Source organism: Eubalaena glacialis, chromosome 10, assembly GCF_028564815.1.
Source record: "Eubalaena glacialis isolate mEubGla1 chromosome 10, mEubGla1.1.hap2.+ XY, whole genome shotgun sequence".
NCBI classification, from domain to species: domain Eukaryota; kingdom Metazoa; phylum Chordata; class Mammalia; order Artiodactyla; family Balaenidae; genus Eubalaena; species Eubalaena glacialis.
In genome coordinates, this window is record NC_083725.1 from 122600258 (window position 1) to 122667293 (window position 67036).

General features: G+C 51.8%; 7 protein-coding genes across 15 annotated transcripts; 3 read left to right on the forward strand and 4 right to left on the reverse strand.

Moving 5' to 3' along the window:
- The first annotated feature begins 4457 nt into the window (after positions 1-4457).
- On the forward strand, positions 4458-5979 carry LOC133100071 (cytochrome c oxidase subunit 8B, mitochondrial-like). Its single transcript, XM_061203960.1, has 2 exons — positions 4458-4568; positions 5878-5979. The coding sequence occupies exons 1-2, from the start codon at positions 4458-4460 to the stop codon at positions 5977-5979; spliced, it is 213 nt and encodes a 70-aa protein (XP_061059943.1).
- A 528-nt stretch (positions 5980-6507) lies between these two features.
- On the reverse strand, positions 6508-16939 carry PSMD13 (proteasome 26S subunit, non-ATPase 13). The gene is made up of 13 exons (XM_061203961.1): positions 16740-16939; positions 15224-15302; positions 13298-13332; positions 13159-13214; positions 12884-12927; positions 12613-12699; positions 11470-11641; positions 10345-10424; positions 10139-10264; positions 8520-8582; positions 7849-7929; positions 7528-7644; positions 6508-6960 (listed from the first exon to the last, which is right to left on the reverse strand). The coding sequence occupies exons 1-13, from the start codon at positions 16832-16834 to the stop codon at positions 6865-6867; spliced, it is 1131 nt and encodes a 376-aa protein (XP_061059944.1). The 5' UTR covers positions 16835-16939; the 3' UTR covers positions 6508-6864.
- A 690-nt stretch (positions 16940-17629) lies between these two features.
- SIRT3 (sirtuin 3) lies at positions 17630-33689 on the forward strand. 4 transcript variants are annotated; one of them, XR_009702383.1, is made up of 8 exons: positions 17630-17771; positions 22404-22589; positions 22690-22988; positions 24631-24731; positions 29747-29908; positions 31075-31284; positions 32856-33257; positions 33671-33689. XR_009702383.1 is itself a non-coding variant. In XM_061203963.1 (7 exons), exons 1-7 carry the CDS (start codon positions 17689-17691, stop codon positions 32880-32882), a joined length of 1068 nt encoding a protein of 355 aa, XP_061059946.1. In that variant the 5' UTR covers positions 17630-17688; the 3' UTR covers positions 32883-33327. The 4 variants fall into 4 exon arrangements, 3 of the variants coding, with proteins under 3 accessions (XP_061059946.1, XP_061059948.1, XP_061059947.1); XM_061203963.1 differs by lacking the exon at positions 33671-33689 and having other exon boundaries at positions 32856-33327; XM_061203965.1 differs by lacking the exons at positions 31075-31284; positions 33671-33689 and having other exon boundaries at positions 32856-33327.
- A 312-nt stretch (positions 33690-34001) lies between these two features.
- RIC8A (RIC8 guanine nucleotide exchange factor A) lies at positions 34002-39608 on the reverse strand. Of its 5 annotated transcripts, none has more exons than XM_061202410.1 (10): positions 39426-39608; positions 39087-39134; positions 38410-39000; positions 37829-37920; positions 37202-37352; positions 36266-36361; positions 36036-36180; positions 35806-35950; positions 35268-35387; positions 34002-34697 (listed from the first exon to the last, which is right to left on the reverse strand). In XM_061202410.1, exons 1-10 carry the CDS (start codon positions 39507-39509, stop codon positions 34589-34591), a joined length of 1581 nt encoding a protein of 526 aa, XP_061058393.1. In that variant the 5' UTR covers positions 39510-39608; the 3' UTR covers positions 34002-34588. The 5 variants fall into 5 exon arrangements, with proteins under 5 accessions (XP_061058393.1, XP_061058392.1, XP_061058395.1 ...); XM_061202409.1 differs by having other exon boundaries at positions 34605-34846; positions 39426-39607; XM_061202412.1 differs by having other exon boundaries at positions 34605-34846; positions 38410-38589; positions 39426-39606.
- A 1547-nt stretch (positions 39609-41155) lies between these two features.
- On the forward strand, positions 41156-45360 carry BET1L (Bet1 golgi vesicular membrane trafficking protein like). Its single transcript, XM_061202414.1, has 4 exons — positions 41156-41260; positions 42475-42566; positions 42808-42864; positions 42993-45360. The coding sequence occupies exons 1-4, from the start codon at positions 41242-41244 to the stop codon at positions 43158-43160; spliced, it is 336 nt and encodes a 111-aa protein (XP_061058397.1). The 5' UTR covers positions 41156-41241; the 3' UTR covers positions 43161-45360.
- Positions 45361-46829: 1469 nt separating this feature from the next.
- CIMAP1A (ciliary microtubule associated protein 1A) lies at positions 46830-49570 on the reverse strand. Of its 2 annotated transcripts, XM_061203967.1 has the most exons (6): positions 49462-49570; positions 49080-49280; positions 48505-48606; positions 48240-48361; positions 47284-47424; positions 46830-46919 (listed from the first exon to the last, which is right to left on the reverse strand). In XM_061203967.1, exons 1-6 carry the CDS (start codon positions 49568-49570, stop codon positions 46830-46832), a joined length of 765 nt encoding a protein of 254 aa, XP_061059950.1. The 2 variants fall into 2 exon arrangements, with proteins under 2 accessions (XP_061059950.1, XP_061059951.1); XM_061203968.1 differs by lacking the exon at positions 47284-47424.
- Positions 49571-51223: 1653 nt separating this feature from the next.
- Positions 51224-53389, reverse strand: SCGB1C1 (secretoglobin family 1C member 1). The gene is made up of 6 exons (XM_061203820.1): positions 53363-53389; positions 53179-53261; positions 52873-53038; positions 52504-52564; positions 51719-51918; positions 51224-51256 (listed from the first exon to the last, which is right to left on the reverse strand). The coding sequence occupies exons 1-6, from the start codon at positions 53387-53389 to the stop codon at positions 51224-51226; spliced, it is 570 nt and encodes a 189-aa protein (XP_061059803.1).
- Between the last annotated feature and the right edge of the window lie 13647 nt (positions 53390-67036).

Sequence of the window (67036 nt, forward strand, 5' to 3'; positions counted from 1 at the left end):
TTAATATTTATTTATGTATTTATTTATTGTTTGCTGTGTCTGGTCTTGGTTGCGGCGTGAGGGCTCCTCATTGCGGCGCGCCGGCTTCTCTCTAGTTGTGGCGCCCAGGCTCAGCAGTTACGGCATGTGGGCTTAGTTGCCACGCGCCATGTGGGATCTTTGTTCCCCAACCAGGGATCGAATCCGCATCACCTGCATTGGAAGGTGGATTCGTAACCACTGGACCATCACGGAAGTCCCAGACTCCACTCATTTCTGAAGTTACTTAAGTCACCATCTTTTCCCCACTCCTTTCCCTGAGATTCTTTCATACATATGTAATATGGTTAGATTCTTTCATGACATATACTGCATTAGTCCTTGGATCCCCTGACATCCCAAGTGGTATTTTTAGTTTGCAGACATTAATGTTCACTCTTTGTGCTGTAAAGTTCTATGAATTTTGACAGGAGCATAATGTTGTATATCTACCCGGTGCCCAGATCCTGGTTTCTAGTGCCATTCACCAATAAAAGGGACCAGGGTTCCTTGGCTTATTCTAGCACTGGGGCGGAAAATATACAAGGTGAGTCTGGAGCATTTTACGGTGCCAGTAAGTAAGAAAGTGTTCAAAACAAATTAAAAAAAAAAACCCAAAAACTCCACAATGAAAAGGGTATGCCAAAGGGACACAGAAGCCAAAAGAAAGAACTCCCAACACCAAATCTGGGAACATTTGAGCAACAAAATGAAGTAGTATTGATTATAATCCAAGGCATAAGACAAATACCCATGAGTCCATACTGATATGTCTGTGCCCTTGATAGTCTGTGCCCTTGACATGATGTGACGAGAAGGGTGCTTTACCTCTGTGGTCGTCCTCCCAAACCTCATAACCCCAGAGAATCCTGAGAAAAACAGGAGACAAGTTCCAATAGAGGGGTACCCTATGACATACATGAACAGTTCTCTTCAAAACTGTCCAGGTCATCAAAGACAAGGAAAGCCTGCGAAACTGTCATAGCCCAGAGGAGCCTAAGCAGATGTGACGAGTGACTGTCATGTGGGGCCCTGGATAGGGTCCTGGAATAGGAAAAGGACATCAGAGGGAAACTGAGGAAATATGAATAAAGTATGGAATTTATTTACTTAATAATGATGTATCAATATTGGTTCATTGATTGTGACAAGCGTAGCATACAGTTGTATTAGGCAGGGTTCTCCAGAGAAACAGAACTAACAGGATATAGATATGGACAGAGATTGATTATAAGGAATTGGCTCACATGATTATGGAGGCTGAGAAGTCCTGAGAGCTGCAGCTGGAGAGCTGGACTCAGGACACCTGACTGTTAGCTCCGTCCTGAGAGCCGGCAGGCTTGAAACCCTACAAGAGCTGATGTTTCAGTTGAGTCCGAAGGTAAGAAAAGACCGATGTCCCAGACGAAGCAGTTGGGCAGGAGTCGTCCCTCTCACTCATGGGAGGGGCAACTTTGTTCTCTTCAGTCCTCCGATTGGGCGAGGCTCACCCTCAGTTTGGAGGGCAACCTGCTTTACCCAGTCCACCAAATGTTCATCTCCCCCAGAAACACCGTCACAGATACACCCAGAACAATGTTTGATCAAATATTGGGCATCATGGCCTAGCCAAGCTGACACATAAAATTAACCATCACACCAAGAGAACTGTGAAAATGCCCTATCGACTGGCACCAGTGTTTCTCTGTGAGCATGTCCAGTATGAAGAGGGTAGAAGCTGAGTTTCAGAGGAGGGGCATGCAAAGCAGGGAGAGGGGAGGAAGGGGGCAGCCCGCCTCTCACAGAATCTCTACCCATGAGCTTCAGTTTCGGTAAATTCTGCAAAACCTAAGAAGTACTTAGTGGAAGTGTGTTTTTGTAGATTAAAGGAGGGGGCTGAGTTTTGCAACCTGGATGAGATTTTAATTTTTTGGAAAGTGCTCATTTAGTTTTGAATGAAGTTATGAAGCATAAAGTTTTTATATGACATGAAAATGGTTCTCAAACTTGATTGTGCATCAGAATTCCCTGGGTGGGGGAACTTCTTATAACAGATGACTGGGACCACCCTGGAGTTTCTGATTTCTAACAAGTTCCCAGGTGAGGCTGATGCTGCTGGTCTAGAGACCACACTTTGAGAACCTGCGTTTTATGTGGTGAGAATAGATTTCCAATGCGATAAAAATAAGATGCGAATGTTTGCATCTGTGTGCATTTTTTCTGGGTCCTTGATGCTAAAAATGCCTGCTGCAGAGGGCTGTGCCACACGGTCAGTGCCTTCCTTCAAGAGCGTCTGTGGTTCCAAGTGTGGACACAGGGTGGTGCCACGTGCCCACAGTGTCCACCCCAGACCTTCCAGGTGGCCTCGCAGCTTTGCAGGGGAGGGTGTGCACGGTGGCTGGTCTACCCCCCCATCCCCGCCTCTCCCCACCCATGGGCAGCAGGGACAGGTCTAGGGTCTAGATCTAGATCACAGCTGGATCCATGGATATGTGCTGAGGATGAAGGAGGGACACTTCTGTCCACCAGAGCCCCGGAGAGCTCTTGCTAACCCTAACCTGTCCAGGACAGGTCAGAATAGGCCTGGCTGGCCCCAAGCCCTGTTCCCTCTCCATGGCTCAGTTTGTCCAGCTGTTACAGGGGCCCTCGTCCCCACCCTGCACCCCCAGGGCCTTTCACTACCTTGTTCAATGTGACCGCCACTTGGCCACCACCGCTTTCTCTGTGGGGCACATCGTGTTCTTTCCAGGAAAAGGCAGACCCCAGCGGAGAAGGCTGGTCCAGTACACAGGGCTGCACTCTGTGGGCGGTCAGCACGGCCGTGGGCATGAGGGAGAGGCTGGGCCAGGCTTCCCACCCCTGGCAGCCTAGGTGTGGGTGCAGGCAGCAGGGATCTGCAGAGAGTTTGGTTCTGGGGACTAAAAACCCGGTTGGGGTGTGGCCTGAAGCTGACTGCCATGGGTGGTAGGAGCCCCAGAAGCTGCATGAATGGGAGGCGAGCAGGGCAGGTTTGTGCTTGGAAAGGTTGGTGGGAGGTGGACGTGAAGGGGCTGGAGCTGGCGTGGCTAGGCTGAGCACAGGCCTGCGAAGTCTCTCTCCCCTGGAGGGCGGCCCCTAGCTCCCCGGTCCTGGTCCTCACTCGGGCCTCACCCATCAGCCCTGGGCTGGCCAGGGACTTGCTTGCTAGACTGGGGCTAACGCCCCGGAGCACAGCGGGCACTCTGCTGCCCGCCCCCCGCCTACACGCCCACCCCACTCAAGCCGGGATGGGTGGAGGAGGAGGCCTCCCTCAGAGCCAGGCCTGCGCGAGGGGGCGGGAGGGCTTATCTGCAAAAGAAGACACTCCGCAGGCCGGGTGACTGACCCTCTCATCCACAGCCTTATCCCCAACTGGACCCCAAAGCTATAATCAAAGGTTCAGGCGGAAGGGATTATTCGAGAGGAGGGGGAGAGCCCCCCACAGCCTGAGGCTGGCAACGAGGCCCAGCGTGGCTGGAACTAACATTCAGGACACACTCCCACCTCCGGCCTCCCAGGACTTGGCTCCTTCCTGGGAAACCAAGTCACAGGACGACGGTCAGGCTGGGGCCCTGGAAGCGGGGCTGGGAGCCCAGAAGCGAGTCCCGCGTTTAGAACGAGTGTGGCTTCTAGGGAAGAGCAAGGTAAGACGATGTCCCTTGCGGAATGCAGTCACATCGCCGATTCGCCGGCAGACCGACTGGGGTGTGATCATCCTTCGTGAGGATGGAGACCGTGGCCGAGTCTGGGGGCTTCGGACTGATGTGGTCGTCACGTCCTGCTGCCGCTTGGCTCCTGGGCTCGCCCCGACGCTGATCTGGCCTGGAGACAGCTGAGGAGCACACTCGGGGAAGTGGCCTTCATCACTCTCACCGGTGACCGCTTAGTCATTCTGATGGTGGAGTGTGGTCCCGCAGTTTCCCGTCGTGTCTGATGCGACCCTGCACTCCTCCAGCGTAACCCCATGCCAGGCACAGAGCCAAGGCTCCACCCAGCCTCCGAGCTGCCCACCTGCCCATCCATCCACCCAACATTGACTGAAAACCTGCCCGAGGCCCCAAAGACTCCGTGGTGAACACACCAGTCCTGACCCTGTGGGGCTGACACGCCAGCTCAAACAAGACACGTCTGAGGAGACGTCATTTCATCAGGGCCTGCATGACCTGAAATCACATGAAAACATGAGGGAAGGGCTCCCAGGCTAAGGCACCAGCATCGGGTGGAGAGGGGCCACAGCAGGGATTGGGCCTGGAGGCTGCTGGTCTGAGGCCCCTTCTCTCCCAGTTCCAAGCAGGTCTCCTTCTGCCAAGCCCTGTGACAGGAGGGGACAGCTGCGGCTGCCTCCTCGAGCTATAAAAAGCCCCAACAAGCAAGCGAGCAGAGGCCACGCCAAGCGCACACCGGAACTTCACTGGGCTAGGGAGGAGCTCGGCCCCGCAAGCATGATGAGGTTGGCCCCCGCCGTCAGGCTGCTGAAAGCACCCCTGGGGGGCTGGGTGGTCCCCAAGGCACACATCTCCGCCAAGCCAGCCAGAACACCCACTTCTCCAATGGTAGGTCCCACCAAGGCAGTGAGGCATGGGGGGGCGGGGGTGGGGGGGGTGGCCTGACCCGGGCAGGGGGAGTGGGCAGTCCTGACATGTTCTCAGGATGAGGTGGGTTTGGGGCAGGACACAGAGGGGAGAGGGGTGTCCTCTCAGGCCTGCTTGTAGAGGGGATCCTGGTGCTGGGTCTCAGTCCCTTGGCTGGAACAGTGTCCCAAGTCCAAGAAAGGGGTCCCTACAGCCATCGCCTGCAGGCCAGAGTCCCAAGGCAGCCTGCAGAGTCAGCTGGGGGGTGGGAGGCTCTCTGTTCTCAGGCCCCTACTTGCCGTCTGGCAAACAGTGGTGCTGAAGGCTGGGCTTGGAGGGCACTCAGTGTATCTCGTTTACCACCTGTTAAAGGGGAAGAGTGGGCTGCTTTGAGGGTCTGTGAGAGTACAGGTGAAAATGCAAACCTGTGACCCTGGAGCTCCAGGAGAGTCAACAACTCTCTCTATCTTAAGCATAAACAAACCAAGGTCTAGAAGGTCATCTGCCCAAGGTCATAGGACTAGGACTGAACACAGCCTACTGTCCCTGTTCTGGCAACGTCGCTCTGAAACCTCTGGGAGTGAAAGTCAAAAGGAAGGATTGGGCTCCAACCTGGCGTCTGATTCACTTGGGGGAGGGGTGGGGCGACTGGTCCAGGCTGTTTCAGGAAGAAACAATGCAGGTGAAATATAGCTGGCGCTTCAGAGCCTGGCTCTGAGGGTGCAGCCACTGAGAAAGAACGCAGGGTGCCAGGTGGGATGGCCTCTGAATACACGCATGCATGTGTGCACGTACGAGCGCGCACACACACACACACACACACACACACACAGGGAATCCCACCCAGGCTTTCAAACAGGACCGCCACTCAGAGAAAGGGCCCTGGACTTGTTCCACGCAACTTAACACACGCCTGACACGCAGTCCGCAGGTGACCAGAAGGGAGCGTGCACGTAATGCCTGGTGGGAAGGAGTTCAAGGTCCAGGCACAGGCCGGGCTCTTGGGCAGGGCGTGGGGCTGTGACGAGAGGCCCCACCTACAGACTGGTGCCCAGCAGGCTCTCCTCCCTCATGGCCGCAGGGGTCACTGCTCACACCTCGCAGGCCTCTCCACCTGACACCCGGTAAGTCTGTCTGGGGCAGACGGCATGAACACGGCTGGGCCGAGGGTCCAACGGGTGCCAAAGGGGCAGGGCAGCCTGTCTAGCTCTCCACCCTGCTCTGGTTAGGCCCCAGGTTCAGAAGCAGTCAGCCTGGGCCTAGTGGACTCATGTGCGTTTTCTCAACCCAGGAGCAGGCCATCGGGCTCTCTGTGTTGTTCCTCGGTTTCCTGATTCCTGCAGGCTGGGTCCTGTACCACCTGGAGAGCTATAAGAAGAGCTCCATAGCATGAAGGCTCCACAGTCACCGCTCCAGGCACAGACTGGAAGATCGGATTAAACCCATCCTTCCTCCTAACGTTTCCTTGGTGATTCTTTGTGTATGTGCATCTCCACCCCGCACCGCCCGCCCCGACGCCCGGCACCCGGCTGTCTGAGGGCTGGTTCCTGTCAGCACCCGGGCACTCAGGCCACAGAAGCTGCCAGCTAGGTGGCAATGGGGTAGACACCTGTCAGAAGGAATAGACACGTCTCTCTGAGCAACAATAAAGGCAGGACTCGCTTCCTTGGCCGCCGTGCCCACCGCCCGCTGCTCTGGCTCTGCCCTGTGCCCTGTGTGGGCAGGGATGCCCCTTCCTCAGAGTAGAGGGTGAGGAAAACCAAGGCCAAATCCCCACCAAGCCCTCCCTAGGTTCCATCTCCTGCTTTTTAATCACTTTAGGCATAGGCTTGACCTGGACGCTAAACCTAAGGAAACAGAACCACGAAAAGGACAGATCAAGGCATTAGGTATAGAAACATTCTCAAACCACGCTGGAAAACACGTTCACACAGGTGATGTAATGGAGGCCAACCCTGGAGTGGGCCCCCTGCACACTAGGGTTACCCCTTCTGACTCCGGGGGCGGGGGGCCCGCACTCCTGCTACCTCGTCACTGAGCCCGGCGGCTCCTCCCCACTGCAGGCTACGGAGACACCCACAAAGGAGGCGTCTGCCTGTGGCTGGGCGCCCCCATCGATGACAGTCCTCTGTGACAGTCTTCACAGCAAGAACAACAGTCCCTACTCCAAACTGAATCCCACCCCCCGCCCCCCACAATTAAACGCAGGTCTTCTCAGCTGCCAGTTTTACCAGCCGTGAAACACCTCCACAGACAGGGCAGCGCAGGGCAGGGGAGACTAGGTGAGGATGTCGTGGGCCTGATGCTCCACCAGCATCTCCATGCTCTTCACGTCGGTGCACCAGAACTCCAGGCGGTCCTTCATCCCCTTGATCTGAGGGCAAACCAGGACACACGTGTGTTAAGGCCCTTGGGAATCACAGCACCTGACAGGGCAGTCCTAAATTTCCAGCTAATCCTTTAGGGCAGCATTAATAAAAAGAACATCAGAGCTGGGAAAGCGGGGTGTGTGAGATGGGATTATCCCAGCCAATTCTTATCAGAAGGACATGAGGAAAAACTTGCATGAAAGAAAACAGGCAAGAATAGAGGAAATCCAGAGGATTAAATTTCCAGCAAATATAAATAAGATGGATATGAGCTCAATCACGGAACCAGGAAAAGTATTTGATCGGAGCACCAATTTAAAGATTAAAAGGCATCACCAGCACGACCAGCACTGCTGTCACAATACGATTTAAATGCAGGGTTCAAATCTCAAGCTTGCACTAAATTAGGTTCTTTGAAAAGCCCTTAGTCCCTAGAGCAGTAATTCATTCTCTGAAATCTCTTGTCTAATGATGCTTTCTTCCTAAATGGCTTCCATCCAGATGACACTAAGGCAGCACAGATACAACCCAAAACACCCACGAAGTTGAACCATGTATTTCAAGCACATCACCTGTTGCAAATCCAGCACGCGGGGCTGCACCCAGGTCATGTGAACGCGCTTATCCACCTCGTCAATACTACCTCTCACCAGCCCCACCGAGAGGGCCTTCATCACCAGCAGCTCCACCTGTGCAGAGGGGGGATCGTGTAAGACACCCTGGTGCCAGCACGCACGTGCCTGTGGACCCCGCCAGCTGTGAAACCCAAGGGGAACAAGGAGCAGTTTCTTTCTGTGATCTGAGTCTAGGGGAAGCAGGCTCACACAGGAGTCCTGACTGCCCCCGAGGAGCAGCTGTGCTGCTGCGACATCCCGAGTCTAAGAACTTTATACCTCATTCACGGTGATTTTCGCACTCTTGGCAATTTCTTCAAAAGTGAGTTGTCTATGATTGGCAGGTCGTGTGAAAGTCATCTGAAAAAAATTTTTGTTTATTAACTATTTTTCCAAAAAAAGATGGTCAGAGAACTGATTCATAAGGATATGTCTGTCAATACTTGCTCTGAAAATACAGATCTTATCAGTACCACACATACTAAAATTTTCTTAATATTAGTCATATATCTTATCTCACTAAGCTTTCAATTCCTAGATAAGAAGGTGAAATACGCTTTATGGTAGTTTTCTACAATAGTCACTATTTGTTTCCCGAACAAGTACTTGAGGCTGCCATGTGCCAGGGCTGTACCTGGAGCTGGGGATTCCGTGGGGAACTAGAAACACAAGGTCCCTTTTCTCAAGAAGCTTAAATTCTAGTGTGGGAGACCGGATGAACATGCAGACAAAGAACGGCAAGTGCAATGAGGTGGCAGCTCCCGCAGCGCAGGTGGTCGGGGGATACCTCTCTGAGGCGGCGTCATCTAAGCTGAGAGCCAAACACAAACTAAAAAAGCAAGCGGCGGCAGAGGAAGAGGAAAGGTGCCGGAGAGGGTGCGGGCCAGGAGAGCCAGCGGCCCAGCTCAGGCTGCGCCCGAGGGCCTGGAAGTGGGCGGGGCCTCGCTTACCTCCATGAGACACAGCAACTGGATTTTCCTCAGAAGCTGGGCCTCGCTGGCTGCTAAATCAGGCTGCAAAGCGAAACGGTACCAGTTACCTGACCTGGCTTTGAAATTCTTTCTACAGCCGTCAACTGAACAAAAAGAAACTGGACAGGTCCAAACACTTTAGATCACTGAGGCTCATTATTCGCTTCAAGTGATGTCAACTTCACTTTTCTCAGGAAATCATTACAAGAGTGCTTAGTTGAAGGCCTAAGGATTTTCCAAGACAAGGAGTTTACAAGGTAAGATTGGTGCTGCTGTCACAAACGCCAGGGAGCAGGCCCACAGGGTGTATGCAGGCGTTGCAAGAGGACTCTCGCGCAAGGAAAGGCAGGGAGGGCACAGCCGATGCCCGCGCGGGTCCGGGTGCAGTGCCTGCTCAGCCAGCTCGGGGTCAATGGGGCCTCTGAGGAACACGCTGCTGAAGTTCCGGACACTTGTTCTGAACTGAAAGAGCAAGTTACTGATTTGTCACGACGAGTCGCGTTGTCACGAGAACCAGAAGGCCCCTTCTGCACAACCTGTACAACCTCCTTGCAGTTGGGTCTAAACGTTATTTGCTGAGCACAGAGCCAAACCGTGGAGAGCGGCTTCCCTGATTCAGATGTTTAGTAGCTCAGACCCCGACACGGGCAGCCCTGACAGCGACAGCTCTGCTACAGCCGTGGACAAGTCAAGCTCTTCAGAAAGGGCCCCTCCCCCGGAACGAGCTCTTGCTGCCTGGACAGATACTGCTGGCAAGCACCTCAAGTTCCGACCCTTCCTGACATCTCCGTGCCAGCCGTCTTTCTTTCTGAGTGGCACACCTTCCCGAGACGCCGACACACAGGCCTCGTTAGGCTGGCTGCATCTGCTTTCTGCCTCTTCACAGCCCATTGCTATCTACTCTGTGCCCTTATGTGTGAGTCCTACAAGTTCACCTTGAACTTTGAGAAGATGGAAAGTTCCAGAAAAGTACAAAGACTATAACACAACCATAATTCCTATCACCACTAACATTTTAGTAATTATTTGCCTCTAATAACTTCATTTAAAAAGAATAACCTGACTGTTAAACTTCAAATCCTTGTGAAGTGCTCTCCTCACTGAGTCCCACTCAACACAGGCTCCTTCCCTCTCCCCGGCCCCTCCCCCATGCACCCCTCTCCCGCCCCCTCCCCGCCCCACGATCTCCCCATTCCTGTCACTCACTCACTCTAGCCCCACGCGCCCTATCTCACTTTGCCGACACGCTGAAAGCTTCCTCTCCCTCTGCTAAACACGCCCTTCCATACTCGTCACTAGCTACTTCCCACTCATTCCTAAGGTCACACGCAGAGCAGTCCTGCTCTGGGGAAGCTTCCGGTGACACCCCCTCCACCCAACACAGGTGAAGCTCTCTCTGCTTGTGGCCCTGAGCACGGCCACAGTAACGGAGCGACCACAGCAGCTCATCAGCGACCGAGCCACCCGCTCGATGAGAGCAAAGCGGCGTGCAGCGGGGAGGCGCTCAACAGACAGCAGACACATGAGCTCCACGCGGGGGCGGGGGGGGGATGAACGAGCTCCACGCGGGGGCTCCGCCAGCCCCGCCGGTGACTGACCTGCTGGCCCCAGGCGGTCTTCAGAGTCTGGAATCGCTCTACGTTGCCGCTGTTAAAGGCATAGAGGGTGTCAATCAGCCACTGCCGGTCAGTGTTCCTCAGCGACTCCAGCACGGGGTGCATGAGCTGTGAGGACGGAGACGGTCAGCTGACAGAAAGTCACGGTCTCCCCTGGGTTAAGGAATCTGTACCCCAGGTCCACGTACCAGCTCTCCGAAGTTGAAGACCCCCTCGCCAAGAAGTCCTGCCAGGCCCAGCGTGAAAGCTCTCTCCTGCTGTTCAGACACTGCGGCGACAACACGGCTCCAGTTACACGCCAGGCACGAGACTCAGTCCTGTCCGGCTTTAGAAATCTCACAGAAAATGTAAAGGAACTGTTCTGTGTGACGGTTATATTACAAAGCCCTAAGATTAGGCATCTCTTTTAAAGTATTGGATTGACTTAGGTTATACCTGGAACCATATAAATGGCTTTTGTGGGAAAGGCATTCATTGCTTATTTTTACCAAACTATACATGAATCTACTGACATTTTCAGCCTGTCTACTGCCTGGCAGGGGGCTCCTCATCCCCCTCGCCTGCCGCGGGAAGTAGCACCACTTCTTATTTATCGCCGAGCCACCACATTTAGCCTCTTTTGACTAGAACTCTGTTCCCTTATTCTCTTGACACATTAGTTGCTTTTTCCAATATATTTTGTTCCCTTACACTCTTGACCACATTTGTTGCTTTTTCCAATATATTTCTCTTGAGATGCAGCAATTAAAACTGTACTAACAATTTTAGGAGTTGCTGGTCCCCTTAGCTTCAACAGTATACTGTGAAAAACATCTAAAATATGCTGAAATAGGCTAAATTTCTTTTCTAAACACATATTCCTTGCACTTTTCCCAAAAGTCACTGCTCACTTTTCTTTCCACCCTCAAACCCTTGAAAATTCCATAATTTATTCCCCTGGGTCCAGCATTTCAGTTTTTACGACAAGAGTCCCAGGTTCAGGGATCTCACCGTGCCCTCCATCCTGCGAGGGCTTAAGGCACCCACATCACTGTCCTTCTCACAGAGGCCTCTGACTCAGAGAACAGAGGGACCTGGAGAAGGGGCAGTAAAGGGGCTACGAGGCGCGAGCCTCATTTTCACCTGAATTAAACGCTGAAGACAAATACAATGCAGAAATGAAGCTTAAACAACTCTTCCCACCACATGGACTTTCTTCTAAAAGGAATGAACACATCTGAATGATTCCTGAGATCGGCTGCCTCAGGCATGTCACAGCTGCTATGTCGTGTGAGTGAGCTCCTCGTGTGACATGGACTTTTTGGCCACGTTACCTGGCAGATCCTTGATGTCAACACAGCCCAGAAACCGCAGCGCATCTTTGTAGTAGGATGCGTGGTTTCCGATTGTTTGATAGTATTTACTGGAGAGGTCGTAGAAACGACTGTGAACGGACGTCACCCCAGGGAGGTTATTGAGCATTTCTTCAACATCTTCAATTGTTTCCTATACACAGGAAGTGAGATTGCCTTTCTTTGTAACTTGAAACATTTTTCAAGTAACATATGACAAGATGAAAAGCAAAAGCCACAAATGACTGATAAATTTGACTACGTTAAAATGGAAAACTTCAGTTCATCCAAAACACAGAAAAAAGAACAAAAACAAGCTATAGACTATGAAAAGATATTTAAAGCACATGCAACCCATAGGGGAATATGACCAAGGCTAAGTAAAAAACTCTTAAAAATCAAGAGAGATAAGCAACACAGAAAAATGGGCAGAAGAAAAGATAAAACGGGCAATTTATAGAAGTGGAGACATGAGCAGAGTGGTCAATAAACCACCAGTAATCAAGAAATGTAAAGTAAACTTTCAGTGAGATACCATCTCATCTCAACAGATCAGTACGAACTGAGCAGCCTGAAAATACCAAGCGTTGAAGGTATGGAGCTTCGGGAGTGCCTGTATGACGCACTGACCACATAAGTTGGTCTGCTATCCATATTCACACCTATCCCCAAAATTACACTAAAATGAAAGTAAGAAAGGCATAAACACAGACAGGAATCTTCAACAATGATAATTAGGAAGCAGAGGGGGCTGGGTCAATGGTGAACGGCGAGAACCCACGTGCTGTGGACCACTGGAGGCCGTGTGGGCTCCTGCTGGATGGGCGCGCTGTGGTCACACAGGGGAGAACTCTGTTTAAGGGCAACAGGCATCGTATCAACAACTTATTCTTAAGTGGTTTTGAAAAGAAAAAAAAAAACACACACACACACAGAACCACAAGGCAAAGTGGTGAAATGTCAACAATGGGAGTCTGAGGTAAGGGTAGAGGAGAGTTCTTTTGCTATTTTTGCAACTTTCTTGTAATTTAAAATTATTTAAAAATAAATAGTTAAAGAAGAAAAATAGGATTTTTGCCCCCTACAACTTTAAACAACGATAAATCTGTACTGTGGCAATCTCACCTTTGTAACTTGTAGGTCCCCGATATTTAATTTTAGAGCTCCAATTGCGGTTTTACACAGGATCACTGCCTCATCGCTACTTTTCACCTAAAGAATCAGAAACAAGGGAGCCTCAGAACCGTGGGCAGCAGACTAACAAGGAAGGTATCTGAACACTGATTTAACCTGCAGGACTACAGACACACTGGTCTCTAGAGTTGTGACAGTGAGCACAGACACAAACTATAAGTCAAACATATTTTAAAAGATCTGGCTCAAACTTCACATTTACCTTCTCACGAGTCTTTTCCAGAAAAGTAAGAGCCACAGTAGGATCTAGAAAAGAGAGAACAAAGTCAGAAGAACCACCAACAGAGTATCTTTACAGATTAGTTTCTACCAACCAGGACATTTTTCGGTGGGATAATCTTTAGGTTTAGACCATAAAATACAAAACTTAGAATTTTACGTTTTCTACTGAAATGCAAAAGTTCAAATAACTTATACTTCAAGATCATTTAAATTACCATTAGGATCTGTTCCTTTATGAAACAAAGTGAGACTCACCAGTCATCTGTCTAACTACATGAAGAATGATTTCTACCAGGGACAAAGGATTCACCCTGAAATAAAAACCACATCTTTGAGTGTCAACAAATATCAACGTATCCATTTTCAAAAACAAAAACTGACAAAAGAGTTTTACCTGTGTTCAAATTCACTGATGAAGTTTTCATAAAGCTGTGGAACCAAAACATGGAGAGTAATTACAGGATGTCTTTCACTCGGCAAAAGCAAAACTTCAGACACTACCATGATGCCCATCACGCAGTAGGCAATGCATAAATGTTTGCTGAATGACAGAAGACCCATATTGGGGCTTATTAAGTTCACATAAATGATCACCAATAAATTACTGAAGAAAGCTACAGTTTTTTTTTTTTTTTTTTTTTTTTTGCTGGCTTTGGGAATTAGAACTCTGCCCTGTGAGAATCTCCTGAAGACCAACTTCTCTATTCGTCCTCCAAAGTATGCTGAGTAAAACAGACTATCAGTTTGAAAGGTTCACTAACCTGACAGAGGTTAGAAGATTGCAGGCTAATTACGTCCCATTATCAAATATCTTAGCCATGCAGCAAACATTTGAGCTCTTACTCAGACCCTTTGCTAGGCACTACAGACACAGAATGTATAAGACAAAACCTGAGCTTTTAAGGAGCTTCTGGCCTAGTAAAGAGAGACTTGCAAACAAATAAGTGACAACACTGTGAGTTAAAAAGCAAGGAAAAAAGCACATAGCTGGATCAGCCAATGAGAGAGGTTGCAAATATTCTGCTATGAGTAGAAAGTGACTTAAAAACAAGAAGCCAAAGAAGAGAGATGAACAATTATGAATTATCCGTAACTATGATACAGAACCTTAGGGAACAAATATTAAGACAGCTCTAATTTATCATTTTCCCACATATTCCAAAAGACAGCATGCCCAGCAAAATCTCCAGGCTTACAGATGATTACAAGTTGCTTTGAGCAGTACAATGTCAAACTGGTAGATATAAACCACAAGAAAATCTTAGAAGCCCAGATGGTGGAATAACAAAGTGGTAAGCTTCACTGTGAGCACATATAAAGTAATGTATTCAGGGCAAATAATTCAAACTATCATTATGAACTAGCTTGCAGTTCCAATGCATGAATCAGTTCCTCTGATTCATCCAGACTCCGAGAGAAAGACAACAAGGAGAGATGTCAGGAAAGACTTCGAAGAGTAGGCTACCAGTGAACAAATCTGGGCTGGGGGTGGGTTTGTCAGGGGATCTGGGAAAGGCTGGGGCAGAGAGTGTATTTTTCTGTTGACAAAATTCTAGAAGTGCTCTATTACAGAGGCAGCATGATACTAAGCAGCATTCCCCCTCCAAGCCTCCTGTACCCCAGGGAAGCACATCTTCCACACTGCCCAGGACAAAGTGTTCGGGCAAACAAGCAGAGTCAGTGGGGGAGAGGGAAGAGGAGTGATGGCAGTTATAACAGTTGTCCACCTTCCCTGGTGGTCCAGTGGTTGAGACTCCGCGTTCCCAATGCAGGGGGCCCGGGTTTGAACCCTGGTCAGGGAACTAGATCCCGAATGCCGCAGCTAAGAGCCCGCATGCTGCAACTAGATCTCGCACGTGGCAACGAAGATCCCTCATGCCCCAACTAAAACCCAGTGCAGCCAAATAAATTAAAAAAAAAAAAAAAATCTATAAACAATAAGATACCGGGGCATGCTAAGAGAGAGCATTTTAGGTTGGGATTTTAGAAGAAGCCAGAATGTCTGCGTTTGAATCCTCTTCTGTCACTTATTAGCTGTGATCTATGGCAAGTCACTTAATCTCTTGGTGTCTGCCTCTACATCAAAAAAAAAAAAAAAAAATAGGACAGAAATAGGACAGCAGTAGTACTTATCTCCCAATGTTGTTACGAGGAGTGAATGAGTAAATGTGTAAAGCACTCAGAACAAACGGCACCTGACAAAAAGGGGTGGCTGAATAGGCTTATTGTTATATATATTATTATTGTAAAGCCCACCTATTATTTTAAAAAGTACTTGAACACATTTATATACTCTGACCTAGCATGGCAAATCATTTACCTTAATGAGACCATCTCCTTGGGCAAAGCATGGGTCCTGCACAAAATCAAGCACCTGAAGTGTCAGCTGATGCCACAACCTGAAAAACACAAGGCTCTTAAGACCTATAACGTAGCATCAGTCACAGCATCAGTCATCCTTGATGGTCCTATCAAATAACAAATACTAACCAGTCTCTACTGTGTAATACAAGAATGCTAACGCAGATGCTTTTTAAAGCTGAGTTCTTTCCCTGGCTCTGCTACTCAGTGGTTATGTCACCTTGAGATCACTTAACCTCTCTAAGACTCAGTTTCCTCAGCTATAAATGGAGAACACCTTTCCAGACTACCTCAAAGGGTTACTGAGAGGCTTGACTGGAAACAAGAACTCTGGAATCATACATACCTAATTTGAAATCCTGGCTCTTCTACCTATTAGTTGAGTATCTCAGGGAAGGAGCTTAAACTGAGCTTCAGCTTCCTCATCTTTAAACAGGATGAAGGACTGAATGCGCTAATACAGAAAACCTCTAGAACAATGACATAGCACATTTGAAACCAAAGGCTAACTTCTAAGAGTGCAAATAAAATGCTCTGAAAAATACAAAGTGCTACACAAGCAATTATTTGCCAAAAACTAAGAATTTTCTCTCAAAAATTGCTAATGGCAGAAGGCTGCTGAACATCCTCAAAACACATACTGAATATCCATGTGAAAAGCACTATGCTAAAGACTAGGGTTGTTAACAGGGAGGTATTACAAGAGGTGTATTTTTCCATGGAACATCACTAAACCAATGCCAGCAACTCATTCTATTCATTTAAAAAGAGGTTATTGCTTAGCAACTGATAATTTAATTGTTCTGAAATTCACCCTGTTTCTAAGCAAAACCAAACTCTGAGATCTCTCTAGGGGCACAAAGCCCAACATGAAATGCAATAAAAAGTATGGGCCATGGGAGAGGGGAGAAGTGGTTGCACCCCACCGTGTAACCAGAGGCAGAATCAACAGGGGAAAAAAAAACCCAAAACTGCACTGGCCTCTGGTTTATCTGTTCCAGACTGCCGAGAAAGATAACTGTAGGTACAGTGCCACTATGACAAAGCTAAGTACAAGACACCGGTATCTGTTATACAAAATGTATGGCAGTCTGACCCCGAAAGGGTGTTTTGCTTGTTTGACTGGAATCAAGAGCTAAAATCACAGCCCTGAACCGTTTTCGTAAAACCAGAAGGAAGGGGAGTTTCGAAGCCTCAGTCACAGCCCCTCAGTCTGGAAGGCAGTGAACCCTAGATCCCAAAACCCAGCCTACGGCTCTCCTCCTCGGTCCTTGTGGGATGTCACCCCTCTCCCTCGTCGGCCCTGCCTTCCGGGTTCCTCAGCGCACCTCCTCGGTCTAGCCTGTCCCCACTCTCTCCACACGGGTCTGAGCGCCCTCAGTCCATCAAGGTCCCGGGCCCCCCCCCCCCCACGTCCCCACTCCGTGTCGCTCTCCTATCCCAGGACTCCCGGGTCCCCTTGGCTCGGCGCTCACTTCTTCGTGTAGAGCTCCTCCAGACGGTGCCACACGGCGGCCTGGCCGGGCCCGGAGCTCTGGCTCTGCTGTAAGAAGCCGGGTACGTCCTTCATGACGGGAGGAAGACCCCGAGACAGCGGTACTGCGGGGACAACCGGGCCGCGGGGTAAGGCTGCCAGAAGTGCTCACTCACTTCCGGCGCCGCGTCGCGCGGGGCAGGCCGGGAACGCCCTACGCGACGAGGGGCGCCCGCTGGTTGTCATGGTAACCGCGCCTATTTCCTTCGGGCAGAGTTCTCCTTAGGGTTTGTACCGGAATCCCCTGGCAGCTGGCCGTGCTACTGTGGCGTTGAAGAGTACGGGCGCCTGGGTCGAACCAGCCATCGACTGGCTGTGTGGCCTCGGCCTTTGTGACCCAATGTTCCCGATTCAAGTGGGATGATAACAATACTACCTTCCTAGTAGTGGCTTGCGAGGACTAAGTATAAATATGATGCCTGTCCATAGAAAGCACTCCCAAAGTGTTAGTTATCATCGCCATCTCAATTGAAAAAAGGTGGGAGCGAGGGTAGAGAAATGCAGGTTCCTGGTTTGGTCTCGGGTACCAGAGGAGGGAGATCATCAGACTAGGAAACCGGCCCCACCTTGCGTCCACCTCCACCTGGGCTGCCGGGGCCGGGAAAGAGAGCGCGAGGCTGTGGTAAGGGCTTGCGGGGGCGGGGCGAGGGTGCACCGAGAGGAGAGGGGCGCGCTGGGGGGCGGGGAAAGAGAGCGCAAGGGTGTGGTAAGGACGCGCTGGGGCGGGGCGAGGGTGCACCGAGAGGGGCGGGGCGCGCTGGAGGCGGGGAAAGAGAGCGCGAGGATGTGATAAGGGCTTGCAGGGGAGGGACTTTCGGGTGCGGGGCGCGCTCGGGGGCGGAGCGCGCACGTGACCGGTGGGCACCTGGCGCTGCGGGCTGCGGAGGAATATGGCGCTGTGGGCTTGTTCAGTTGTTCCCGCCCTCAGGCTTTGGGGCCTGGGAGGTGCGCGGCCCTGGACCCGCCGGCCTCGGTTTGTTCCGGGTGGCGGCGGCGGGGGTGGCGGCGGCGGGGGTGGCGGGCGGGGCCCAGGGCGGAGACTGAGCCCCTCAGGCGAGCGGGGGAGTCAGGCTTACCCCTGCGTGGTCGGCGGGACGATTGGAGGACCTGAAAATGGCAAGTCCCTGCTCACGCGGCCCTGAAGGGTGTTCCGGAGACACCCATGGCATTGGTTTCTCGTTTCTTCCCGGGGTATTTTGGGCGTGTATAAGCAACATTGCTTGTTCATTCTTGACATCCCGCCCCCTTTTTAGTTAGATTCTATTCTGTACCTGTCCTATTTTACTTAACATGTCTTGGAGTTACTTCCATTCTAAACATAAATGTTTTCTGAGTCTTTTATACTAATCTGTAGAATTCCATTATATGGATGTTTCATACTTTAACCAGTCTCTTGTTGAAACAGGTTCTAATCTTTAGTTATTACAGATAATGCTGTGTTGAATAACCTTGTTTGTACCTCACTTTTTGGATAAATTTCTAGTAGTGGAACTCCTGCGTCTACATTTTATTGCCCCACATAAAGGTCGTGCAGTTAATACTCCCACCAGAGTATGTTCATACCCCTACACAGGTTCATACACAATAATTGCACATTTTGAGTCCTTGTCTAGGAACTGAACCTACAAGTGGAAAAATCTTAAGGCCCATAGTTGCTAATCAGAGTAGTTCGGAAACTAACTTAAATGGCCACTAATGGTCAAGTGTTTACATAAATAATGGTACGTTCATTTAATGCCTTCTTACACAACTACCCAAAATATCGAAGAGTTTAATAAAGAAATACCAAGGAGGAGTCTTTCTTTCATCCAAGAAACTTTTAATTGGACTCATTATCTACCAGACTGTTCTAGATGCGAGGATGGAGCAGGGGTCAGACAAACTGTTGCCTCCATGGAGCTTATTCCAGTTTCAGAATCTGCAGGCAGTTGTGTGGGTGGGGCATGGCTAAATAGTGACCTGGTCTACCAGGTGCTGATCAGGAGACCGCCATCATTCAGTAAATCCGGCTCCCACTCCCCCCACCCCGCTGCCCCCGCCATCAAACAGAAGGCTTGAGGGTGCCTGTGAGGAGCAGTCCGTTTGCATAGGCTGTCTACCAGTTGGAATTTGTGCCTTTCGAGTTTGTATTTTAGGGCTCTTATAAGAAATTGTCCTTTGTTTCCCTTTCCCAGGCAGCATCCATGCTTGCCCCTCAGAGTACCCCTACTCCCAGTAAATCTCATTCCATGTAGCATATACTTTAAGTCATTCAGTATATTCTAGACATTCGGTAAAATTATGCCATGTGTTTTTCAGTGACAGACGTTTTACTTATGTAGATGAGAAATACACATCAAGTACCCTGAGTAATACCTTGCACGCAAGTAGGCACCCAACAATGGTAATGACTTCTACAACATGGGTATTTTTTCAACACCAGCAAGCAACTCTCCACTTTTCCACAGACACCGACCGGGTGTCAAATTTAACTGAATTCTGGCTCTGTCAACCTGGAGATAGCACCAGCTTCCACAGGTTAAGGGCTCAGTCCCACAAGACTGACACCACTTCAGCTGCCAATGCAGGTTCTCCTGTCCTTCTAACGAACTGACTGCAAATCGGAGGTTCCCACGACCCCCTCCTCTGGTTGGATTCACTTGCTAGAGTGGCTCACAGAATTCAGGAAACCAGTTTACTTACTAGATCGCGGGTTTATTATAAGGGATATTAAAGGATATGAATGAACAGCCAGATGAAGAGATATGTGTATAGGGCGAGGTGTGGAAGGGTTCTCAATACAGGAGCGTCTGTCCCTGTGGAGTTCAGGGCCTGGCACGTGGAAGTTTTCTGGTTCACCAACCTGGCAGCTCTCTGAACCCCCTCCTTTTGGGTTTTCATGGAGGCTCCAACCCTCTAATTGTGGTCGGTTCCCCTGGCAACAATATCCCCACCCTTAGGGGATTTCCAATAGTCACCTCATTAACATAAACTCAGTGTAGTTGTAAGAGGCTTGTTATGAATAACAAGACACCCATTTCACCTTCACGGCTCTGAAGTGATTTTAGGAACTGAGGCCAAAAGACCAAATATTGTAACAAAAGATGCTCCCATTGCTCTTAGGAAATTCAGAGGGTTCTGGGACAGAGACCAAAATATATATTTATTATAACTCACAGTATCGCAACTTCCCTCTCATTCCTTTTGTATTTCTCATAATAATTTGCATTTAGGAGGAGCTCCGTAAATGTTTGGGTGAGGACCTTAGATGAATAGATGTTGTTGATGCTGTGTGCAGGGGGGCATTTAATAGCTGTAGTTGGAACCAGAACCTTCTCTTTCCTTCCTAACCATCTGACTGGTTTTCATTGGAAAACCCCCTTTGGAGATTTCATTGACTTGCACTCAGAAGAGCTGCCTTGAGAGGTGCTTTTATGCAAGTCTTTGATGCAGCAGAACTTTCTTCAGAATCTAGGGGCATCTCTGCAAGAGCCTGGGGAGGAGTGGGGAAGCATTGTTTTCCCTGCTGCATGTATTTCCTGTACTTTCTGCTGGGAGGTTTACAGCTATGGATTTTTTTCAAAAGACTGTAGGAATCGTCTCTGGCTCCCTTGCTTTTAGCTTCGGCAGCTGAGGCTCAGGGTGCTTGAGTGACTTGATGAGACAGGCAGTGAGCTAGGGCTCTGACTCTCCTTTTGGTGTCCTCGGCCCTGCCTTCCCTTGCCACGTTCGTCTTTCTCATTACACACCTTTCTGAGGTCTGTTCTTTGGAAAAGCAAGATGATGCTTTGTGTGTCAGGAGAGGCATCACAAATGGACTGAGTGACCAGCAGGCCCCTGAGTTGCACTGTCATTTACCCCAGAGTGGAGTGTGGGAGTGCAGGAAGGGAAGGGGTGACAGGCACCCTAAAGGGAGGAGGGGGAGCCAGTACCGTCACCTTTCAGAGGCGGGCGAAGTGACTTCTCACTGGGTTCAGCAGTGGCTTCGTGAAGGAGGTGGCCTTGACTCTGGGAGACTTTGGACATGCTGAGGTGGAAAAAGGTCTTTTCAGGCAAAGGAGCTGGGTTTAGGGTGTACACAAGAACCAGGAAAGGAGGGGTCTGTGAGAGGGAGTAGCGAGGTTGAAGCCATCACTGGGGCGGGGTGTGTTGTGCTAAGATGTTAGGGCGCTCTTGGGGGCAGAGGGCGTCTGGGAAAGCCTCACCGGCAGTGTGTAAGCAGGTGGGTCTGTGCAGATTTTGCAGGAACGAGAAAAACCAAAGACAGAGCAAACAAGGGAGTGAGTTGGGGTCACACTCCTGGAAGATAAGCTCTGAATTGTCCTGACCTGTATCTAAAGATGTGCTTTTAGGGTGCGTATTTCTTGCTTGTATCACAAATGAGTAAAAGAAATACTCTGTTTCCTGCTTTTATGTCTGTATTCACTTTAGATTTATCAATCATTTGGGGAGGGTTGTCATTTCAGTTTGTTTAATCTCTTTTCCTGTCAGGGTGGAGGGGTCTACACCAAGGGCGATGTCCTGGAGGCGGGTCATCAGGCCCTTCTCCTGGAGGACGGGTGTGGTAGCTGCCAGCCCTTGGGGTGTGAGGAAGGTGCCCTGTGTGGTGGGGCTGGCCGTCTTGAACTCTGGGCGAGCTGCCAGAATGATACCAGGAGGTGATGGAGTTGTACAGCTCAGGCAGCTGCCAGATGAGGGCCCCGAGAGCAGATCAGTAAACCCAGAAGGCCTTCAGGCCCACACTCGGCTCTAGCCTACACGCCCCTAGTGGCTGCAGACTTGCTTCAGTGGGACGTTTTTCAGGTGCCGCTCCAAGCTCTATGCTGTCTGTGTTGCCCTTGTCTTCTTCCTGGTGCTTTCCTGGGTTTGGAGTCACTTACCGAGTCCTGATGCCTCTCCGAAGCCTGTGACTTGTTTATTGCGTGTCTTGCTCTTTTTTCTTGTGGAAGACCATCTCATACTCCTAACAGTTAAACTTGTGAGTGTCTCAGCTCCTGGCTTCTGGAGATGACCTGAGAAGCCTTCTAGAGTTTTGCAGGGAGACCCCCGAGGTCCATTCTGCCCACTGCCTTGCCTGGGTTATGTGATTTGTCTGGCTGCCACGTAATATGAGCAGCCTCTTGAATAGTTGTGAACGTTGAAGTCTCTGCAGCAGTTTGAATCCCTCACTGTTAGGATATGAATGTTTGTTTTTGGAATGGTGTCTTGAACCCACTTATCATCCTGGTAATATTTGGTGTAAAGTCTGAGACGTTTAACTTTCTTTAAATGTCACTGAGTATTTGTCACATCCCAGGTATGTTAGGGCGTATGGCTCTGCAGAGAGTGTCCGCAGAGACCCCGCAAAGGGATGTTCTCGGCTCTAGCTTGAGCCTTCAGCACTAGCCTTTGATAACAGGAATTGTGAAATGATACTTTCCTTATTTGCACAGTTCCCATTAACCTGAAATACGTCTTGATTTCTGAGTGTATTTTATCCACGATAAGAAAGGTGGTCGTTTGGGGGCAGGAGGGAAGTGTGTGGTCATTCTCAGTGGTGGGGTTGCGGGAGGGGAGACACGGCCCATTCTTGCTAGCATGAACTGGATTCTCATCGGTTGCCTGGCTGCTCTCCTTTTCCTGTCAGTATTGCAGGTGGAGGAAGGCCCATATCTTTTTCTGCCGGTGCCTCAAGTGTCTCTGGAAGTGGAGGCCACAGTCCGAAGTTTCTCCTGCAGGACGTTGCCGAGCTGATTAAAACCAGAGCCTGCCAGAGGGTGGTGGTCATGGCGGGGGCCGGCATCAGCACACCCAGCGGCGTCCCAGACTTCAGGTGCCCGTGCAGTCCCCGTGCCCCTCCCTGGCTGCCTGGGGCTCACTCCACTTCCCGGCTCTCTCCTGAAGGGCTCAGAGCCTCTTGCTTCTCTCTGCAGGTCTCCAGGGACCGGCTACTACAGCAACCTCCAGCAGTACAAGATCCCCTACCCCGAGGCCATTTTTGAGCTCTCATTTTTCTTTCGCGATCCCAAGCCGTTTTTCACTTTTGCCAAGGAGCTGTACCCTGGGAACTATAGGCCTAATGCCACTCACTACTTCCTGCGACTGCTGCACGACAAGGGGCTGCTTCTGCGGCTGTACACACAGAACATCGACGGGCTGGAGAGAGGTGAGACCTCCGTCCCGTCTCACATCGTCTCGCTCCTGCAGGGAAGGCTCAGGTGCCTGTTTCTAGGTAGGGCTGAGGCCTAGTGCTTATTCCCCATCCTTGTGACTGATTTTGAGCCAAAAAGTTTTGCCTTTGTCCCCCCCAAAAAAATGTCCTCTGTGTGTTTAAGTATCACTGTTGGGACCTCATTGTGGACCCATTTTCCGGGCTGTGAGTTTGGGATAGAACTAAAGTTGACATTGGGAGCTTCTGATCCGATGATTTCTTTTCTTTTCTTTTTAGATGTATATATTTTCAAATATTTATTTATTTATTTATTTGGCTGCATCAGGTCTTAGTTGCGGCACGCAGGATCTTTGTTGCGGTGCGTGGGCTTCTCTCTAGTTGTGGCGCACGGGCTCCAGAGCACGTGGGCTCAGTCGTTGCAGTACACAGGCTCTCTAGTCGTGGCACGTGGGCTTAGTTGCCCCGCGGCACGTGGGATATTCGGTCCCCGACCAGGGATCAAACCCACGTCCTCTGCGTTGGAAGGTGGATTCTTAACCACTGGACCACAAGTGAAGTCCCCTGATGATCTCTTTTTAAAAGTTTTCATTATGGGATTTTCCGAGCACACAAAAGTGAAGAGAAGAATGTAATGAATCCTCATGTCCTCGTCACCTCGTCCTGGCTAGTCCTGTTTAATCTGTGTCCTACCCCCACCTTCTCTCTCACCCCCAGCTGTTTTGAAGCAGATCCCTCTTGTCATAAATTTAATACATAAATCCAGCAGTGGATATCTTTAGAAGATAAAGACTTTTAAAACACAACCATGATATCATTATCACACAAAGAAATCACTAATAATTCCTTAAGATCATCAAACTCAGTGTGTGGTGATTTCTTGATTGTCTCGGTGGCGGCCACAACCAGTGATTCATGGGTCATACTGTCATACTGACCTCTGGCCGTGCACCCTAGAGAAGCAGTTGCTGGGGCCTCTTAAGTGCAGTGACGCTGACAGGTGCTGACAGGCAGCTCTCAGCAAGCCAGCAGCAGCTCAGCCAGGCTGTGGATGTGTTGTGATTTGAAAAATGGAGTTCTCTCGACTCCAGGAAAATGTTTCTTTGCTAGAAGGACTCTACAGCTTGGAACCACATAGGCAGCAGCGAATACCCCATGGGGACAATCTCTCTCCTGGAGATGCAGCAGGGCGGGCCTCGTGGGAAGGCGGGAGTGTGTGGCTGTGAGCCTCGGCATATGTACAGTGAGGACAGTGGGAAACCACTGCAGCTAGGACCAGGTCTGTGTACCTACAGCCTTCCAAAGCTGATGGTGATAACAAAAACTTCATGATAAGTTACCTTTTGTCTGTTTTTCTACAGGTTTTTGGAAATGTATTTATAGTATTTTCTCACTTTTACTCGGTGTCTGTAGCATAGAAAATGTTTTTCTTAGTATTGGGTGTAATTTTATCTGGACTTAATCAAATGTTTTTTCTACTGTGTTTTCACAGGCTTTGTTTTAACTGTGATTCGGCTCCATGTTGGAGCCTCACCCCTGAGCTTATTCTGATCAGTGGGGTGTCGTTTGTAGGTGACAGAGGCGGGGACATCGGGCTTCCACCAAGGGCTGTGACTCCTGGAGGGCCTGCTGAGCCCAGAGGTTACACTAAGGGGCTTGCGCCCAAGCTGGGGGCAGCAGCACTTAGCTTTGCTTTGAATTTCAGCATCTGGCATCCCTGCCTCAAAGCTCGTTGAAGCTCACGGATCCTTTGCCTCTGCCACCTGCACCGTGTGCCGAAGACCCTTCCCAGGAGAGGACTTTTGGGTGAGTTGTCACACTGACAGTTCTCTCCCTTCTGCCTTTCTCACTGGGAGTAAGCTGGAGAAGTGGTGTTTCCTAAGCATCGTGTCGGTAGGACAACAGAACAGTAATACTATGAAAATGTTTTCATTTTTAAGTTAGAAAAGTAATATGTACTTGTAAAAAATTAAGGCAATACAAACAACAAGGATTTACTGTAGCATAGGGAACTATACATTCAATAGCTTTAATAACCTATAAGGGAAAAGAATAAAAAAAGAATATGTATACATACATATATATATACATGTATAACCGAATCACTTTGCTGTACACCTGAAACTAATACAATATTGTAAACCAACTGTACTTCAATTTTTAAAAAATGTGCAAGTCCTGACTCCCAGTACCTGTAAATATAAACTTATTGGGCCATAGGATCTTTGCAGATTTAAAAAAAAAATAAGGCAATAGAGAAATATATAGGGAAAAATGAATCTGCCTTCATCCAGTTCCTGTAGCCCACTTTTAGCAGTTTGTTGTATAATGTTCCAGGCCTTAAAAAAAGAAGTATATGTATATACAAACATACATGCACATTTCTGGGTACTTACACCCACACACAGTTACAATTTTTTTTCATTAATGGGATCATTAAGATTAATATTGTGCAACATGCTTTGTCACTGAGCAAAATTTCATGGATACTTTGTGTCAATAACTACAGCTCTACTTACTGTTTTTAGTAACTATAGAGCATTCCATTTAGCAATTCACCTGTTGTGGGATATTTTATGATGTTTGTGATTTTGTACTATTAAAAATAATACAGGGCTTCCCTGGTGGCGCAGTGGTTGAGAATCTGCCTGCCAATGCAGGGGACATGGGTTCGAGCCCTGGTCTGGGAAGGTCCCACATGCCGCGGAGCAACTAAGCCCGTGCGCCACAACTACTGAGCCTGCGCGTCTGGAGCCTGTGCTCCACAACAAGAGAGGCCGCGATAGTGAGAGGCCCGCGCACCGCGATGAAGAGTGGCCCCGCTTGCCGCAACTAGAGAAAGCCCTCGCACAGAAACGAAGACCCAACACAGCCATAAATAAATAAATAAATAAAATTAAAAAAAAAAAAAAATACAGTAATGATACCCATGTTTACACCTCTGTGTACTTCTGGGAATATTTGGGAATAGAATGGTTTTTTTTTTTTAATTTTATTGAAGTATAGTTGATTTACAATGTTGTGTTTAATTTCTGCTGTACAGCAGAGTGACCAGTTATACATATATATATTCTTTTTCATATTCTTTTCCATTATGCTTTATCACAGGATATTGAATATAGTTCCCTGTGCTATACTGTAGGCCCTTGTAGTTTATCCATCCTATATATAATAGTTTGCATTTGCTAATCCCACACTCCCAATCCATCTCTCCCACACCTCCCTACCCCTTGGCAACCACAAGTCTGTTCTCTATGTCTGTGAGTCCGTTTCTGTTTCGTAGATATGTTCATTTGTGTGGTATTTTAGATTCCACGTATAAGTGATATCCTATGATATTTGTCTTTCTCTTTCTGACTTACTTTGCTTAGTATGATCATCTCTAGGTCCATCCATGTGGCTGCAAATGGCATTATTTCAGTCTTTTAAATGGCTGAGTAATATTCCATTGTATATATCTATATACACCACATCTTCTTTATCCTAGAATGGGTTTTTTTTTAACATTTTTATTTTACTTTATTTATTTATTTTAAAAAATTATTTATTTATTTATTTATTTGGCTGCGTTGGGTCTTAGCTGTGGCATGCAGGATCTTTCATTGTGGTGTGCGGGCTCTTTATTGTGGCATGCGAGCGTCTCTCTAGTTGTGGTGTGCGGGCTCTAGAGTGCGCGGGCTCAGTAGTTGTGGCACGCAGGCATGTGGGATCTTAGTTCCCCAACCAGGGATCAAACCCGCATCCCCTGCATTGGAAGGCGGATTTTTTTTGGTGGGGGCATATAGTTGTTTTACAATGTTGTGTTAGTTTCTACTGTACAGCAAAGTGGAGTTCCCTGTGCTATACAGCAGGTTCTCGTTAGTTATCTATTTTATCCACATCAGTGTATACATGTCAATCCCAGTCTCCCAATTCATCCCACCACCACCCCCACCCCTGCCTCGGTGTCCATACATTTGTTCTCTACATCTGTGTCTCTATTTCTGCCTTGCAAACTGGTTCATCTGTACCATTTTTCTAGATTCCACATATATGCGTTAACATACGATATTTGTTTTTCTCTTTCTGACTTACTTCACTCTGTATGACAGTCTCTAGGTCCATCCACATCTCTACAAATGACCCAATTTCGTTCCTTTTTACGACTGAGTAATATTGCATTGTATATATGTACCACATCTTCTTTATCCATTCCTCTGTTGATGGACATTTAGGTTGGCAATCACGGATCTTTTTGTTGTCTCCATAGTTTTGCCCTTTCCAGAATGTCATAGAGTTGGAATCATACAATATGCAGCCTTTTCTCACTGGCTTCTTTCACTTAGCATTATGTATTTAAGGTTCCTCCATGTCTTTTCATGGCCTGATAAGCACTTTTTTTTTTTTTTTTAAGGCTAATATTCCATTTGCTGGATGTAACACAGTTTGTTTATCCATTCACCTACTAAAGGACATCTTGATTGCTTCCAAGTTTTGGCAATTATGAATAAAGTTGCTATAAACATCCATGTGCAGGTTTTTATGTGGACATAAGTTCTCAGTTTCTTTGGGTAAATACCAAGGAGCGTGATTGCTGAATCCTATGGTAAGACTACGTTTAGTTTGTGTCTTCCAGAGTGGCTGCCCCATTTTGCATTCCCAGCAGCAGTGAATGTGAGTTCCTGTTGCTCCACATCCTCGTAAGCACTTGCTGTTGTCAGTGTTCTGATTTTGGCCGTTCTTAATAGGTGTGTAGTGGAATATCATTGTTTAATTTGCAATTTCCTAGTGACATATGTTGAACTTGTTTCATATGCTCATTTACCATCTGTATATCTTCTTTGGTGAGGTCTTGGGCTCATTTTTTAACTGGGTTGCCCATTTTCTTATTGTTGAATTTTAAGAATTCTTTGTGTATTTTGGATAACCCTTCTTTATGAGATGTGTCTTTTGCATATTTTCTCCCAGTCTGTGACTTGTCATCTCATCCTCTTGACATTGTCTTTCACAGAGGAGTTTTTAATTTTAATGAAGCCTGACTTACCATATTTTTCTTTCATCGATCATCTTCTTCCAGATTGTGTTGGCTATTCTGAGTCTTTTGCTTTCCATATCAACTTTAGAATCAGTCTGTTGCTATCTATTCTCTGCATATTTTAAAAAACTTTTCTCTTTGGAATTTTGCACTTTACTATGGTATGTCTCTATATGGATTTCCTTTTATTTATTCTGCTTAAAAATTGTTTTCCTTTCATCGATCATCTTCCAGATTGTGTTGGCTATTCTGAGTCTTTTGCTTTCCATATCAACTTTAGAATCAGTCTGTTGCTATCTATTCTCTGCATATTTTTAAAAACTTTTCTCTTTGGAGTTTTGTACTTTACTATGGTATGTCTCCATATGGATTTCCTTTTATTTATTCTGCTTAAAAATTGTAGAGCTTTCTGAATCTGAGGTTTGATATCTTTCATTTTTGCTGAAAAATCCTCAGTCATGATCCCTTCAGACAGTGACTGCCCCACCATGTCCTGTCCTCTCTCTGTGGACCTTGGGTTAAACATCTCTGAGACTGGTTCACAGTGTCCGCAGCCCTTGGCGGCTCTTCTCTGCATCCCATCTTGCTCCTCTTTGTGCTGCATTCTGAGTTTTTCTCCTGATCTACTTTCCAGTTTATCGATATTCTATTCTGTCTTAGAGGATAAAGCCCTTCCACTGAGCTTTAATTTTCGATACTCTACTTTTTATTACTGGAAGTTCTATCTGGTTCTTTTTCAAATCCATGACATTATTTTGTATAGCTTTCTATCTCCAATAGATATTTCAAGCCTGTCTTTTTAAAAATTTACACATGATAGAGTTTTTAATCTGTATCTGCTAATATCTGAAGTCCTTGACTAGTCCATTTCTTTTGTCTGTTGTTTCTGCTGGTCCTTACTGGGTTCAGCCTGCAAAAACAAATCCCAGTAGCTGTAAAGGTTTATCTTAGAAGCCAGGTGTCTTTTTCCTTAGTTTCCTCCTCTAATGTCTAGCCCACGCATGAATCCAAGTGTAGCAGGATATAATAATAGCTTACATCTGCTTCACCTTGGCCTGCAAGGAGGAGGTCTGTGGAAAATGTTGTGACTCATAACTCCAGCCAGTGAGTTGAAGCTGACCTGAATGTCTTCAGGGCTAAGGTGATGATGTCAGGATCACTTCAGCTAAAATCAGGGACAAATTTATACCGCCATTTTCATTGAATAATGCCTGTTGTAGGCCAAATGCCTACAGAGTACTTCTGAGGACTATATAATCAGTACAGTTGACCTTTGAACACGGGTTTGAACTGTGTGGGTCCACTCATATGTGGATTTTTTTCAATAAATGTGTACTCCAGGACTACTTGATCCGTGGTTGGTTGAATCACAGATGCGGAACCACAGATACCGAGGAACCATCTGTACAGAGGGCTGACTCTAAGTTCTGTATAGATTTTCAGTTGTGCGGAGGGTTGGTGCCCCGACCCCTGTGTTCCAAGGTCAGCTGTGTTTCCTCAGCACCTGCATATGTCTGATAAGCACCCCAGGTGCAGAGCGTAGTGTTCAATGTGGTGGATATCGTATGGTGTCCAGGATCTGCTTTCAAATACTGCAACCTCCCCAAATTCTGGGGTGCTCTATGAAACTGGCGGAGTGTCAATAATTGCTGAAGCTGGGTTCATTATATACAGGGGGCTTCACTGTACTACTGTCTCAGCTGTGGAATGTTTGACAGTTTCTCAATAAGAAGTTGTTTTTGCCTTTTCCTTTTAAAGTGTGTTGTGACAGCTTCCTTGGGCCCACTTTCTCTCTGTGTCACCCCAGGCCGACGTGATGGTGGACAGGGTCCCACGCTGCCCGGTCTGCACTGGCGTCGTGAAGCCCGACATCGTGTTCTTTGGGGAGATGCTGCCCCACAGGTTCCTGCTGCATCTGGCTGACTTCCCCATGGCAGACCTGCTGCTCATCCTTGGGACCTCTCTGGAGGTTTGTCAGCAGGCCTTGTGGTGCACAGACGTGGGGAGAAGGCTGGCGGGACGAGGCAGAGGAGGCGGGGCTGGTGGGACAGACACTCTGGGGCCACACCTTTGGAAGATGAGTGGATTCAACATGCGACGAGGCAGAGGTGTTCCAGGCCTAGACTGGGGAGCAGGGAGGACGCTCAGCGTTGGAGGTGTCCAGGGTGCAGGCGGGCACAATGCGCAAGGGGAAGGGGTGTGGGAGGCGGGAGGCGGGAGCAGGTCTCCCAGGTCGTATCACCGAGACCGACCTTGTGTAGAAGCAGTGAAACCAGGGATGTAGCTGGTCATCCTCGGGATCAGAGAGACCCGGGGACGGGCTGAAGTGAGCAGATGTCCAGGAGGACTGCGGGGCCGCGGGAGGCGGCAGGGAGGGAACGGCTGGACTCGGAGGCTGGCGTCACTTTGCGGACCGAAGAGAGAGGCATCTGTCTCTTCGTGGGGTCAGGGCCTTTGCTGGGGAGGAGGAATCTGGATCGGGGATGCGGAGTTCAGTCCTGCACACGTGTGTTTGAGGTGCCTGGGAGATGCATCTGGATTTGCAGCTCAGGAGACTTCTAAAGGACGTGATGAGACCCTGAAATGGGCTGTGCCTGATTGGATGCAGGCACCAAGGGGCAGCGGGGCCAGAAAGACCTGTGCCTGGGGCCCCAGCCAGTCAGAGGCCCAGAGCTGTGTGTTTTTTCAGTGAACCTGCCTGCTGTGTGCCGGGCCCTGCTGCAGTGTGTGTGTCAGGAACCCCTCAGTGGTGGCCCCTCTGTGAGGCGCCAGGCCCTTGCTCTCAGGGAGCGAGACCAGATAGACGAGCTGTCGTGTCACTGGTGAGTGTGGATGAGGAGGGCAGGGAAAATGGTGTGCGTGAACTTTAGCAGGGAGGCCCACAGGATCCAGGAGATGTCGGAAGAGAAAGGGGGCGTGGATGAGAGGGAGGCTGGGGTCGGGGGGAACAAGGGCATCGAGACCCAGTGGTGGGAGCGCTACTGAAGAAATGACACGGATGCTGGGTTTTCTCCGGATCTGAGGTCTCACTGTCAGTCTGTGCTGTCCCTCCAAGGCTGCAGGGGCTGTGGCAGAGAGGTCCTGAGGGCTGGGGAGGGCGGGCGCTGTGCTCCTCACGTTGGGGCAATTTTTCAGGTGGAACCTTTCGCCAGCTTGTCTGAGGCCGTGCGGAGCTCGGTGCCCCGACTGCTCATCAACCGGGACTTGGTGGGGTCCTTGGCTAGGCATCCTCGGGGCAGGGATGTGGTCCAGCTGGGGGACGTGGTTCACGGTGTGAAGAGGCTGGTGGAGCTTCTGGGCTGGACGGAGGAGATGCGGGACCTCATCCAGCGGGAAACTGGAAAGGTAGGGGCTGCTGAGAGTCACGGGAGGGGCCATCTCTTCTGCTCTGGGGTCTGGTCAACCTGGAGTGGCGCCCTCTTTGGCTAAAACAGTAACAGTAATAGGTAATATTGCTGTTAACCCTGTACCAGGCACTGTTTGGCGCCACCTGTGTGCTTATGAATCGGGTGCTGTGATTCTTAATACCTCTGTTTAGAGATGAAGAAACTGATGCTTCGTGCCTGCTGAGGGGCAGAGTGGAGATGAGGGTCCAGGCAGACAGGGCTGTCGTTCTGCAGTCGTCACACTTCAGCTGTCTTCGTACCCTAAACTAAAGGAGCACTCCAGGATAAGATGTGATTCTGAAGTTCTCTGAACCTGTGTGGGATGACGCTTTTAGGAGATAATCAGCGTGAGAGGAGTTGACGTATCATCTGCTGAGCGTAGAAAGTCAGAGAGCCTTGATCTCTCTAGATGTCAAACCTCCTATAAACAAGTGAAGTTACAGAAAATACAGTTTCCCATGAGAATCAGTTAGCATGTGTAGCCTTGATGTGAGGGGTTATTTTCTACAGGGGGCAGCATTAAGCATTTGAAGTCCAGCTGTCTCAGAGGATTATTTATGATTACAGCCAGGTATAACACTGCTGAAAGTGGACTTCACCAGAATGCTGTAATTTATGTTCTTGCTGTCTTGGGAAACCTCTCCACCCTTTGGCCGTGACTGCTTCAGGACTCAGGGCCATGAGTCAGCCCTTTCCTCTCACCTCCACTGGCAAAAGCCCCCAGCCTCTGGCTACAGCCTGATTTCTTACCAATCGGAACCAAAGCAAGAAGAATATGAGGCTTTTTAAAGATATAAGACTTTGCAGTTATATTGTTTTCATGATATTAGACATTATTGCCTTTCAATCCAGAGTTTGGCTCTTAGGGATAAGATGTAGGACGGTGCCATTTCTCATCTCATTATATGGAGGAAATAAAGACCATCAAATGTTAAAGTCACGTTGCTGGGTCACTTAATGGAAGCAGAGTCCGGCTAACACGGATGCTTACACTTTACACCTCGAGAGGAACCGTAGCAGATGCCTTGCTCACAGGGGAGTAGAGATCTTGGTCAGATCCGCCTGGCAGCTTACATAGGAGCCTTTCTGTGGCTGACTTCCTACTTCCATGTAACAGCAAGACGAAGTCAAGTAGCCTCTGTGCACCTTTGGAATTATAGTGCTATAGGATTTGACCTGTGCTATTTTCTAGTTCCACAGAAATTTGTGTAAAGTTACGATTTTAGGGGTTTACTTATTTTAAAAGAGTTGCTGTCCAAGAATAACACTAAGGGATGAGCTGAAGTCTAAGTTGGATTACTTTTCCGAACAGTGAGTGCACTTGAGTACATCTTGACTAGTTACTTAAGCGAAGCCCTCCATTTAGCCACCCAGTTTTGCCCAGCCCTGCTGGCATCGTCTTAACTTGGTTGAACAGCAGCATTTGCAGACAGAAAAGCTTCCGTTTTAGGAAATAATTCAATTCCAGGCCCTGAGATGTGCCCAGGTATGTTTTCAGATAACCAGTTTCCTCTCTCCTTTGTGTTCCAGATTGATGGTTGGGACAAAGGAGAGTGAGGGCTGCTCCTCACACCAGAAATGGCTATACGGGAGTCGCTGCCCATTTCTGATGAGCCCTCTGCCTGAAGAACAGCTCGGGCACGTTTACAAATTTTGGCTGAACCAGAACATGCGACCTGAGGCTGCCCCTGGAGTGTCTTCCCAGGTCATAAGAGTCTGTGCACTCAGGGCCACCCCAGCCACAGATGTGCAGGAGCTGCCTGGCCTTTTTGCCGAAGCTCTTAATGCCACAAGCGTTCTTCTGATGGTGAACCTCTTGAACTCAGACAATCTGGAACCCCAGACTGGACTCCATCTGAAGGCCAGGTTCAGCATCTGTCCACTTGGGTCGAGCAGCCCCAGTCACACCCCAAGTGTGGGCCTGGGTCCCAGGTAATGCACTAGGGTTTTCTAGCACGTTGGCCTCTTTAGTAGGTTTATTTTGAGAGATTGTCCTTCATTTCTGGCATGAAGTAAACTGTAATAGAGAAACTGGGCATCCCTTCATTTTTGTCTCCTAAAAGGGAAGATGAACGTGGAAAGGGGAGCTTGGGGGTCTGTGGGTGTCTTTCCTCTACTGAAACAACCCGAGGACTGAGAACATTTGTCCCTGCTTCATCTCGGAGATGGGCATACTGCCCTCTTCCAGCTCAGGTCCACGGGACCTTCAAAGCACCCAGCACCCCTCATGAAGGTCATCCCATCCTGTTCACTCAACCCCGATGCCTTTCCCATCAACCCCTAGAAACTCATCTGTTCCAGACCATTCCAGCAGCTTCCCGTCTGTCTCTACTCTCCCCCACCAGGCCTTCTTCCAGTAATGCTGCTAGAATTAACCTCTGAGACAGAAGGCATTACTCACTTGGAAACCTTGCCTGGCTCCCTGACCTGTGCGCAGGCCACACTGCTGTCTGGGCAGAACACACTGTGACCTTCCTGCTTTTGTACAGGCCTCTGCTGGGGTTGCCCCAAGGCCCGGCCCCTGCCCCCAGTGCTCCCTCCTTCCTGGGCTGGAGCAGATTTCACTGACAGACCCCTCGGGAGACCTGGTGGCCTCACTCTTCAAGAACAAGACACGCGTGGTCATCTGGGAAAAGTGCTGGATTGTAAGAAAAACACAATTCTATTTCTACTTAACGTGCCTTTACTTGATATCTTGCACATATATTCACACACAAACATTCTTGCCTGGAACTCTTTATTCCAGAATAATGTTTCCGTGAAGCTCTGTGGTGCATGATAGAAATCTAGACTTATGGTTTCAGGAGAGACATTTTCCTTCATGTATTTATGGTTGAAACCAGTGGGAAGGATCGAGACTCAACTGTCACAACCAGAGAACTTGGGCACTGAGCCAGGACCGAGAATGCAAGAGGCTACCAGCCCTGCACTCAGTGGGGACAAAAACAGCAGATCATACCTTGGAAGTGTGTTTCTGGCATTAGCATATAAAGTTCCAGCAGGTTCTTTCCCCTGTGAAATGTGGTGCTTGCCCAACACCAGCTCTGGGCCTGCCTGCCAGCTGTGGATGTGCTGTGTCTGCCTGCGCCCACACTCAGCCCCCGCCCTCCCAAACCCATGTACATTTTTGCCTTCAGTTAAGCCCTGCCCTCAGGCACACATAAAAGAAACCACTTCACTTGCGGAAACCAAGGCTGAGTTCCCAGAGTTCGTAGGACAAGACCCTCGCAGCCCTAAAGAGAAGGAAATGGACCAGAGGCAAATCACGAGTAGAACTCTGGGAGTAAAGAGAAGAGGGCCTCCAAGTGGCAGGGAGGGGTGTGGCTTCCCCAGGTCCTGGCCCCAAGGACTTCTCTGGAAGCAGCACCAGTTCTGAAAGGCAGCAGAAGAGCAGCCATTCTCAGTCAGGATCCGAGTCAGGGTCCGAGGAGAGCTGTGCCTCCATGGTCTCGCACATGGCATCCTGCAGGGATGTGAGCTGACCCCGGGGACTCATCCCCATGGGCTGGATGACTCTGTGCCTGCGGGGAAAAGGCGTGCTAGGGATGGGGAGGGGGCCTGGTGGGTGGGGCAGGGGTCCTGCTCACCCCTGGCTGTGACCTTCTGTCCCACCAAGCTGCTCCTGTTTACTGGGGAAGCCTGGGTGGGAACTGTTCCAGTCAGGCCTAAATCCTAACCGCTACCGAAGCTCTGAGACCTTAGGCAGTGTCTTAATTTCTCTGGGCCTCAGTCTGCATCAACTGTAAAAATGGACATAATACTGATCTCAGCCCTAACCCCTGAATAGAGGATTTCCTCCAAGACAGGTGATTTCAAACATTAGTAACGCAGCCCTGCCAGAACCTAAACCCCACTCTGGTCCCACTTCCTGCGGCTCGCAAGACAGGACGCGGGTCCTTCTCCGTTGCCCCGGCCCTGGGCCCCCGCTGCCAGGCCGCGTACCTGGAGAGCCTGTCAAACATGGTCACCAGCTTCACGGCCTCGTGTTCTTTCTGCTCCTCCGTCATGCCCGCCGTGGGGTCGGGCGGCTTCTCCTCTACCCTCCCCGTCACGGGGTTTATGCTGTTTCACAAGGGAGGCAGCAAGGGAACGCGTGAGTGACTTTCCAGGACAAAAGAGCGCTGTGTGGGGTGGGAGGAGTTCCTTATCTTCCTGCTTGGGCTTGTAATGGCAGGAAACCCATTTTCCTGGGTGCGGGGAAGGCGAGGCACCTGCAGAAGAGCCCTCCCTCCTGGAGCAGCAGGTAACCAGCTCCTGCCATCTGGACCACCTGGTCCCCTGCGCTGCTCGGCCCCCTTCAGCCCGTGTTCTCAACAAAACACCCTGATGTCAGAATACGTGTCACTTGGGAACAGCAACCTGATTCTGTAAGGTCTCACCTGCTGGTCACCCTGTGCTGCCCACCCTACGGGCCCAGATGGGTGTGGGAATAGGAATGGGGGCCGAGCGAGGGCAGCCCGAGGATGCGGGGGGCACACACCTGGCCTTGGCTTCCTTGTACTCGTCTGTGTCCGTGTCCTCGTCCTCCGAGTACTGGCCCTCAGGCCGGCCCCCTGCCATGAGGCCCCTAGCTGCCAGGAGGCCGGCAGCATTCCCGTAGCCTGTGTACTTGATGAATCGGGGCACTGAAGGGCAGGGCAGAGGTCAGTGTGCAAACGTGGCTGGGGAGGGGCTGGAGAGGGGCAGGCGAGGGGCCGCCCCCCGACTCACCGCTCTCAGAGCACAGGACAAACAGGAACTCGGCGGCCACCCTCTTCACATCGGTGTCCAGGTGCGTCATGAGGCGAACCAGCTTGTTCCGCAACAGCTCCCCCACCTCGGGCCGGGTCCTCACATCCCGCAGCGGGGGCAGCACCTGGGGAGGTAGTTGTCCCTGAGCCCGGGCCTGGAACGACCGGGGTCTCTGACCAGGGCCTGACCGCGGCCCCTCTGCCCCGTACCTGGGCCTTCAGGAACTTCCTGGCGGGGCGGTGCACGCGGGCACACTCCGTCAGCACGCTCAGCACGGGGGCCACGCTCTCCTTCAGCCTGTGCGTCTGCAGAGGAGCCTCTGTCACTGGGCTGTGCCCATCTGACTCGAGGCCAGGGGAGCTAGGCACATGCACCACACGGTCCTGGCAGGAGGCGTTCGGGACGAGGCCCGGCCACAGGGGCCCCAGCTGAGGGGCTAAGAGAGGGCAGTGGGTGTCTGTGTGAGCTTCGAAAAGCACAGGCGTGGACCCTAACTCGGGGCCATTCGCATGCCCTGCAACTTGAGGCAAATCACTCAGCTGCTTTGAGTCTAACTTCCCTTCCTTTACACCAGAATGGTGGGGAAAACAGAGTGTTTCAAGCTGTTAGCAAACCAGCAGCACACAAGCCAGCTCCCAGCGCACGCAGGCAGCATGGAGTCCCCGGGGCGCTACAGAATCTTAGCCTGCCACACTCTTTAGCCCGCATGATACGTCTGCAACCTCCAGAGGGGCGGGTTAGAGCGCTGGCTGGTCAGTGCCCTGTGAGTCAGGCAGCCTCTGGCTGGAAGGTCCCGCGGGTCCCCTGAGGGACGCCAAGGCACAGCGGATGCTCGTGCTCGGCGACACTTTGAGTCTAGGGTCACACGCAGGGACGATGGGTGAGCGGGCTTCTCAGGACCACTCGAAGACCCACAAAGAGATCTGAGAAATGAGTACTTGGCTAGACTCTGAAAACTCGTTTCCATGTACTTCTCAGGGAGGAGGCTCCGGCCTCCTGCGTGGCCGCACCACGGAGGAGCTGGAGCGTCCCCCGCCTCACACCGGGGAGCTGATGTCCACTTCCCAGCGTGGACTACAAAAAAGCAGCGACCACAGCTGCTCGGGAAGGCCTGGACCAGAGCCACAGCAGGTCCCCCTGCCCACCTGGTGCAGACGCTTCTCCAGGAAGCTCAGGAGAACACCAATCACATCCATGTTCACTCCCAGGAACTCCAAAGAGCCTTCGTGGGGTTCCAGGGTGAGAAGAACGTCCAGACATTTGAGGGGCAAGTTCCCCAGGAGGTTCACTGTGTGCCTGGGGACAGATGAAAGGGGCACTCGGTAAACCCAATCCCCTAGCACAGGTACAACCCTTGCCACCGCCTGCTGGGGCCATGATGATGTGAACCAGCGTCAGGGGCCTCAGCAACAGCACCAGGTACCAGAGCTGAGGGGGGCACTCCCTGCAAACGCCCAACCTATCACACATCTGGGTCGAAGCAACGTAGTCAAAAATCAGAACCGGCCTAGGCACAGGTCGGCAAGAATGGAAGTGAATAAGCACGCTGCCTTCCAGATGCCATGCTGTCCGTGACGCTACCCAAAGCCCACTGGCACGTTCCTGTCCCCGGACTCACAGCTCTTCTCCTAGCCGTGTACTGTAAGTGCTGGAGCTCCCCGGAAACACACTGACGGCCGTCTCACCCAGGTGAAAGAAGACTCTCTAGAGCTAGGAACCACCGGGTAGACCTGCGAGCAGAACGCCCCCCGCACCACAGGCACCACCCTCACCCGTGGAACTCCTCTGTGCGGTCTCCAGCAGCAGCAACCATCACGCAGTGCCGCAGAAGGGTCCCCAGGTGCCGGTAAAGGGCAGTGTCTTCCTGACCAAAGAGAAAGGGATTCCTGTGAGAGCGAGCCCCACTCGCCCCCACCGCTGCCAGCTGAGATTCTCCCGTCTGGCCCACTGCAAGGCCACGTGCACTAACTACACACCCCTCTACTGTACCCCTGGGTGCCCGTCCTCTCTCACGCGACCTCACGAGCACTCTCCTAGGAACGCTGACGGATCCCCTGGGAGCTGCTCTGCGCTTCAGGCCGATGCTCACAGACGCGTGGTGATGACTCTCTCACAGCCTCCCCGCACCAAACAGCCCTCCTGCCAAGCTGCAAGAGCCAGTTATGCTCTCCAACTCCCTGAGAAAACTTCCTTGAGGGCCCTGTCCCGGATGGGCATCTCCCTGCTTTCTCTTGACAAGCTAAGAGTTCCTCCTGGTCTGACGTGGAGAAATTTGAAGGGACCTGGCAAAGCAGCACGTCCAAGAAACGTCCAAGTTGTTCCACCCCGCCCACAGGCTGAGATCAGTCCTCACCTCATCCACTTCCCTCTTGATGGAGTCGAAGGTGATGTTGAAGAGCACTTTGAGGATCTCCATGGCGCGCTCAGTCTCCTGGGGAGGCAGGAGCTCAGGGGGCCTCTCTCCAGGGGTCATTCCCAGCGTCAGCTCCAGCGCTTCGGTCAGCAGGTGCACTCCCTGCAGCTCCTGAAACAGCTGCTGGCGCACATCGGCGCGAAGTGCCGTTAGCAAGAAGAGGAGGCGCAAGTCAAAGAACTGGACGTCGTGCGGGAAGCTACTCTGGCGGTACAGTCCCACTCGCTCTGCGAGCCTCACCACGAGCCCCGCCTCTGCCGCCAGCACCTGTGCCACGGGGCTGCTTAACACAAGGTTGCACAGGCATTTAAGGGACTCAAGCACAACATCCATGTCCAGGGGTTCGGGGACCGAGCCCTGGGAGGCGGAGATGCCAGCGTAGCAGGCAAGTGCCTGCAGGCTCCGGCGGCTGGTGAATGAGTCCAGGCAGCTGCGGTCCCTAGACAAGATGCGGATGCTCTGCAGCCAGATGATGCGGCGGGAAGGTGGCAGGCCCTGCTCCAGGACCGAAACCAGCAGCTCCGCCAGTCTCTGTGGGCAGGGAGAAGAGCGGTTCCACCAGGCTCCTCTACCTGGGCCACCCGTCCCTGCCCCTCTACCCTTCGGTGAGCACCCACCTTCCTATCCTCCTGTTGGGCATCATCAAACGTGAAGCTCTGGCAGTTCTGCAAAGAGACCCAGAGGCTCAGAAGGCGCAGGCCCACCGCGGCAGAACCCGGGCTCCGTGGATAGGGACCTGAGGCCGCAGGCACCGCTCGGAACAGATGGCGCCCCAGCCCCACACACCAGCCCCCCAGCAACTCCTCAGAGACTCGGCGCTCCTCCCCGCCGCGCTCCCTTCCACCCTCAGCCCCTCGCCACGCTCACCACTCACGCCCCCGCCGCCGGCCACGCGTGCGGACCCCACCCGGCCCCACCTCCTCCCTGCACGTCCCGCGTCCACAACTCCCGCTCACCTCCCGGTTGTATGCGCGCAGAGCCTCCATAACTACGTCCTCCTCCCCCGTCTCCACGGCATCCGCAACCGCCCGGGGCTCCATGGCGGCCCCGGGACCCGGCGCCGGGAAAGCGGGAGGCACCTCGCTTCACGGTTCCGGGCCCGCGTCTGCCCGCCCCGCCCAGGCTCGGCGCACGGGGGTGGCCGCGATCGCGCTTGCGCGGCACCGCGGGGCGGGGCCTGGGAGGCGCGCGGGGGAGGCCGGGACAGGCTGTGAGCGCCGTAGTCTGGGCTGCGCGCGCCTTAAAGTGGCGAGCCCTGGAACCGCCCCCTAGGACTCGAAGGCTTTGCCGCCAAGTGAGCTTGGGTTTCAAGATCCGACTCGGTGATCGTCCGACCTCTGGGCCCGAATCGCCCCTGAACCGAGCGGTGAGCCTCGCTTTTGGGCCGGAATTCCCTGTAGGAGAGGACCTCAGCCCCCCACCACTCCATCACACGAACACCAACACACCTCTTGATGCACAGAACGAATGAGATGTCCAGGAGAAAGACGAGGTGGAAAGGATTTTGCAACCCCGGGACCACTTGGTTTCTAAACAGGCGTTTGAGTGCCTACTGCATGCGAGGAGCCGGGATGCGGGTGAACAGGACCCAAAGGTCCCTGCCTTCGTGCAGCTTATGTGCCAGAGGTAAAGACCAAGAAAAACGGGCAAACGAGACGACTTTAGGCATAGTGCTGTGATCGAATAAGAAAAGGGGCTTGATGGACTGCAGGGAGACCTGAAGAAGTGCCATTTTTGCTGAGACCGGTTGGTAAGAAGTGAACCAGGAAAGGATCTGAAAGAAGGTCATGGAAGGCAGAAGGAGTGGCCAGTGCAAAGGTGGGAATGGCCGTGGTGGGAGATAGAAACGTCATTGTTGTGGCTGAGAAAGGGGAGAGTGGGGAGGGGAGGTCAGGACGAAGGCAAAGCCTGGTCATGTGCGGTGACTTCCTTGCTGTTTAAGCAGGCACACCTGCTGGTCTGGCCTGGACTCAGTTTACTACTTGAAAAGCAGAGATGATAAAAGTTCCCATTTCAGTGGATTGTCAGGAGGACTAAATGACACACAGCAAACGCTCCATTACGTTGGGTGCTAACTTACAGTCCATCCACTGGGCAAGAAGGCTTTGTTGAGCATCTACTTTGTGTCAGGCCCCTCGTCAGTGCCCGGGTGCAAAGTCAAGAAGCACTGGCTCCTACCGTCCCCACTCCCCTTACGCTCCCGCTCCCACTCCTCTTCCTGGTTTCTTGCTCTCTTCGGAGTGCTTCACCCCTGCGACTTCTGCACTGCTGGCTCGTTCCAGGCACTTTCTAGGCACTGATCTCCACTTTGTCCCGCCGGCAGTAACTGGAGCCGGCCTTCGCACCGAGTCCGCTTCTTAGCCGCACCGCAGCCGGGCGGGCCGGGTCGGGCCTCAGGACCCGGGTGGGGTCGCGGCGAGGAGCCTCTCTCGTCTGGGAAAGGGCCCCTGAGCTCTTCACAGTTAGGACCTGAAGCCGCCTTATGCGGGAATGGCTGCGGGAGTGTTTGTCGGCACCCTAATTGCCACTAAAGACACTAACCACCCAGGGGTCCCAAGAGCAAAGGGCTCGCCCCACCCCCAAGCCAAGCTGTGGAAGAAACGTCAGGTCCTTTCCTTCCCACTGCCGCACGCCCGCGGCCTGGACCTCGGCCGGAAGTCGGAGGGCCTGAGGCGGAAGGGGTGGGACCGGAAGCCACTTCCGGCGAGTGTGCCACGTCAGAGGAGGTTGTGGCCGAGCCGGTAACGGGCCGCCGGGTCGGAGCTGGACGGGATGGCGGACTGGGCTCGGGGTGAGCGCGGGAGAGCCGAGGCGGATGGCGGCGGGGCCCGCCGGAACCGACGCCGCTGCCCGCAGGAGCCGCCTTTGCCTGCCCCCGCCCCGCTGGGTGGCCTCGTCCGGGAGACCCTGGGGGCGGGCGGAGACAGGGCGGGGCGGCCGGGCTGCAGCCAGTAGCGCGGTGGCGGAGTCCCTGGGGCCCTGTGGGCGCTGCTGCCCAGCTGCTCCGTGAAGCTGCGGGGGTCCGGAGGCCCGCAGTCCCCACCCCTGCGAGATGGTTCTGTCCGGGACCTCGGCCGGGCCGCCTGGTCGACGGGTGCCTGAGGCTAGCCCCCTCGGAGTGGGGGCTGCGCGTGATGAGAGGGCCCGAGCAGGCCGCGTACGGACTCGAGCTCGGGGTGCCCTACTTGCCCCCTGGGAGCCCCTGTTCTCCTCTGCCAAGTGGAATGCTGATGCTTGTTTCGCTGGGCTGTTGTGACCTTTAAGGAATTAATGGATACAAGGGGTTGGTAGGACGCTAACGCCTCTAAATTTGGGGTCTGTACACATTCGTGGTTCTTAGGGCTGTGCTCCTATTAGATAAGTCTCATTGAGGCATCTGGGCCAAGGCAAATATGCACTCTGAACTTTGGGGGAGGCAGTTGTCACCCACCTGATAGGATGGTAATTTTAGATCACCAGGCCCAGCCCCTGTCATGGGCCAGGTCTCAGCAAACACCATGCTCTGGGTGTCATACAAGGCCCTGTGTGGGGTGCAGAAGTGAGCAGACCTAGGCCCTGCTCTTGGGATCAGTCTCAAGCTTTGTTACTAAGGCTTTCCTAAGGCTTTATCAGAGTTCACTGGTCTTCTCTGAGAGCAGGTTCTATGTACGTCGCTGGTGACATCCATGGAGGGATGGTGTGGGTTCTGTCACAGAACGTCAGAAAGTGCTGGTTGGACTGAGCCCTTTGGAGGTGCCCACACATCGCAGCCTGGATGCGTACACAGGACATGTGCTCACGCACACTTGTTTTTACAGCCTGTCTTGTGTGTGGAGTCCACGTGTTGGATCCTGGGTTAGGGTGGGACCTGCTCAACAGACTCAGGAAGGCCCAGTGCCTCCGGACACCCGACTGGGCCAGATGGGATTGGAGTGAGAGCCCTGAGGCCACAAAGGGCTGAGGTGCAGGCGTCCAGGGGATGCTCCTGGGAGGATGCATGCCCTCAACCTCTGTCTTTTCTTGCAGCTCAGAGCCCCGGCGCTGTGGAGGAGATTCTAGACCGGGAGAACAAGCGGATGGCTGACAGCTTGGCCTCCAAGGTCACCAGACTCAAATCGGTCAGTGGTGGTCCTCTCCTTTTGCCTCCACCTAGCATCCTGGAGGGGGTATCAGAGGGAGGGTGAAGACCTGGAAGGGTTTCAGGTAGTTCCGTCGTCCTTGTCCCGTCTATGGTACGCTCACCTGTGTGAGGCCCAGGTGGCATTTGGATCTCCTGATCTCTGCTGGTCTTGTTGGGGGTCAGGTGCTGTCCACTGTGTTTGCCCTGGCCTGACCCTGCCTCTTCTGTGTTCTGACCAGCTGGCTCTGGACATTGATAGGGACGTGGAAGACCAGAACCAGTACCTGGACGGCATGGTAAGGGTCTGTGGTTTGCGAGTGTCACGGTCGCCTCTGCTTCTCACCACCTGCTGTGCGGGCCCCCACCTGTGTGTGTGTTGTGGAGTCGCCGCCCCTGTGAGATGATGATGGGATTCCTTCCTCAGGACACGGATTTCACGAGTGTGACGGGCCTCCTCACGGGGAGCGTGAAGCGCTTTTCCACAATGGCACGGTCTGGGCGAGACAACCGGAAGCTTCTGTGTGGTATGGCCGTGGGCCTGATCGTGGTCTTCTTCATCCTCTCCTACCTCCTGTCGAGGGCAAGGACGTGAGCCAGTGGGAGCTGGCTTCTGCCGGTGCCTCGGGCAAGCACGGTCCGCCTCTGCCTGGCGTCCTGGGCCAGAGGACTTAACGACAGAATACTCCTTTGAAACGATGATTGTGGCTTAGGAATCTTGTTCCTGTGTGGCTGGGAGCCTCTGACCCAGTGAGCTTGTGTTAGCTGGTCCCGTGTGTGCAAGGGGCCCATCTTCATGGGGTAACCAAGGCCCACTTCCTCTGCCACCTTGGATGCTAGAAGCCCCAGCAGAGTCAGGTCCAAGCAGAGCAGCTGGGAATCCTGGACATGGCCACCTGTGAGCAGCAGCTCTTCCCCGGCCCTCGAGTTTCTGAACATCTCAAGGCTCTCCTACGCTGTTCTTGTCTGGATAAGGCCACGTCTGGTATTTGAGATGCCTGGAGCTGACCCAGGAAGGGGGTGTGGCGGTGAACCTCAGATCATCGCTGTCACCCTCAACCGAGTGTTCTCAACCCAGAGATGGCAGTTGCTCCTGCCCAGAGCTGCTGGGCATCCGCGGACCAGTGAGAGTCAAGGGTCCTGCCGAGAGGCCTCTTCCTGCCTTCCAATCCCACAGCTGAAGCCCGACCCTCAGGGAAGGGCAGGGGTTGTGGATGGAGGAGGGAACTGCAGCCTTCGCTGAAAGCATGGGGCTCACACTCTGGTGATCTCCCAGCCGTGTATCCAGGTGCAGAAAGTGATATTTTCTCACGATTCAAGATCTATCCAGCACCAGAGATCTATTTCCAGGAGACCAGATCTCTAGAAACAAGTCCATCTGGCATTTCAGAGTCAGGCAGGGTGTGAGGAGGGACTTTTGTGGGTATAGACAGGAGGCTTCCAAGTAAGGACTCTTCATAGGACCTGTAGGTCAGTTTCTGAGGGTCAGCGGGCAGTTTCCACCACGCCCGGCCCTTCCACTGCGGTGTCTGCCCACCTCTCCCTGGGCCCTCAGCGCCCACTTGGTCAGTCCCCTGCTCACTCGAACCTCGAACTGAACCACAGGCCCAGCCAGACCAGTGGCTTCTTACCCCACTGAGACCCCAGTATCCTTGTCTTCACAAAAAACACTTGTAAGAAACGAATCATCGGCCCTGTGTCCTTCCCTGCCCTTGTTCCGACCTTCTGGTTTCCTGGTCGGCCCCCTGTCCCCCTCCCCGCACGCTGCTGTCACGTGTGGTCACGCACGTCAGCCACAGCCTGGGGCCGGTCGGCTCTGGTACTGCGGCTCCGGCTCCTCCTCCCCTCGCTCTCCACCCAGCAGGCCCGGCTGCTCCTCGCACGCTTGCCCGGGTGCCCTCTCCCTGCCGCTGTGCCTGTGACCTGAGCGCGCTGTCTCCCTCCTGTGTGTGCGTGTGTCTCCCCCGGTGAGACTGCCTTGCTTGTCTCCGAGTCTCTGGGGCTTGGCTGTTTCCCTCTTCTCCTGGACGTTCCTTCACGGTCCTCTGCGGTCTTGCCTTGACCGCCCCCCCCGTCCTGTGTACTGCGGCTTTGGCTTCTCCTGCTCATCTCACATTGAACCTTGTCACGGGGACCTGTCCTCTGGTCACCAAGCTCCACAGCTGCTGCCTGTGCAGCGTCTCCATCTGGTCGCCGCAGGCCCTGCAGATACACCCAGACCTGAGCTCCGCGGCGCCCACCTTTTCTGGGCCTGCTAACCTTGCTTCCTGAGAACGTGGCTCGGCCATGGCAACCATCCCCCCCCCCCCAGATGCTTTTATGTGGTGTGCCCCCTCGTCTTGCCAAGGCAGACCAGGAATTTAGAGTTTGCATTCAGGGTGGCACACCGGTTGCTGTGTTCTCTCCTCAGGTCTCCGTCTGTGCCTCCCCACTTCTCCACCTCCACGGCTCTTTGCAGCCCTTCCAGCTATGTGGGGGTCTGGGTTTTAGTTTCTTTCTGGTTTACCTTCTTGCTTCTTACTCTCATCGTGTTAGATGAATTCCTGAAGGGAGCATGGCAGCCCTGCTGCCGCTGTGTCAGCAGGGTTTCCTGTGGGGCCTTCACCCTCCTGCTCAGCCCTGTACACTGAGCACCTAATCCTGTGGGCAAGTGGGGTTTGCCGATGTTGATCCCGGAGACCGTAAAACAGAAGGACTTGGCGCCTCGCTCTGTGCCAGGTGAGGATGAACTGCCAGGCTCTATCCCATAATTCAAGGACAAGACATTTAGCAATAAAAATTTGGAATAAACAGCTTCGTGATGAAGTAAACACATAGCCTTTGGTGTTTTCATTTCCTTGGGGGCTTCAGATAGTTTTGTCTGGAACTGACTCTGGTTCATAAACTGGCCGTGGGCACCAGTGGTCTCGACTCTGCTTCTTTCCTTCTCCTGGGTCCCTTCTCCCCTCCTCACTCATCCCCTCAGGTGGGCAGACATGAGCTTGCCACTTCCTGCCGCTGGACCTTCCTTTGTGCAAGTTTCTGTGACTCAGATGGGGAAGATGATAGCATTACCTCATCAGGATTAAAGGAATAAATGTGAGGTATTTAGAATAAGTAGCCTGACACGGTCACAGCTGAGTGAGGGTCAGCAGCTGTACTGTGCTTTGTACAGCTGCAGCCCGCAGTCCCACAGGGGTGACAGGGCTGCCTGCCCAGGGCTAGGGTGAAGGTTAGACTTCATTCCTCAAGGCTGGCCTTGGACTCCAGGGCACCCTCTGGAAATGCCCCTCTTCATCCCAGCTCAGACACCCCCTTCCCTGCCCAGATCTTATGCTTCCCGTATTATCTTTGATGTTTAACAGATCACCTTCAAATGTAATCACTTAAAGTTGCAGTAATAGTTTATGTCTCATGGTTACTGCTGGAACTTTAGACAGGCACAGTGGAGACAGTTGTCTCTGCTCTAGGGTGTTAAGGCCTCCTTTTGGAGACAAGAGGCTGGCACTGCCACCTGCTGAAGGCTCACACACATCTATAGGTCATTGCTGGTGTGAGCTGAGGGCCCAGCTGGGTTCACTGTGTCGCCGTGTGTTGAGCTTCCTTACAACATGGTAGCTGGTGTGAAGGTGAGCAAAGAGAAGAGGGACATCCAGGCAGAAGCTGTTTGTATGTTGCATGGCCTGGCTTCAGAAGTCACGTAGCATCACTTTATTCAGGACGGTCACAGGCTCTACTCTAGATTCCAGGGGAGGGACACAGACCCCATCTCAGCAGGGGAGAGTCAGTCACACAGGGAGAGGACCACATGGGAGGGGACGAATGCAGGGGTGACCGTGTTTGGAGGCTACAACAAAACGCGGAGGGCAGCGCTCAAGGCAGAATCAGAAGGGCAGGCATAGCAGCATCTGAGGTTCCTGAGCCCTCCTCTCTGCTCAGACCCCAGGCCCTGGAAGCTAGGGTGGGACCCGACATGGGCTGGCATGATCGCCTATGGGGGCCCCTTTCTGGAAAATCTTAATCCTCCCTCAAGGCAAACCATTGCTAACGGAATCCGTGATTTATTGTATATCTGGGCACAGCAGGAAATACGTTTAGCAAATGGGAAAGCATAGAAAAAATAGCTGGTCACAATTGTCCAAGCAAGCATGCTCTGCCCTGCAGGGCCAGGCCGGCTGCAGCCCAGCTGGTAGAGGAGCCGCCCAAAGCCCTCAGCTCAGGGAATCTGTTGTTGGGGGGACATGATGTGCAGAGGCTTGGCGTGACGGGTGGGGCGGGGCCAGGGCTATTCCACGTCCACCACCAGGGGTGTCATGTAGTCAGAATGTTTGATGCCAAAGGTGACGATGGGGGCGCAGGGCTTGGTCACTGTCACCTGGGAGAGGAGAAGCTGTGAGGAGTCGGCACCCCTGCCCCCACCCCGCAGGCTCTGCCCTCACTGGGGCCGGGGCCGCTGTACCCCCTAAACCTCGGGCCAAGGTGACCAGCAGGAGGTCCACACTGCCAGGCTTGGCCACAGAGCCTGGTATGTGGTGACACTCAGCAGCACTCACCGTCACCAGTGTCTGGGGAGCCCGCCGACTGGGGAAGGCTGGTGCTGGAATGCACGGTGTTCTGGTGGTGCCTGGCCCCCGTGACCCTTGCAGGCTTACAGGCCCGCCCCCACCTGACCCCTGCAGCCGTGTCGTGTCACCCTGCCCGTCCCCACCCCACCCCTCCGGGCCGTGCTCTTGCCAGACCTTCTCAGGGCTGTGGGCTCCTGGTCCTGGCTTGAGGGTCTTGTCCCCCGGGGGCTCCACTCGGGCAGCCATGGTGTACTGTGGAGCCTTGAACTTAGTCACCTGGACATTGGTCTGGCGGTAGGCTGCGGGACCTGGGGTCTGGGAGGTGAAAGAGGCTCAGACAGGCTCGGCCTGCCAGGGCGTGCGACCCCAGAGGGCAGGGGCCGGCATCAGACAGTGGGTTTCAGGCCCCAAGTCACTGTGTGTCTGTGTGTCAGGGGACTCTTCTGTCTCCAAACGATGGCCACACCATGTGACAGTACCCCAGTGCTGTGGGGCCCTTCTCTATGTGGGATGTCACCTTCCCTTCAGCCTCGCCGTGGCAATGACACCCCAGTCTGTGCCAGCCCCAGACTTGTCCCTTCCATGAGTGTGTGTGAGAGAGGACTCTTCCCAGTTGGGGACTCAAGGACCTTGGGCTGGTGAGGTCAGCGGTGCTGTGATGCCACCTTGCCAGTCTCCCCAGGCTCCCCAAGCCCCCGGGTACACAAGCACCTCAGGGCCTTTGCACTGGCTGTTTCTGCAGCCAGAACCCTCCTCCCCAAAATATGTCACAGCTTATTTTTCTCCTCTCCTCAGCATCTTCCTGCATGCCACCGCATCTCAGACTGCCCCTCGCCCTTCAAGCAGCACCCCACACAGCCGTCCCTGTCTGCCTCTCCTCAGCACCATCAGTCTCCATGCCGAGGCTCGGCCTCTGCGTCCTCGTCCACTGTCTGCCCCTCCTCACCTCTGGGATGTAGACCAGTGGCGGGGGGGACAGACGTGTGGCAGGCTCCAAGAGGATGAAGGAGCTGAGGGGCTTCGGGAGGATGGGGGTCAGGCTGGTGGGTCCTAGGTTCTGGGGGAAGGGGCCCGATGGGCCATCTCTCTAGGGGGTAAGCAGTGCTCTGCCCCAGCCGGGCGACCCTTGCCTTGTACAGGTCGTCGCTGAAGCTGCCCAGCTTGCTGCGGCCCTTGATGGAGAAGGCGGGCTGGGAGGCCTTGCCGACAGTGTGAGGCCCCATCACCACGGGCAGCATGTAGGCAGCGGGGCCTGTGGGGGGCACAAGCACCGAGTCTCAGGCTGGACGGAATCCTGTGCCCAGAGTCTCCACCCCCATCCGGCCAGCCCCCCTCACCCGCCCTGCCCGGGATCCTCGACCCGGTCAGCCACGGGCCATCGGGGCTGCGGCGGACCTGGGGTGCTGTCCACTCGGAAGGTCTTGGTTCGGGCAGAAATGGAGTGGCTGGGCGCCAAGTCGAACACATGCTTGGTCGATTTCTCTGGAAAGTAGTCGCCTGGGGGTGGGGGGAGGAATGGTGTGGGTGCTGGGAGGGGGAGGACCATCCAACAGATCCAAACAGATGCCCAGCCCTGCTCAGGCAGTTCTAGGAAGACCCCCGACGTTGCAGGCGTGGGGCCTCTGGGTCCCAGTGAGTGGCGACCGGGATTGTGCAGGGGTGTCCACGATGGAACTGCTGGCTGCAGGGGTGGGGGGGGCAGGGGCTGCTTTGAGAAGGAGGGCAAGTCTGACTTGGGCCTGGTGCGGTGACTTTGGCCAAGGAAGACCCAGGTCAGAGTAGGGCACTAGGGTCTCAGAGGCTGCACTGGGGTCACGGCTCCACCTCCAGGCCTGATGGTACCCCTTCATGAGGAGAAAGGTGGGTCAGGAGGGTGAGGACGGCTGTACCCCTCACACCCTGGCCCTGCCAGGCCTGCAGTGGCCACCAGCAGGGTTGGGCGGGGCTGCGGCAGGGCCAGGGTCCCTCACCAGGGCCGGGGGTCAGCGTGGTCTTAGTGCAGTAGCGCCCCAGGATGGAGTAGGCGGGGCCGAGGTCCTTGCCAGTCCTCAGTATCTTGGGGTTCACGCTGTAGCGGGGCCCCGGGGAGCAGTTCTCTGCCAGCAGCACGGGGGCCCCGTGGAAGCTGTAGGCCGGTGCACGCAGCTTGCTGGGCGTGTGCTTCACAAAGCCTGCGGGGCAGGGGCTCTGAGCAGCTTGGAGCCGGGCCCTGCCCTTCTCCCCCCCCCCCCCCACTGACCCCAGAGGGGTTGATGGGCTGGGAGTCAGGGATGAGCCCTGGCCGTCCCCGGGCACACCCCAGACCTGGCTCCTGCCCCCGCACTGCCCCCTCCCAGGCTCCCAAGCGCTTACCTGTGGTGGGTGGAATCAGGTACTTGGGTCCAGGGCTGCTGTAGAGGGCCATGATGGGTCCCCGGGGGCGATGGGGCCTCCAGGTGCCCACCCATACCTCCTCCGCCATGACTGGCTCTGTCCATGGATGGGAGGGTGACCAGGTGCCAGGAGGCCTGGGCCCTCCACCCCCATCACTGCCTTTGCCCCCACTGAGGGGCAGAACTGCAGGCCGCAGCCTCCTCAGTGGGGTCTCGAGTTGAGGCCCAGACTTAAGAGCAGTGGGAGGTTCTGCCGCACCAGCCCCCCAAGCGGAGGAGCATCAGAGCCTGTGGACAAGCCCGTGAGAGCGTCTCCTTCAGCGCTCATGGACCGCCCCACAACGGCTCTAAGGGGGTCTGTGCAGGTTCTTCCTGCTCAGAGGACCCTGGGCATGACTGGGCAAGGAGCAGCGGGCAAAGGTGGGGAACTTGTTGGATGAGACTGTGCCGTGGGGTGGGGAGGGGTCCGCTCTGGAGGGGCCCTCACCTCCTTAGTCCAGGAGCGCTGCTCAGAGCAGCCTATGGACCGAGCCTTCTCAGAGGCGATCCCGGCGCACCGGCCTCTGTGCCAGGGAGTCCCAGAAAAGGAGCATGGAGAGGAAGGCCTCTCCCTCTCTCTCCTCTCCCCCTGGGGGCTTCGAGAATTGGGGAAGGGTCCCGGCCCCTGAGCTCTAGAATGTGGCTCTGTGGGGTGGTGGGTTCTAGATCACTGTCTGTGTGATGGAGACAATGGCCTCAGCCCGTGGGACCCACCCCCCCCCACCATGCCTGGCTCGGGACCCGGGACTTTGCTCCTCGTTGCAGGGTGCAGGCCAGAGGTGCAGAGGGCAGGAAGGGGACAGCTAGGTCCTGGGCTAGGACAGTGAGGCCATGGGGCCCAGAGCCAGAGTGGCCAAGGAGTAAGGTCCTTAGGGGCAGGGCTGAACCTCCTCAGTCCTGCCCCCGGGGCAGGACTGAGCTGGGGAAACTGAGGCACAAGAAGGCTCTGGCTGTCGGGGATCCTGGGACCCAGGGAGCAGTAGGGTCTGCCCTGGCTTGGGGTGGGGGCAGGAGTTGGCATCGGAGGCCGCTGCTCTCCTGAGGGACCTTTCCCTGACCCTGTTCTCCCTCCTGCATCATGCTGGCTGTGCCCACCCGTCGGACCCTGAGTGTCCGCATTAGCATGTTCTTCTTGGGGCTCCAGCTGGGGCTCCGTCTCTTTCCTTGGGTGACTTCTCAATCCCCTGGACCCGTGTCATGTGTATATTGTGCACATTTATTGTCTCAAAATGATAACCTTCAGATGCAGAGCACCCGCACCCAGCCTCTTCCCCCAGCCCTGGCCACTTCCTCTCTCTGGGGGCTCTTTGCCCCTCCATGCTCTGAGCCCCTGCCCCCAACCTCTGCCTTCACAGGCCTTCTTGTGTCCTGATGCCTCCCTGCATCCACATGTCTTGCCTATCTGTCTGTCTTGCTTTGTCCACCTGCCTACAAGGGCGTCTGCCTGGATTTCTGTTGGTGGGTCTGCCCTCTATGTGGGGTGACTTATACGTGTGTGCTCCGCTCACATGACCCTATGTGTGTGCCTGTAGTTGTGTGCCTGAGGGTGGGGAGAGACAGGAGCCAGAGCCTGAGCTGCAGGGGGCTTTATTGACTGGATGGCTTGAGGATAAATTCATGCATAGGGAAGTGGTAGGGGTGTCGTTGTCATGGTTGCTTGTGCGACTGGTCCTACGGCTGCTTGGAGCCACATCTGGGGTCCACTAGGCATCGTCCTGACTGCCCAGCACTTGCACCTGGAAGGCGGACACGTGTGGGCCAAGAGGCCTGGGGTTCCCGTGCCCGGTGATCAGTAACTAGAGAGCCACAGCTCCATCAGGCAAGCAGGCTCAGGCCAGCCTCTGGGGGAATGGTGGGCTCTGGCACATTGCCGCCAGGCCCCTCCCAGCAGCTGGGGAAGCGGGGTGTGCGCATGTGTGTTTGCATTTGTGTGTGTGTCAGGTGTGAGCGTGTGCGGATGCATGTATGTGCATGTAGGGGGAGGCTGAGGGCTGCTCTGCAGGCAGTGAGGTCTGGGATGCCCACGCCTGTTGGCTGAGGCAGGTCAGGGTGTCTGTGGGGTGCTGGGGTATGGGGTTGCTGCACTGGGTGGGTGATGAGGGGCTATGGCATTTGGTGGAGGGCCTGAGGGGTAGGACTGTGGGTGCTGCTAGGGCTGCAGGCCTTTAGGGAATGGGGTGCCCCCCTGGCCATGGTACCAGCAGCTTGACCAGCTCTGCCTTGTGCATGGGCTGCAGGCCATCTATGCAGGACTTGAGCTCGGTCACCGCTGCCTTGGCATCTGCCCTGACGTCGTACTTGCCCAGGGGCCCCTCATAGAGCTCTTCTGCGGATCCCACCAGCAGCGTTTGCAGGAAGTCGATGAAAGACTCGTTGTGGTCCTCCCCCGTGGCCAGCCCTGCGTTGGGGTGAGATGAGGCCAGGCCAGGGCTCCACCCGCAGACCTCCCACCTCTAACCGCAGCGGTCTCCAGACTTTCCCCATCAATGTCCACCTCACCTGCCCCAGATCTTCCTCCAAAGCACCCCCCAGCTCCACCTGCCCGCAGACCCCTCCCATCACCCTAGCGTCAGCTGCCTCTTTCCGCTCTGCGTTCCCTAGCAGCACTGAGGAAGGAAAGCCAAGCCTCTGACTCAGTGGGAATTTCCCCTCCGTGTGAGGTTGGCTGACCTGGAGCTTGGATCGGGGTCAGGGTCAGCCTGGGCTGGGCTGGGTTGTTGACATTGCGCTTGGTGGTGACACAGGGGCTCGGAGAGAGGTTGAGCTGGGCTGGGGTTGGGGTAGGGTTTCCTGGGGACTGGGGTCGCCAAGGGCACCAGGGTCATTGCCCACGTCTGTGTTCTGTGATGGAGGTGGGTTGGGGTGCCTGGGAAGGTGGGCACCAATCACTGCTGGGCCCAGTGCCTGGATTTCTAGCTTCCCATGTTCCCGCCCATTTCCCCCCGACACCAGCCCCCCGGATGTGCTGGGAGCACCTGTCAGCGCACAGACTCAGCACAGATGCAGAGCAAGGTGAGTGCCAGTAGCGGGAGGGCGCTGCTCCCCTTCGCGGCGGAAGCGGAGGTTCCTCAGGAGCTGCCTTGGCCTGCTTTATGCCTCACAGGCACCTGTCCTGGGGGCGGGTCTGACCTGCCCATCAGGACCCGGCCAGTGAGAGCAACGGTGGGGCAGCCGAGGGTGTGTCCTCTCCCCCTGCCCTGCAGTGGGTGCCAAGCAGCAAGGGGCCTGGGGTGCTGTGTGAGGGGTGCTTGGCAGACGTTTGGGGTGAGTGGACAGAGGCAAGGGGGCGACGTGAGCCTGGTCAGCAAGGAAGGGTGATGTGCCTGGGGATGCTGAGGGCCTCTGGCCTCGCTTGGCCTGTGGCTGAGAGGGGCCGGCTCTTGGGCGAGGCCCAGGCCTTTCTTTTGGGGTAGGAATCCCCCCTCCACTCAGCGTGCTTTGTGGGCCAGCGCTGGGCTCTGATCCCTGAGACAGCCTGGAGGTCTCCACTGGGGCAGGGGTGGGGGACTTCCTGGGGTCTGCAGATCCGGGCGGTAGGAGATGGGCCCAGGGCCACGAGAGGCCCGAAGTGGGCAGCAGCCTCCAGGGGATGGAGGGTGGGCCTGAGAGTGACTGAGGGGCGAGGAGCTGGGCCATCTCTGGGACCTGGTGGGATTACCCGGTCACTTGCAGGAAGTGAGGAGGGGCTGCAGTCTGACTCAGCTTCCTTCTGTGGTCATCCAGCCTGGGGAAGTCTAGGATCTGGGGGAGACAGTCCAGTGCTATGATGGAGGAAGGGGGCTGCAACACCTGGGCCCATAACTAGACCGCCCCTAGAGCAGTGCTGCAGTCCAGGCCCTTACGCCATGGGCCCTCTTCTCCTGTCCCATGCTGCCACCTGGTGGCCAATGGCATCCTGCAGTACAGGCCCACTCTCCACAGGGTCCCTGTGAGGATCCAGGGTTTCAGGCCCTACCTGGCCCCCAGGGGCTCCTCATTCAGTACTGACATCTCCAGATCAACCTTGTCCGGATTGGTTACCCTGCCTCTGCTTGTCACCCTGCCCCTCACTTGCCCCCAGCTGTCCCTGAGTCTGTCACAGACCACAGACCCTTGTCCTGTGTCCTCTGAGCACTCAGAGCGTCTCATCCACTTGGGTGTCTGTTTATAACAACTAGTCTGTAGTCCCCTTTGCTAACATGAAATGAAATCCATGGATGATACAACCTACTTATACTCATAATTCCAAGAATACAGGAGAAATAACGTGTAATGAGGTCATCTGTAACAAAACAACGTGGCTTCATGGGTGAGACTGCTTTCGGCAAATTTGAGCCCCTCCCCATCCCCAAAGGCCCAAGGGGTTCTGGTCAGTGGGACAGGCCTTGCTCTGATTGTGCTTTGATGGACCCACCATCTTCTTTAACTTAGTGGTCCTCTGGCTGCTTGCTGGGTCACCTGGAGAGTTGTTTAAAGGTGCTGTCCCTGGGCTGTGACATAGTCCAGACCCATGGAAGCAGGGTCCCGGGGGCAGGGCCTGGATATCTGCCCTTCTGAATCCCTCCGGCCCCAGTGGAGACCGTCCGCCCAGCATTTATTCCCCTTCCTCTGCACTTTTCTCCCAGTCTCCAGAGTGCTGTGTATTGGTTTGATATGATTTCAAATGCACTTTTTTATGACTTGAGTGAAGTTGTTTTAATCCACCTGCTTATGACAAAGACCAAAAACAGTTTTTTTGGGAAGAAAAGTTGTTTTGATTTAAGAATGAAGTGAGCTGTGTCAGGGTCACTCCCTAGCAACAGGACACTGGATGCCGGCTCCTGGTTGGTTAAGCCGAATCTCTCGAGAATCTCACCTCGACTAAATGTGGACTTTATTCCTGTCATCTCCCCTTGTGTGGGACAACAGTGTAATTAATCTGTCGTTTGTCTGGATTATGTTGTTTCTTTATTGGCTTATTATAAAGAGACATTATCCTGTATGCTATTGGCTTGAGCAATTATCGTAACTCCCGCCGTGAACCTGTGTTGAATAAACTGTTGGCAAAGACAGTCTCAGTCTCTGAGCGTGATCTGCCGCCCCCTCCCGCAACAAAGCAGCTGCCCCGACTGGAGGTGGGCTCGGTGTCCTCCTTTACTACATTTGGATTGCGGTTTTCTTTTTCCCCAAACGCCAGCCCCTGGAACCACATGCTGTTGAATGTCGCTCCTGCAGCCCTTCGCAGGCATTGTCAGTTACGGAATCCCCAACAACCTCTCACAGTCGCTGAGGATTTGAGCCTCTCAGTCCTGTCTTGCTCTGCTCACTCCTCCGGGTAGCATTCTTGGTGACTTTGCTATGCACATGCCTAACCCAGCCCACACCTTGACCTTCGTTCCCCTGGCCTCCTCCCCTCCTGTGGTGTTGCCCTCCACCCGCTTCAGCCAGTCGCTGCCGAGGTTATCCCCTGTGTCCCAGCTGGGGAGCCCTTCTCTGCTCTCTCTGATCAGGCAGTGGCCGTGCCAGTCCCCTCCTGAGGTGAGCGGTTCTGGGGTTTCCTGCCGTGTCGCCTGGCCTGCTGAGGTGCTCATTGTCGGGGAACTCAGGAGCCAGCAGCCTCGTGGGGATGCCGGGGACTCTCAGGGCCTTGGCAGATGTCTCTCCCAGCAGATACCCTAGCGAAAGTGGGGAAACATTTGGGGGATTACAGGTGGGGGAGAGTCACAGTCTCGTTTATGCTTCAGAAAGACCACGTTGGGGTGGGATGTGAGGTGCACCGTGCGGGCAGGGAGCTTTGTCAGGGCCTGATGGAGGAACCGGGCACACGATCGGGCTTGGGCCAGGGCTGTGGGCGTAGAGGTGAATTAGTGTGGGAACTGGCCACAGACTGTTGTCGAAATCTCGGCTTCCCTGTGCACTGAGGCCGAACAGAAATACGGAGACAGGGATTTTGGAGGAAGAGAGAGATGGCTTTATTCTTCTGCCAGGCAGAAGGGAAGACACAGCCGGCTAACGCCTCAAGAACTGGGCACCCCTCCTTGAGAATCAAGGAAGGTTTTATACGTGGGGCTCTCGCAGTCCGGGGTATAGGATGAGGATCAAAGTAGTGAAGGTCTTGCGTTCCTCCTTTTCTTTGCATTATTTCAAAACAGTCATAGCTGGCATCAGGCCGCCCGGTAATTGGGGTCCGGCAGTCTGGTAATTGCGTCCGTTTGCCTCTGGTTTATCGGCCGGTGACCTTGTTTCTGAAATGCAAAGACTATAGGGGGTGATTTGTTATGAGGGGCATATAGAATGTAAGTGCTGGACATAATAAGGTTAGGGAGTGAGAGGCAGGGGATGTAACTCACACAGAGTTAGGGGTGATGGGTGCCAGAGGTAAATTACATAGTGTCAAGGAGTGAGGTTAGCTTTGTAAAGTACACATCTAGTTACTACAAATTAGTGATAAAGTAAAACAAGGAGTGATGAACTCTTTCAGGCCGGGTTATGTTTCTTCTCTAGCCTGTTCGCTGTTCCCTTTGTTTTCCTTGTTCTCAGGGGAGGGAAAACTTCATTTCTATTTTTGCTGCAACAAGACTCTGGAGGAGCAGATGACAGTCAGTGGGGCACAAGGAGAGTGGGAGCCTGGGAGACCCCAGTGTTACCGAACGAAACTTGGGTCCGCTTGCCCGAGTGCAGTGAAGCCAGTCTACTGACAGCGGGAGTGGTGAAGGGAAGTGCAGCTTTAACTGTAAAAGTGCCAATACAAGGAGAACAGACAGCTTGTGCTCTAAATCCCCGAACTCCGTGAAGGATTTCAGCACAGCAATTTTAAAGGCCAGTTGAAGGAGGCGGGTCGCAGGGTATGTGATCAGCTGGTGCACAATTCTCTGGTTGATGGTGAGGTAACAGGCGGTTAACACTCTAAATTCTTAGGCACCAGAAGTTCCGGGGCTACCTGTTCATGATCATCAGGTAGTTAATTTCTTCCGTTTGGTGGTGGTTTTAGCATCTGTAAAACAACTCAGGAAGCGTGCATCAGATGCTGTTATCCAGGTACTTCAGAGAGGAGCTACAGCAGAGGATTTCGGGGAGGGGTCTGTCCTGGGAAGGCCCCGTAGGGTCCTGCTCGGTTACACCCGGTGCCTGGGCTCGGCAACCTGGGAAGGTGGGGCTGCTCCTGGGTGTGGGGACCTGCAGGATCCCAGTCCTCTGAGGGGCCTGTTAGCTCCCAAGGTGAGATGAGGGTGCAGTGACTGGACAGAGGCGTCTGGCCTGGGAGAAGGGTCCAGGCTGGAAATGTCACGGGAATCATCGCAGGGAGGGAGAGGAAAGGCCAATGGGGGCAGGTAGGTCACAGCAGACTACGTGCAGGTGACTGCGGTCCTGTTGGAAGCAACTCAGAGCCAGAAAGGAGTGGCCGTCAGGGGCTCAGCTCCATTCTCTTGTTCCTTTGTAAAACCGCTGTGTCAGAGTTTGAGACACTGCCAGGAGACGTCTGTGGCCAGTGCTGCCATGGCTTCATCAAAGGGGTCCAGGGGGAGCACAGAGCCACTGCAGACCCCGCCCATGTCCTCACTGGGAATGAATCCCATCGGGGCTCCTGGGCTCACAGACTTGAGGGAACCTCTGTCCTCAGGACTGGTCCTCCTCCTTCCTCTCACCTGCTGGTCAGAGGCCCAGGAACCCCCATCCTGGCTCCACCCCCAGGGCCTGGATTCTGGGACAGCTTATGGGTAAGCAAGACCCTCATGTTCCTTTATCTGCCTGGGGATGAGAATGTCTTAAACGCTGCAATTGACTGATTATGGAGGGCTGAGTGTTTCTAGCAGGTATGGGTGGAAAGATGGGGCGTGGAGTTCCTATGTCTGCAGGGTCTTCCCAGCGTGAAGATCTGTGTGTTTCCCCCGTCCAGTCAGCATCCTCCCAGGAAGCCCAGATCCAGGATTATGAGGGCAGAGGCTCTCCCCTTGCTTATCTGTAACTTCCCACTCCCACAGCAAGGAGCCTGGCTCCCACCATCTGCCATTTATGTATGCATTGCTCCTTTCCAGGTTACATGTGCAGAGGTTTCAGAATTGTTAGCTACTACACCCTGGAAAGAACTTCGTAAAATAAAGCCCACTGTATATGTACGGTCCAGTTTGCCTTTAGTCTACAGATTCCATTCATTTCCAAAGGTAACTTAGGTCAGCACCTTTTATCCCGTCCCCTACAGTGAGTTGTTTCCATATATTTCTAATACATTTAGATTCTGTCACATTATGTATTCCATCCTGCAACACGCCTACATCCTAAATAACTAAATTTGAATAGATTATGATTGACCCCTTGGGCTATACACATCTGTGGGCTTAGACAAATGCATAGTGACAGGTATCCATCCTAGAGTGTCACATGGAACACTTCAAACCCCCCACCCCATGATCTGCTTATCATCTATGTGGCTTTGCCTTTCCCAGAATGTCACCAATGGGGTCATACTGTGTGCAGCCTCCTCAGCCTGGATGCTGTCACTTAGCAGTGTACACTGAGGATTTATCCATGTCCTTCCATAGGCTGATGCTGCATTCCTTTCTGCTGAGTGGCATTCCACTGCACGTGTATGGGCGGAAAAACAATTTTCCCTCTACTTTTCTAGGTTCTTGGTTGAGGCCCCCCTGCCCCTGTAATAAAAGACAGATTACCAGGAGAAAAGCAGAAGTTTAATTACATGTCTACCTTCTGAATACAGGGGGGATAGCAAGGAAAACTGAGTCACTCCCTGAAATGACCAAAACCATCCCCTTAAATACCGTCTTCAGCTAAAAACAGAAGAAAGATGCTGGGGAAGGGGGGAAGGCCAGTTATGGCAGGTTATCCTGCAAAGCACAGTAAACAAGGGTATGATTGTTTGCACATTTAAGTCAGGACTTCTCCATTGAAAAGAGTTACTTAAGATTTAATTATCCTTCTATTTTTGGTGCAAAGAGAGACATACCCTTATAAATGGAGACTTCTCTATTGTAAATGTCCTTCATAAAATGGCAATCTCAGTTTTCTGAGATTTTTTTTTGGAATAAATTTATTATTTTATTTTTGGCTGCATTGGGTCTTTGTTGCTGTGTGCAGGCTTTTCTCTGGTTGTGGCGAGCAGGGGCTACTCTTCATTGCGGTGCGCAGGCTTCTCATTGTGGTGGCCTTTCTTGTCATGGAGCATAGGCTCTAGGCGTGCAGGATTCAGTAGTTGTGGCACGTGGGCTCAGTAGTTGTGGCGCACGGGCTTAGTTGCTCCGCGGCATGTGGGATCTTCCAGGACCAGGACTCGAACCCGTGTTCCCTGCATTGGCAGGCGGACTCTTAACCACTGAGCTGCCAGGGAAGCCCTTTTTTTTTTTTTTTTTTTTTTTTTTTTAAAGCAGACCAATAATCCTTATGCCAGAGAGACATATTTTGGGGTGGCATATTCTACTCGCCTTGACATGGATGTACCCCAATTTGCTTATGCATTCATCTTTTGAAGGATATCCTGATTTCTTCAAGTTTTTAGCCGTTATGAAAGTGCTGTTGTGCATAATTGCATCCTCGTTTGCATTTGGACATAGATTTTCAAAGCAGTTGCCTAAATGCTGGAAGCATGATTGTTGGATCCCAACGTGAGACTTGTTTAGCTTTGGAAAAAACTGCCAAATTGTCTTACAAAGTGGCTGCACATGCCTCCCCCCAGCTACGAGGGAGAGCTCCTTTTGTTCCTCACCCTCTAGCAATTGGTATTGTCATATTTTTGGAGCTTAGCAGTGCTAATAGGTGTGCTGTGATATCTCATGATTTTAATTTGTAATTCCCTAATGGTATATGATGTTGAGCTTGTTTCTGTATGACTTTTACTATCTGTATATCTTTTTTGGTGGGATGTCTGTTCAGATCATGCTGTTCACGTTCACGCTGAGAGGAGCCCTGTCTCCTCAGGACCCGCTGGGGCTTTGGCTTCTGGGACACATGGGACTGCGTCCACGCTGACGGCCCGGCTTCGGGACAAGCCGGGGTCGAGTCCGCACAAACGGAAGCCGGGTCTCCTCAGGACCCCCTGGGGCTTCAGCTTTGGGACCCTGTGGGGTCCAGTTCATGCTGAAAGGAGCCTGGTCTCCTCAGGACCCGCTGGGAGGTGATGCCGCTGAGGGAAAAGGCGAGGAAAAGTGGGCAGAAAGTTCCTGTATGTGGCTGACCGCTGAGGGTGTCTGTCTTCAGAGGACCCAGGAGAGGAGGGGCTTGATGTGGAAAACTGGGTTTTTGGCCCCTTTTGTGTGTGGTGTAGACAGAGTTCAGTGTTGTTCTTTGGCGTGTGGCGTCCGGTTTTCCCAGCACCGTTCATTGAGGGGACTGTCCTTTCCCTGGTGTATGTTCTTGGCTCCTTGCTTGTGAATTAACTGATCACATACCTGTAGGTTGATTCCTGGGCTCTCTGCTCTGTTCCTCTGGTCTGTGTGCCTGTTTTTGTGCCGATTCCACACTTTTTTGGGACTGTAGCTTCGTAATGAAGTGTGAAGTCAGGGAGCAAGATGCCTCCAGCCCGTTCTCCTTCCTCAGGGTCGCTTTGGCTCTTCTGGGTCCTTTGTGGTTCCACACACATCTTAAGATTGTTTGTTCTGTTTCTATGGAAAATGTCATTGCACTTTTGGTAGGGATTGCATTGAATGTGTACATTAATTTGGCTAGGATGCATATTTTTTTTAAATTAAAAAAAAATTTTGGGCCACACCATGTGGCATGCAGGATGCGGGATCTTAGTTCCCCAGCCAGGGATCGAACCTGCGCCCCCTGCAGTGGGAGCGCAGACTCCCAACCCCTGGACGGCCAGGGAAGTCCCACCTTAGAATGCATATTTTCACAATATTCTTTTTACCCATGAGCACGGGGTATCTTTCCATTTATTTTTGTCTGTTCAGTTTCCTTTATCAGTGTCTTCCAGTTTTCAGTGTGCAGGTCCTTCACGTCCTTGGTTAAATTTACTTCTGGTTATCTTTTTGGATGCAATTGTAAGTGGGATTTTTTTTAAAAATTCTTTTTCTGATGGTTCATTATCAGTGTATAGAATCACAAATGATTTTTGTGCATTGATTTTTCTTTTTTTTGTATCCTGCAGCTTTACTGAATTCATTTTTTAGTTGTAACAGTTTTTTGGTAGTTGAATGTGGAAAACTAGAATTCAGAAATACCACTGTTTCAACTACATCCAGGTCATCCACAGCACCCAAGACATAGTGGCTCCCAATATAATCTTCCCATGGTGCCCCTCATAGTATGTGGACTCCTACAAGGGTGATTGGCATCGCCACTGTGGGTGAACTGGATCTGGGTAGGGCTTGGCCTCTATAACAGAGTTTGATGTCTGCATTTCTGGTGTGCTATGACATGGTTGTTTTGATAAGTACTTTATTTTCTAGTAAATTTCAAGTGTATAAAAAACTTTAAATAGCAGTATAAAGTTTTCCACATTCACAGAATACTCCAGTTTGTTTTACCCTGTGAGAGTGGGAGGGCCACTCTCCCAGGGAACCAGCACACAACCCCACACTGAGGAATAATTATGGTTTCCACATTATAATCCTGTCCACAGAACCGCTTCAACTTTTACCAGCTGCCCCAGCTTTGTGGAAATGTATTTTCCCATTCGAATCCAGTTTTCTTTTCCTGGAACTATCACTGGGGCTTTTCCTCACTTTAAAAACCTTGCTGGATTTAAAGTGTACAAGATGAGCATGATCTGGGTGGTTTTTCTATATGGCTTCTTTCACTTAGGATGTTTTCAGTGTTTATCCACATTGTAACATTGATCATTATTTCATTCATTTTTTCCATTGTGATAAAAAACATAACATTTACCATTTAAACCATTTTTTTTAAAGCTTTTTAAAAAAATTTATTTTATTTTTTATTTTTTGGCTGTGTCGGGTCTTTGTTGCTGTGTGCAGGCTTTCTCTAGTTGCGGCGAGAGGGGGCTACTCTTCGTTGCCATGTGCAGGCTTCTCATTGCAGTGGCTTCTCTTGTTGTGGAGCACGGGCTCTAGGCTCATGGGCTTCAGTAGTTGTGGCACAAGGGCTCAGTAGCTGTGGCTCGTGGGCTTAGTTGCTCTGCGGCATACGGGATCTTCCAGGACCAGCGCTTGAACCCATGTCCCCTGCATTGGCAGGCGGATTCTTAACCACTGTGCCACGAGGGAAGCCCCATTTAAACCATTTTTAAGTATACAGTTCTATGGCATTAACTACATTCACATTGTTGTAAAAATATCTTCACCATCCATCTCCAGAACTTTATTTTCCCCATGTGAAACCGTAGCCATTAAACACTAACTCACCTCAACCCCTGGCAACCTTATTCTACTTTGTCTTTGAATTTGACTTATCTGGATACCTCATACTAGTGGAATCATAGAACGTTTGTCCTTTTTGTGTCTGGCTTGTTTCACTTAGCATAATGACGTCAAGGTTCATCCACATTGTAGCATGTGTGAGAATTACCTTAGTTTTAAAGGTTGAATCATATCCCATTGTGTGTATAATACACTGTACTTATCCATTCATCTGTTGAATGATGTGTTGTGTTGCTTCCACCTTTTGGCTATTGTGAATAATGTTGCTATGAATACGGGGTACAAATATCTGTTCCAGTCCTTGCTTTCTAATATTTTGGGTGTACACCCTGGAGTGGAATCAAGGGATCATACATTTTCCATGTTTTTGAGGAGCCACCATAGAGTTTTCCACAGCAGCTGTATAATTTTACTTTATTCCTTTATATGACAGAATAATGCAGCTTATGGATCTACCTTATTTTGCTTATCTGTTTACCTGCTGATGGACACTTAAATCTTTTCTACCGCGGGCTATTGTGAACAGTGCTGCTATGAATAATTGGTGAACAAGTTTTTGTTTGAACACCTGTTTTCCATTTTTTGGGTATATATCTAGGAGTGGAGTTGTTAAACCACATGGTAATTATATTTTATATTTTTGAGTAAATGCTAAAGTTTTGTACACATAGACTGCACCATTGTACATCTCCACAAGTAACTTTTAAGGGTTTCAATTTCTCTACATTGTTGCCAACATTTGTTATTTTTATTTATATATTTTAAAATTTATTTTAAAATTTATTTTTATTCTAGTGTGTGTGAAGGGGCATCACACTGTGGCTTTAATTTGCATTGTCATCATGACTACTGATGTTTGACATCTTTTCATGTCCTTGTTGACCATTTGTATGTCTTGCCTGGAGAGCAGTCCATGCAAGCCATTTGTCTGTTTCAAAAATTTTATTGTTTGTCTTTTTGTTGATGAGTTGTAAAAGCCCTGGGTATATTCTAGGTAAAGAGTCTTATCAGATATATAATGTGCCAATATTGTCTTCCATTCTGTGGGCTGCCTTTTTACTTTCTGGATAACCTCTTTTGATGCACAAAGGTTTGTAATTTTGAGGAAATCCAATTTATCTATTTTTTTCTTTCATTTCTTATGCTTTACTGTCAAATCTAAGAAACCATTGCTAAATTCATGGTCAGGAAGATTTAATTCCTTGGTTTATTTGAGAGTTCATACAGTCATCCCTCGGTACCCACCAGGCCAAGATTTAGGCCTGGGGTTGAGTCAGTGTGAGGGTTCAGGGGTCACGGTTTAGGGTTATGGGTCATTGTTGGAGAGTCATGGTTGGAGAGTTATGGTAGAGGGTTGTGGTTAAAGGGTCAGGGGTGAGGGTCTGGGGCTAGGGTTGTTAGGGGGTTAAGGTTAGAGGTTAGGGTTCTTAGGGTAAAGGTTAGAGTTAGGTTTAAGCACAGTTGACCCTCATTGCCTTCCCCTCTCCTTCTCTCTGAAGCCTCCAGAATGGATAGGACTTGCCCAGGGTCAAACAGGAGTCAGGGAGCTGAGGTCAGTAACTGTTTTTCTGGCCTCCCTTCCCCCAGTCCTGGGCTCTGAGAGAAGAATGAAATGTCTGTTCTTGTCTCAGACTGTTTCTTATCCAACTCAACCTCTGTCAAGGATTAGGGAGGGTGTCGGAAGTCATGCATGGTTTCCTTCTGCCCTCCTACCTGGGAAGGGTGATGCTGGCCCTACTCTGCCTGGGCAGCCCCAGGTTCCAGCACAGCCCAGACAGGAGGGCACTCAGTGGACATGTGTGGATTTATACAGGACTGGGTGCAGTGACCTGCCAGCCCCCAGATGCTGCCTTCTTAAGGGCTGGTGGGGCCCTCCTGGCACTGGAGGCATCCTTTGTCCCATCTGAGTGGGCATGAATAGATGATCAAGTCTCGGGCAGGACAGCCCTTGACCTCTGACAATCCAGGTAGGCCTCTGTGGTCCTCTAGCTCAGTCCAGCCTGGGCATTGTCAGGCCCTCATGTACAGTTATGGAGCTGACCAGGCTGCCGGGCAATTCAAGAGCTACCTGGTCAGTGTAGACATTCCTTTGAGAAGTTTCAACTACCAACATGCATGTGGTTGGGAGAAAGGCCTCCTGCTCACAGCCTCATAGGCTGCCAAGAGAAGTAATAATCCTCTAAACATTGGAGTGTGTCCCTGACACAACAACCATACAGCAGACCATGGCCCTGCAATCCTTTGTCCTTTCAGTCGTTAGAAACTTTTGACATTCATATTCATTAAGAATCAAAGATATGGGGGCAACTGGACCTCCCAATGGAAGGTTCACACTGACACTGCATTGTCTTGGAGAGCCATATGCATCCATGTGGCCTCTGGAAAGCCTGCCATTTATGGGTTCCATGGCTTGGAATAATTCTTGAGCCTCCCATTACTTCATTGCACAAGAGTTTTCCTTACCACCCTAGCATTTGGTTTCTTCCTCTTAGTAAAGGAGAGAGAAGAAACTGGAAAAGGAGCAGTATTGTTTTTCAGGGATGGGCAATTAATATGGCCAGGGAGATGGCATAACTCAAGGGCTCCCACCTCTCAGGGGCAGGAATGAGGTCTGTGTGTCTTCTGAGGGCACATGGGCTGTTCTGGGCCAGCCTCTGAGATGTGAGGACCTGATGCCCAAGGAAAGAGACTTGAGTTTACCACCACCAACGATCCTGACTTTTCAGTAAGTGAAAGAACTTCTTGCAGTCTTGGGAGGACAGTAAGAGCACTGGATGAGTAGCTGCAGCCCCTGACCCTGAGTGAACCCCTTTCTTCCTTTTGTGTCAGATTCTGTGCTGTGCAGTGAGTGGTCATTGACTTAGAATCTGTTGCTTTCTGCCAGCCAGCATCTGTTCTCAGGCCCAAGTGCCTCAGTTTTCCTTTGGGAATTACATCTCACCTGCTTCCAGTCCAAACAGTTGCAGAAGGATGAGCCCATGTTCCACCCAGCTCGAAGATGGGTTTACAGCCCACATCTAGCCAGTCCCATTTTCCATCTTCTGGTGATGGGTCAAGGATGAGAATGCAACCCAAGCCAGATCTAAGGCATTTAAAACCATGACTTTCTTGGAATTCAAGAAAAGGAGAAACTCTTTCTCTGAAAATGGATGGTGAGTGGTTGTCAGCCTAGAATTGCTGTTGGCCCAAGGGCAGTGAGAGAGCCTGTGCCTGTGAATGGGGTCCCCCAAAGGCACTGAGCAGGACAAAGTTTTGGAGAGAAGCAAGGTCACACTGAGACAGTGTGAGCCACTGGACCTGCCAGGTCCAAACCCATTCTTCAACTTGCCACTTGCAGGTATTAATTTATTTCTACCCTTACAATAAATACTAATTTATTTTACTTCAGTAAGTGTGTCCAGTCGCTGGGAAAAGAAAAAGTCCTGGTTGATACATCTGAATCAATAATCCCTGATCCTTCCTCAGGTGTCCTCACTGGGTAGGCGTGGCTGGGGGAGATGAAGACACTGGGTGGGGTCAGATACTAGGGGAGCTGCCAAACAGATCTGTCCCTGTTCCTTCCCTGTCCCGGGAGAGGGAAACCCTGGAACAGTGATAGGATAACCAGTATGGGGAAGAGGTTCCTCAGTGATTAATTGGTCTTTTTGTATTTTCCTTAATTTAGGGTGCGTTTTGGTAATGTGTTTTTACAAAGAAATCCCCCTTTTCCTCTAGATTTCCAGTTTGTTACAGTAGGTTTCTCTTATTTGACTTTTAATCTTTCCTGTCTAATTTTCTACAGAATCATGACAAATAATGAACAAATATTGATACTTCATTATTAAGTGAAGTCCCTATTCATGTTCCCTTTGTTATACCTTTCCTTGTTCCAGGATCTCAAAGGACATGGGGTCATCATGTCTGTTTAGTCTCTTCTGGGCTTTGACAGTTGCTCAGACTCTCCTTGTTTCCATGACCTTGACAGTGTGGAGGAGGACTGGTCAGGTATTTTATAGACTGCCTGGCACTGGGATTTGCTTGGTGGTTTTGTCGTGGTTAGACTTGGCTTTGAAAAAGCAGACCACAGAGGTGAAGTGCTTCCTCTTCACTATATATCAAGAGGACAGGCTCTTAAGGAAAGTTCTCACTTATATTCTTAACTTTGGTCACCTAGCTGAGGTAGTGTTTGTCAAGTGCTCCCACAGTGAGGTTAATTTTTTTCCCCATGTCCATCCTGTGTGTCTTATTTAGGAGGAAGTCATAATGCAGAACCCGCACCTGAGGAGAGAGGGGTTAGCTTCACATCCCTGATGGACAGCTGAGTGGCTATATACATTGTTTAGAAGCTTTCTGCATAGGAGATTTCTATTTAACACCATTCATCAAAAACTATGTAATTTATTTTTACCAGTTTGGACACATGAATAATTACTGTAAACTTTTGGTTATAATCCAGCACTACATTATTAGACTGCTTAGTTAATTCTTGCTTTGGCTGTTGAGAGCTTTTTCCATTTGCTCCTGTTTTCATTTTACATAATTTTTCTTTTGTGGGTTTTTAAAATTTTTGGTACTCCTTTACTTTCTGATATTTTAAGATTATCCTGTTTCATATATTTACTGTCTCAGTCCTAGCATCAGCCCTTTCTTCAAAGAGCCCTTGTTCCTTTTATTAGAGAATGGTATTAAAAACTTACACGTGGGAGCTAAATATGCTCAGCTGACAGTGCATGGAAATATATGCATGTATCCCAGCCTCTGCGTATACACATAATTATAAAGATTTCCATGTGGAACTATGTGTAGGCTAAAGATAGTTTATACTGATATCTCCAACCGGATCTGTTATGACATGGATATTGTAACTTTCTCCCTTTGTTTGACTGTAACATCCCACTCCAGTGGTAAGAAACCTGGCTTCCACCATTTGTCATTTATTAAATTCAGTGCCTGTTCCATTCGATTACTGATATAGTAGTTTCGGTACTGTTAGCTACTACCCCTCATGGAAAGAACATAGAGTCCACTGTGTATGTATGGCACATTTTGTCTTTGGCCTACAGATTCTGTACATTTCCAAAGTTAACTTAGGTCAGCCCATTTGTCCCACTACCAACAGTGAGTTTTTTCATACATTTCTGAATCAGTTAGATTCTTTGTTACGTTCTGTATTCCAGTCTGACACTCCCATATCCTAAGTAGCTAAGTTTAAATAGATTGTAAATTACTTGTTGGGTTGTAAAA

Coding starts and splice junctions, on each gene's coding strand:
- LOC133100071 (XM_061203960.1), top strand. CDS start 4,458: ATGATGAGGTTGGCCCCCGCCGTCAGGCTGCTGAAAGCACCCCTGGGG. Junction 4,569..5,877: donor GAACACCCACTTCTCCAATG/GTAGGTCCCACC, acceptor TTCTCAACCCAG/GAGCAGGCCATCGGGCTCTC.
- PSMD13 (XM_061203961.1), bottom strand. CDS start 16,834: ATGAAGGACGTACCCGGCTTCTTACAGCAGAGCCAGAGCTCCGGGCCC. Junction 13,333..15,223: donor AAGGAGATGGTCTCATTAAG/GTAAATGATTTG, acceptor TTGGTTCCACAG/CTTTATGAAAACTTCATCAG. Junction 12,700..12,883: donor TGGAAAAGACTCGTGAGAAG/GTAAATGTGAAG, acceptor CTGATTCTTTAG/GTGAAAAGTAGCGATGAGGC.
- SIRT3 (XM_061203963.1), top strand. CDS start 17,689: ATGGCGCTGTGGGCTTGTTCAGTTGTTCCCGCCCTCAGGCTTTGGGGC. Junction 17,772..22,403: donor CCCTGGACCCGCCGGCCTCG/GTTTGTTCCGGG, acceptor TTTTCCTGTCAG/TATTGCAGGTGGAGGAAGGC. Junction 31,285..32,855: donor TCCAGCGGGAAACTGGAAAG/GTAGGGGCTGCT, acceptor TTTGTGTTCCAG/ATTGATGGTTGGGACAAAGG.
- RIC8A (XM_061202409.1), bottom strand. CDS start 39,509: ATGGAGCCCCGGGCGGTTGCGGATGCCGTGGAGACGGGGGAGGAGGAC. Junction 37,353..37,828: donor CGCACAGAGGAGTTCCACGG/GTGAGGGTGGTG, acceptor ATCTGTCCCCAG/GCACACAGTGAACCTCCTGG. Junction 34,847..35,267: donor ATGTTTGACAGGCTCTCCAG/GTACGCGGCCTG, acceptor TTTTCCCCGCAG/GCACAGAGTCATCCAGCCCA.
- BET1L (XM_061202414.1), top strand. Junction 42,567..42,807: donor AGGTCACCAGACTCAAATCG/GTCAGTGGTGGT, acceptor TGTTCTGACCAG/CTGGCTCTGGACATTGATAG. Junction 42,865..42,992: donor ACCAGTACCTGGACGGCATG/GTAAGGGTCTGT, acceptor TTCCTTCCTCAG/GACACGGATTTCACGAGTGT.
- CIMAP1A (XM_061203967.1), bottom strand. CDS start 49,570: ATGGCGGAGGAGGTATGGGTGGGCACCTGGAGGCCCCATCGCCCCCGG. Junction 48,607..49,079: donor CACGCTGACCCCCGGCCCTG/GTGAGGGACCCT, acceptor CCCCACCCCCAG/GCGACTACTTTCCAGAGAAA. Junction 47,425..48,239: donor TCAGCGACGACCTGTACAAG/GCAAGGGTCGCC, acceptor TTCACCTCCCAG/ACCCCAGGTCCCGCAGCCTA.
- SCGB1C1 (XM_061203820.1), bottom strand. CDS start 53,389: ATGGGACAGGAGAAGAGGGCCCATGGC. Junction 53,039..53,178: donor CACTTCCTGCAAGTGACCGG/GTAATCCCACCA, acceptor CCGGATCTGCAG/ACCCCAGGAAGTCCCCCACC. Junction 51,919..52,503: donor CATCTGTGCTGAGTCTGTGC/GCTGACAGGTGC, acceptor ACCCCAACGCAG/GGCTGGCCACGGGGGAGGAC.